The 60,948-nt window shown below is 38.3% G+C and overlaps 1 long non-coding RNA gene across 1 annotated transcript; it reads left to right on the forward strand.

Moving 5' to 3' along the window:
* Nucleotides 1-3,539: 3,539 nt before the first annotated feature.
* LOC128078025 (uncharacterized) lies at nucleotides 3,540-56,833 on the forward strand. Its single transcript, XR_008205272.1, has 5 exons — nucleotides 3,540-6,226; nucleotides 6,308-6,411; nucleotides 52,934-53,043; nucleotides 54,298-54,455; nucleotides 55,853-56,833. It is a non-coding gene; the product is annotated as an uncharacterized LOC128078025 (long non-coding RNA).
* The last annotated feature ends 4,115 nt before the right edge of the window (nucleotides 56,834-60,948 follow it).

Genomic DNA, 60,948 nt, shown 5'->3' on the forward strand with positions numbered 1-60,948 from the left:
TTGCCATGCTTTTATTATAGTATACGATAAATTTAGTTTCTACTTCGTCTAGTATCTCACTGCCAATTTCCATCATGATGACATGAAAGTCAAGTCCCCAGACAGAGAATCTGGAAGCAGTTTTTAAAAAGTAACAGTACTGTAAGTGATCGTGATGAAATTTTCTTCCTTTCTTTTCTTTCTTTCTTTCTTTCTTTCTTTCTTTCTTTCTTTCTTTCTTTCTTTCTTTCTTTCTTTCTTTCTTTCTTTCTTTCTTTCTTTCTTTCTTTCTTTCTTTCTTTCTTTCTTTCTTTCTTTCTTTCTTTCTTCTCTCTCTCTTTCTCTTCTCTTCTCTTCTCTTCTCTTCTCTTCTCTTCTCTTCTCTTCTCTTCTCTTCTCTTCTCTTCTCTTCTCTTCTCTTCTCTTCTCTTCTCTTCTCTTCTCTTCTCTTCTCTTCTCTTCTCTTCTCTTCTCTTCCTTCCTTCCTTCCTTCCTTCCTTCCTTCCTTCCTTCTTTTCTTTTCTTTTCTTTTCTTTTCTTTTCTTTTCTTTTCTTTTCTTTTCTTTTCTTTTCTTTTCTTTTCTTTTCTTTTCTTTTCTTTTCTTTTCTTTTCTTTTCTTTTCTTTTCTTTTCTTTTCTTTTCTTTTCTTTTCTTTTCTTTTCTTTTCTTTTCTTTTCTTTTCTTTTCTCTCTTTCTCTCTTTCTCTCTCTCTTTCTCTCTTTCTTCCTTCCTTTCTTCCTTTCTTCCTTTCTTCCTTCCTTTCATTTTTTTTTTCTTTTTGAAGGGGTGCAGTTTCCATCCAAGAATTAGAACATGCATTTTAAGTCCTCCTTAAGTATTCTGTTGCTTAGGGCAGGAAGGTCTCATGGTCCTCCCTTCCATGTGAAGGACAATGCAGGTTTTCAGTCCAGGTCTGCTGCTAAATACTTTTGTGCTCCTGCAGTCCTGCTCAGGATCAGTTCCACAAGGAATGCAGTTCCCTCCACCTCCCTCCAACAGCTTTCATTCTTCAGTCTCTTACTGCACAGTTGTGAGCCTGTCACCCCGCACTCTTGGCAGGGGTGCGCATCTAAAACTGAGGCTTGGAAATCTGAGTTCAATCCCAGGCTTCACCCATTGGTCATCTCATATGTCTGCCTTGCAGACATCTCAACATGTGCTTGTGCTGTGTTTGGCATGTGGGAATCTCACTGTCTGCCTTGATCCTCTTGAAAACACCGTGATAAACTTATGCATAATGTACTTGTTATTTCAAACTTTAGAGTCATCATAATTGATGCTGCTTTTAAACTGCACTGTCCTCTCATGATAGGCAGACTTTAAGGTAAAAGAATGGACTTTCACCCATTCAAACTACGATTAATTTCTTAAAGCAAAATGGCTCATTTGTCCTGCACAGGTCAAAGTCACATACAAAACAATAACAATCTGCCTTTTGAGGTGTCTTGTATTTTTGACAGTTTTAGCCCTCAGCCTTTGATTAGATAAAGGCCTTAATATTGCATTACAGCAGAATTACCTACATTATGGCAGCTGCTTGTTGCAATTGTGTTGACATGAGTAGCTTCTCGTGTGAATGTATTCTGGTCTTTCTAATCTCTTTAGCATCAGCAGCAGGACATTTTATTTGCAATTGATTTTTAAATTTAGGAGTAATTGAAGTTTAAGCGCAGTTACCTTCTTACAACAAGGACAGGTTGATACTGTTTAAATCCTAATTATGCACTGATTAAAAGTGATTGCATTGCCAAAGTGAACAGGGGCTATAATTTGTTTCATTCTTAAAGGCTCAGCATAGAGAATTAATTATATTTCCAGGAAAACAGATCAACATAAAGAGGAAGCAATTAAGATTTCATTGCTGAATCATAAATTTCCTTGCAATCTTTGGATGGTAGACAAGGTAGACCTAACATTGAAAGCAGATCTTGATGACGGCAGGGAGAAGCCATTTCCTAGTTTTGGTATTTGATGGTATAAGCTTTGCTTGCAGTCAGTTATGATGAGTTTTGGTTAAATGCGTAAGGTAGAAATGGGTTTGCTTTCACTTGGGAGCATCCAGTTTTGCAGTGTTCTGTTGTTTGCTTTCCTTTCAAATTTAATAATGAAATGACAGCCTGCAAATTGTTCTCATATAATAAGTAGGATAAACAAAACCAGTCACACTTTTTGTATGAGAAGGAGTCATTTCATAAACACCATAAGAAATTAGAAAGCACAAGAGGGAAACCAGAGCAGAAAAATATGTTTCTACGTTAATGACAGTGAAAACCTGGGGTCTAAACAGGTTAGAGCTGGGAGTCCTGGATCTGAGTTTTGTGGCTGTCGCAAGCAATGTTTGAGTAAGGTCTGAATGATTCCAGATTTAGGGAAACACTTAATAGAGACCTGCATCTGCTCAGTGTTACTTTTATTACTTCTTCATATGCAGGATATGTCTGTACAGTGGGCTCTGCTGTTGTTTCTGATCTTTCAGTGATGGAATATTAGGATTCCCCAAGATGTGTACAGACAATTAATGCCACCCTCGTACTGGAATTTTGATGTTTATTTTAGTTTTGATTGCAGTTGGTTTTTTTTGTTCTTTTTTCTCTCTATCTGAAACAGTGTTTTTCTTATTACCTACCAGCCTGCTAACAGGACAAATCTCAGTTGCAGACAACAGAACTACAAAACTGAAGTTGCCACAGTGCTTATAGGATCATATGAGCCACTTGGTGCTGTACACACAAAGCAGCTAAAATAACCAGAAGCAAAGAAGTCGGTGAACAAGGGGTGATGCCATCTCTGAGACACAGAGTTATAACAGAGCAAGCTGATGTTATAAAGTGGCTGGAGAAACTGTGTACTTCCTTCAGCAGCAGAGGAGCATAAAGTGGTATGTGTAACTCTTGATTGCTTTGGCTTTCTCACTGTGCTTTCCTGCATGCTTTATTCAGACGCAATGGCAGTTGAATACCAAAGCAGCCCACCAAAGGTGCTGTTATTTTGAATTTCAGCAATCCTCCATCATTTTTGAGCAGAGTCTGCAAGCTGTGGAAGCAAACTGGTGGTGTGGTTGCTGTCTGAAGGAGTATCCTTTGGTACCTATTGATTCAACTGATTTCATTTTGTAGAATGGGTTGGAAAGGGCTGAGCTTTGTCTTGTGTCACAAGGATTGGGAATTAAATCATTCTGTTGCCTTGGGCTCTGATCCTGTTAACTCCGCAGCCTGCAGGCAAACATGGGCATGGTGCCTGGCACTGTGGTGATCTGTATTGTCATTCAGAAGATGAAACTGTGCGACATTCACTAGGAGCCAACTGAAAAATCACTGGAGGCACTTTGTAGCCTTTTCTTTTGATGAAGAAACAGATCTTACTGGAAGAGGAGAGAGTTGCCCTGTGCACCAGCTCAACTCTGCTTTTTCACACATCACTGCTTGCTTGCTAATGTTGGCCCCTGGCACGGGGCTCTCCAATTTTCATTGGACTCCTAAGAATCCTCCCAGTATTTCAGTGAGAGCATTTAGGATACTAAGATATTTGTGGTTTTCTTTGACATTTTCATCATTGTTGCTGATTTTTTCCAATCTGTGGAAAGAATTGTGACTAGGAAACCACTGTGGTACAGGAACTATGAATGAATTCTGCATTCTTCTTCATATGTCTTTATCAAACGATAGATACAGCCTGTCCACTCCATTCTTTCTCTTTTTCCTATTCTGTGATAGCAGATAAAGACACCAGTTAAAGCCAGTTGTGAATATTAGGGCTGTTTTCAGCTCAACTTCTTAGCAAAGCAAGGCTTACATGCTTACTCTGCATGCAATCTTAATGTCTTATGAACACTGCTAGCCAAACTCTCCAAACATACCAGAAGAGCTGAGTTACCAATATACTTTGTTCCTACATTTTCTCCCTCATTTCAGTCAAAAGGAGCAGCCCAAAAAGTCATCAGCAGCATTTTTTTGCTGTAAGTGGGAAAGGTAGAAAAACAGCAGGAGAGCTTTACATTTGCATAAGGAGACAATATAAAACCTCAGTTTAAATTGCTTAGTATCCATTCACTGAGAGACGCACATCCACAAGAAAGGAGTTGTGCAGCAACCGACGTTTTCTTATGTGAATACTTGTCAACTAGCAGACAAATCAAATAAGTCAGTTGGTTCTTTCCAGGCTTACACTTGTAACATTGAACTTAAATGCTCCCTATTTCTGAATTCTGGTCCTGAGTCTAGGTAATGATTTCTTTCTCAGTAGTGACTTGCTGTACTGGTTGAAACATAAACTACTTAAATGACTGTACTCCATGCTTATTTATTGTCTCTTGCAGAATAATTTTTTCCAAACCTTTCTTGAACTATAATGTTCATCTGGGGAGCTCTGAATGTAGTCCATCCTGGAGATGTCTGCTCCAGATATTACCAAAAAATTGAATTTTGCATAATTCTTTCCATACGTGCATGTTGATTTCTCAGTTAAATGATTTATGGACTCTTTCAGGATCAATTTCTGCCTTTGAGAAGATACAGAAAAAATAGCAGCTCTAATGCAAGAGGAGGATGTGAGGAAAATCAAAAAGCTTTGTGTTACCAGAGCACTAAAAAATATCTCAAAATGTTTTTCTTAAGAAAGCAGTTTCTGATGTTTTCAACTCAACTTTCTTCTACCTTGTTTATACAGGTGATCATCAGTTTTCTTCAATTTCTGGTGTGTCAGTCTCAGAGGATATTTACTGATCACATAATATTGAATTAGAATCATGAAAGTGTTAATGTGCAATATATGCAACAGAATGGTGGCTAAAAATCAACACTGGTGTTCAAGCCTTCAGAAAAAATAATGAAAATATTCTACTCCTGAGATTTAATGCAAAGTGAATGAAAAGAAACAGTGACAATACTTTTCCATGCTCTTAGAATTAAGAGGATTCTTACATTAATCAAAACCTTTCGCACATTCTTTTTTCCCATGCTGAAAATGGATCAAAGTTTGAAAATACAACTCAGAGATTATTATGTTTGCATGAGTATTTTACAGTCTATAAACAAGACCTTTATTAAGCAAGCAACTTCTGTATGGAAAAAGTTCAATTTCCCATAAAGAATTCACAGGAAGAGTTGTATGTTCAAAATGTACTTTCTATTTATTTCAACCCAGAAACTCATCTGACCAATTTCCTTTTCAGGAAGGAGGATAAGTGAAAGCATATGCTTGGTCATTCTATATTTTTTTAACTTCTTGAATTTCAGCAATAAGGAGATTTACTTGACTCAGCCTGAACTAGAGATGGATAAAGATTTTTGATACAGCTGTGAAACTTTCTGCTTCTTTCAGAGCTGAAGAAACACAGCAATAGAGCCATCTGCCACATCTGCTTCTGTTATGAAGAATCAAGTATACTAAGGAAGATGATCCATGGTCATGGTACATGTTAATATCACCTTCTGACAAAGCAGGATTTTCTTATGTTCAGTTACATACACTGACCTGGTATTGAGTGGAAGGATCAGTGCCCTTTCACAACCTTTTGAACTTGTTCAATAGCCTTTGCTTCTGTTTGGAGAACCTGTTTCTCGTTAAAAAGCTTGAGCAACCAAATCCATCCTCCTTGAGCATTGCAGCTCACACTCCATAGAATCACAGAACTCTTGTGGGCTTTCCAAAGTCTGCCTTCTTAAGCTGATGGTGGTCTCCCACTATTTCCTTGAAAATCCACACAACTGTGATGAGCCAGATACCTTAGACTTACAAGGACAGCTTTCATTAACAGCCTTGAAATGTGAACGCTCATTGCTGCTTTGAAATCAAGGCCAAAAAAGCATTTTATTTTTACTTGGCAGTATTAGAGAGCTCTCCACTAAGCCTGCCCAAAACTTTTGTGTTATTTGAGATGAAGTGAGAAGAGAAAGCTCCTTCTCTAGAAATTTTGTACTAGTAAGTCTTTTGTTCAGCTGAACCCAAAGGCAGAATTTGGATCAGACGTTGTAAAATCTCCATTATTTCCTATAGATTTTCCTATCACTGTTCAACCCAGCTGAGCAGATGGTAATATTCATGTATTGTTCTTCTTTGAACTATGAATACAACTGTCATTTGTCTTCTGTCAGTCTTATCTTCCTGTTTTTGGTGTTGTTTTTTTTGTTCATTTGTTTTTTTGTTTGTTTGTTTGTTTTCCTAAAATATTTGGTGATATGATCAAAAGGATGCTGAGGAACTGTTGTGTGTTACTACCCTGGGTAAACTGGCGTCCAAATCCTGCAGGTGAATTTCATATCTAATCAGATTCCTAATGCATGACATCAGCTGCATAGAATTCAAATCAATACAAAAGTTCTCTTGCAGGTTTGAGCTCTTTCTGAGAGATCAGCTATTTCATTTAGCTGCTGTGTGCTGATTGCTGGAAAATAGCTGGGATGGTCTGAATGACAGTCTTCATTTCTGGTTCGGTGAGTGCTGTGAAAATTCTCTGTATTTTAGAGTGTTATATAATAGAAACTCTTCTCAAAACTTTCAGTGGCAATCTAGATTGTCTTAAAAGCGTCTAATTCTCTGCCTTATGGGTGACAATAATGCAAGTGCTACAGTCTAAAAAAGCCAATGGATGTGCTGGTTTCTTGTTGCTTTTTGTTTTTTGTGGATAAGTGTGCTTTTAAGCAGCTGTGGTGAGTGGTTGACTTGTGAGCTGCCAGAAACTGGAAAATGAAATTATGCCTTCAAAGATGGCACCAAGTAGAATAATTCAGCTGGAAGGGTCTATCAAAAATAATCTAGTCTAGCTGCCTAATCTTTGCAGGATTAGCAGAAAGTTGATGTGTATTAATAAATACATTGTCTGAATACCTCATTAACACTGGGATGATATGAGTTAACATTCAGTTGTTAAATCTTGTATGTGCTTGCAGTATGCGATCGGTTGAGAGGCCTTAGGTTGCACTTGGGGGTTCTGGTTGAATATTGGGAAGAGTTTCTTCTCAGAAAGAGTGGTGAGGCGGGCTGCATGGGGAGGTGGTGGAGTCACTGACTGTGATGTTCATGATCTGTGCAGATGTGATTAGTGGGCACGATGGGGGTGAGTGGTGGTTGGTCTAGATGATTCTAGTGATTTTTGTCCAGCTTTAATGTTTCTATGATGATTTTTCCAGCCCTAAAATCTTGTAGTTATAACCTTGGCAAGTTGTTAGGGATTTTCTTATTTTATTTTCTCATCTTTTTAGGCAATTCAAGAAGCAAAACTATTTCACTGACTTAAAAAAAGACCTAGTAGTACAAATCTCATAGGAAATGTTATTTTTAGACTAGTTTTGTTACTAAATCCATAAAAAGAAACTCAAATATTTTGATTAATCAGCCTTTAAATTAATGTAGAAGTATAAACACAACTTTGTTTCAAATCACTTATGAAGAACTGCTAAGTTCAGAAGTAACAGCGTTGCTGCTCTTCATGCTTAACTCCTGGCATTCCTGTTTGAAATGAAAGCTTGTTTGAAGTAAACAGGCAAAAATTCCTCTAACACATTTGTTTATGATGTTTACAGGGGAAGTTTGAGCAATGAGCTTATGAAATGAAGTTACTTTTTAGGTAAGAGCATCACAGAATATAACATCCTCTATTATAGTCTTTGTCTCTTTGTGAAACTTCAACCTCTCCTTGGCTTGCTTTGATGGCACAGCAGCCTATTTATGGTCAAACTGAGAAGCTGAACAAAGGTTATTCTTCAGTCATTTAAATGACTTTACTGATTAAGTTTGACTTTTCATGTGCAGTCTGTTTTCAAAAGAAGAAAAATAAAGGCCTTTAATCTGCTTGAAAATGTCAAGGAAATCAGACCCTGTAGTACAATGCAAACTCCTCTATTCATGTTTATCAACAGTTTCTAGATCAAGTTGGTGTACATCTTTAACTAGTTCTGCATCTGGTATCTTTTTGATACATGAAGTGAGCTGACTCTAGAAATCAATGGAGAAATACCTTACCCACCAAAAATCACAATTACAAGTAGTAAGGCTAGTGCCTTTGCTAGCAATTTTCATGACTGGCTTGGTGATTAATTTTTTAGGAATGCTTTTCTACTATTTTGAGCTTTTCCTCCCCATGGGGAATTCTGAGCTGGTTGACCTAGTTGAATCCTGAAGACCTTTTGCACAGCTAAAGAGTCAGAATGGAGCCAGTCAATTGACACAGAAGGTCAAAAGATGCTATTACATATGGAATTGATGTACTGGAGTCTTTTGTAAGAAAATATCATTTAACAACTTAACCCAAGATGGAATTTCTCACTGAAACAGAAGTTGTGTCATAGAAAGTAAATAACCTCAGAATTGCAGTACTTGCTTAAAAAATCACGTTACAAGCCCATGACTCAGACCAAAAATATGAACTTGTGTTTTCTGAAACCTGGAAAAGTATTGTATTTAGAGCTAAGTTATCAACATTGAGTTTAGTTTGTCACTTCTCATTAAAATACTCAATTCATAAATCAAGCAATAAACTCAAGAATACAGCCTTACCATTATAGTTCTAGTTCTTAATAATCAGTCTGTACATTGATTCAAACCAATCCTTTTTAGAAGTATCTCAGAATTTCTTTGTTACAGAAGTTGCTTATCTGTATGGATGCATCCTCCTGAAAGAAACTTTAGGATATTTCTTTATTTGGCTTGAAGTTGTTTTGTTTTTTTTTTTTTTTTTTTAAAAAAAAAAAAAGCTGTTGCTGCTGGTTTTTTTTCAGCATAGCCATGATAAGTCCAATTTGTGTGCTGATAATTCAGGATCTTTCCTAGATATAGAAAGCTTTCATGATATTTCAACTCCTACCCACTGAATACCAAAAGCTAGAGAGGAAATCTCTTTTTCTCTGAAAGACTGTGAAGCACTAGTGCAAGTGTTTTTCTGTTGCAGTAGCTTTTAATCCCTTGTCTGAAAACACTACTTTTGTACTAAAAGCTTAGCTCTTTAAAGGATGTATTTGTAGCAGTGAAGGGGAGGTGAAAAGAGGCAGAAATGAGGATCTAGGATCAAGAATTCCATCAATATGAAGCTGAACTGGATGGCTTCCTAGCAGCTTTTCTCAATAACAGCTTCATGCTTCAGAATAGATAGAAATTAAATTAAAAACCCAGCGCAGTCTTGCTCTGTGTTTATTATTGGTAATCTTTGACTTCTTTTTGAAGCCTTATGATCATACAATCTTCTAGGGGGAAAATAATTCAGGCTGTGTTTGTGTGTTGCAGATTTCTTTTTCTAGTTAGAATACTAGAGAAAAATAGAAGAAATAGCAGATGATGTTTTCCAGATAGGGGAAAAATAGGACAGTAAGACTAAGTTTCTTGCTGGAGAAGAAACTGTCCTGTGCCAGGGCAATGAGAAGAGAGCTGCTCTTTAGAGCCAGAAAAGCTTACTGATTGCAAGCCTTCCTTTTCTCCTGTGTTGAGAGTGGATGTATTTAGCAAACATAGGCCCAGAACCCTCTTCTTCTTATAAACACCTCTCAGTGTGAGCAGGATGTTCCTTCCTTACCTGCTCTTGTATCTCCTATTGCAGGGCTGTTTCATGCTCAAGAGGTGAATAGATCTTAAATTTCTGAAAGGTTTCTCTTAAACAGAATTATGTAGATACCTCAAATATAAATGCTGCCCAAGCATTCTCTGATCTTCTGATGATGGTTTGACTATTTCTGACTATGGTTTGACTGTTTCAGTAGGGCTCCCTCCTCTTCTTTTCCCCCGCTCTTGCTCTACTTCCTGCCCACTTCTTCTTGAACAACTCACTCATCAATTTCTGTGTTCCTTTGCTGCCTTTCTTCAGTGCTACGAAGTAAATCAGCCATCCCTGTGATCCTACATTCTCTTTTGTTGCGTCTGCATTCACAAATTGTACCATATCTTACTTAAGTCATTGTAGTCTAGAATAAAGCAACTCATTTTATTTTTGAAATTTTCTGTGAAATATAGAAATAACTTCTTTCTTTCTGCATTTAATGCTACATTTTTGTGGGAAGTTGTTCAGTTCACATTGCCTAAGAAATGAGAATATATTGATTATGATAAAATGAGGAAATTCTCTATTTTTTTTCTTCAAGTACTCACTGATTTTTATTTCTTTTCCTCTGGAGCAAAGGGCAGAAGTCTGCATTTCAGCACAAAGGGAATTTCAATGAAACCTGCTCCAAGCAATTCTTTGGTTATTACTTTTTAATACTTACCCGTTAGCATACTTCCCTCTCTACTTTGACATTTAGCTTTAATCTGCGTATAGATATAAACATCATTTCTGTGCTCAGACTTGAGTCTGCCCCAGTGCCCTTGAAATGACAGGCAGAGGTGAAGTGCATGAGAGGAACATGGCAACAGTATTACTGTGTAACTGAAGAACAGATGTTAAAAAAGAACAAAATCACAATTATTTTATTTTCCATCTAAAGTACTAAGATTCAATCCCAAATTCCCCACATATGAGCCCAAGAGAATAAAAACCAGAAATAAATTCAATTGATACAACTTTTCCTTGTAATTACATGGGTAGAGATCTACGTAGCAAGCTCTAAATGTCAAGAGTCCATTTGGCTTCTCATTCCCAGGAGAGCTGTGCTGAACACAGGATTTATTTGAATTTTATTCTGAGTTAACTTGCTCTGGGAGGCAAAATCAAAAAAATTGGAGTAGAATTGAACTCAAGAACTCCTCTAATGAAATTCTCCTTGTTGTCAGACAGAATTAGCTGTTTTGGTAGCATTACTCTTTGATGCCCATCTAGCTTGCCCACAAAGATTTGAAGACTGGCAGCTTCACTACAGGCTCTGAAAAAGGATAGCATGCTTCTTTGTTGCAATCTATTGAATACGTGGGAATCATCATTATGTTCCTTAAGCCTTAAAGAGACCTTCACTTTCATCCACCTACTCTGCATATGTAAATCCCTGGAATATGGGTAGCTATAAGTATCACTTCTAAATGCTCTTCTGTAGATTTTTTTTCCAGCCTTAAGGATTCTAAGATCATCTAGTCCAACTGTCAACCCACGCCCACTGACCACGTCCCTTAGTGCCACATCTCCATATTCCCTGAACGTGTTGGGGACAGGGACACCCCCATCTCCCTGGACAGCCTGTGACAGTGCCCCTCCACTCTCCTTCAGAGGAGAAATTCTTCCTAATATCCCAGCTGAACTTCTCTGGAACAACTTAATGCCATTATCTCTTGTCATCAAAATGGAAACATTCTGCAGGAGCAAAGCAGGATCTGGACTTCAGAAGTCTACTGGAAAGTGGGAATAAAGATTACTGTTATCTAATATCTGCTACTTGAGGGGAAAAAAATCGGTGTTCTAATTTAAAAATGACCTCTCACTTTAAATAGCAGGTAATACAATGTAAGATAAACTGAGCTTTTGTAAGTTTATGGATTAATGCATTCTGAAATTATTAAATCTCATCTAAAAACTATGTTTAGAAATTTTACAATTATGAGGATATTTCACTTCTGGAGGGGAAAAAAGTCTTTAAATCACTCCAATATCTTATTCAATACAAAACCTGCTCTCAAGTTACAAAGTCTTCTAACAGATGTGCTCTATAACTCATGAAACAGTTTGGTGAATTTGCATCTGGTGGGAAACAGTTATGAAGGAGAAGGGTCTTACCATTTCATTGTTAGATCTGTTGACATTGTTTAAAATGAGCCTCCAGTACTATGCTTCTGTGAAGGAGAGTATTTAGGACTACCCCCAAAGTTTTACCATCTGGTCACACAGTGGAGTACCCTGTAGAAAAAAGACATTCCCTGAATCTCCTATAGGCAGAAGCAGGATGAGTTATCTTTGCTTTGACCGTGAATGTGACTTACTTAAGGGCCAACTCAGATTCTGCTTGTATGAAGTGTTTAAAATATGCAAATTCCACAGTTCCTGAAAGGATTTCAAAATCCTAAAGACAGAGGAAGAGGGTGCAGTCACTGTGGTCTGGACAGCTTCTTTAGTAGCTGTAGCCACCCACATTAGTTGTTAATTTTCTGCCAGGCATTCCAAAGCATCCCAACTGAAATCAGAAGTTCCAGGCTTCAGTACAGTCATTCCTAAGCAAAAACATAACATGTCATGAAAATCAATTGGGCTGTTTGATCACACCAGTCACTTTTGCTCTGACTTAATGAACTTGACTCAGCCTCTCAGCACAGATGTAGGAAACAGCTTAAGGCAGAGAAGATTTAGATTTTCTTCCTAGGACTTGGTAGTGGAACTCCTGTAGCTTGCAAATTTTCCTGTTAACTACATTGCTTTTCCCTGTATGTGATCCAGTCCCTTTAGCACCACCTGCATATCCTTGGCTGGAAGCACACAACAGGTTCTACCACCTGCTGTCCAACTTCTTAAATGCTGATATTTAAGCAAACTTGAAGGAGTTGGATGTTTTATTTAGTGCTCTGTAATTTCATATACCATTTTATCCTCATTATTATGCTTTATGCTCCTCTGTCATGAAGTTTGATCTGTAATCCTCACTGAAAGTCTTCATTGTTGAAACCTTAGAGATTTTCTGGAAGGTGTCATTACTTTGGTGCTAATCCTTGCATATGTAATGCTCTCTACTTGGATTCATCTGTTCCTTCTTTCTTCTTGTTGTCTTTTAGGCAGAAAAAAAAATTGCTAGGTCCAAGGGAATACTGTAGAGAGGAAAAAGATATCACATTTCCAAACAGTGTTCAGAATAGTGTCAAAATACTTTTCTTCAATCTCATTTGCTTTGTCCCATGCAATAGGATGTTGTTACAGGTGGACAGTAATTGTGGTACTCCATATATACACTTAATGTAGAAAACCAAGCTGTTAGCTCTTCTAAAGAACAAAAAAGTAAGAGAGCCTTTGGCAGAACTGATACTAAAGGTCACAGCTTAAGTGTAAAAACATCAGATGAGTCCTGTTGTGTAGCTGAACCAGTCTGCCTAATAATCAAGTGGCCCTGAAACCCTACTGCCCTACTAGGTTTTGTTTTGTGTTTTTGTTTTTTTTGAACAGTTCCATCCTATAGTAATCAAATATATGCTGCCTGAGGAAAGAGAAATGATGTATTGTTCGACTGATAAATGCTTTTGTCATATTTAATTGGGTTTATTCATTAAGCCCTTTCCACTTTCCCTGCAGAGGTTAATCAGTGCACACACACATAAGGACCTAGAAGGTGATCTCAGCAGAAAATGTGAAATGTCTTTGAATTACAGCATTTCAGGAGCCCTCTGATTTATCATCTACATTCTCTTCACAGTGCTTGAAGGACTTTGCTTTAAAATTATGTTAAAACAAAAGCAGCCAGAGAGCTGTCTTATTCAAAATGTATAATTAAGACTCTGCTTTGTTTTTTATTGTTGCATTTTTCCTCTTCATGCTTTAATATTTCAAATTCTGTTTCTTTCTTGAAGAGTGTTTCCTGCAATTCAAGGCAGTTTCTGCTGCACCACACTGCACATCATGTTGAAAACATTTCCCTCCTGCCCAGTGTCCCAGAATGGGAAGATGTTTGAGGATTTCAAAGCTGAAGTTTTCTTTTCATTTTCAGTATATTTCAATTCTATACCATAGAACTGTATAATGTCACTTATATCTGGAGTACAGATATTAGTTCAGGTCCCCATGATGATATCTTGATTCTGAGTCCCTTCAGTTATTATTATTATTATTATTATTATTTTAGAGCAACAAACGGACATCTATCAGTATTTCTGTTAGAGTGTGACTGGGTGATGGGAAACTTCTGTCACCATGTGGCCTTCCTCCCCAAACTTGACAAAATCCAGACTCAAAAGTCCTGCATAGCTGTTTTTACTTTATGTAAACAATTTAATGTGCAATTTTTCTTTAAGTGAGGTCATAACATATGCTATGATAGCAGCAATACTGTAGGTGCTGAGAAGAGGGAACGGAGATAGACACATTCACAACTGTGATGAATGTCATAGCCAACAGTGTGAGCTGTCAATCCAGTGTTCTGTGGCTGCACTTTCATGTCAAATGCTGGCATATCTTCACTTACATCGTCTTCTGACCAGATGTTTGGGTGCCTGTGGCCATGTTACTATACTGGTATGCCTGGGCTATTAACTCCTAAGCCTCTGAGTTTCAGATTGATGTGGTAGCTGAGTTTCAGCACTGGCAGAGATGTGGATCGTGGCATGTTATTTACAGGCACACAAGGCAGGTCTGGAGTGGCAGGCTGTCTGTTAGACATTTTCCCTTTGCCCCTGCTTCTTAGAAGGTCTCAGAACTTGATAGCACCAACAGAACCTCTTCTCCAGGCATCCCAGTGCTTTCTCACAATATGCTTCTGTCCACAATTCATTGGACACAATACCATTAATCACTCAAGTTGATAAGCAGAGACAAAATTTGTTGTCTGCTTTGCGCTGTTTGAGGCCCTTTCCTGAGAAGGTGACATCTAAAAATATGTCCTCCCTAAGCACATATGCCATCTTTGATTGCACCAACTCAGTTATCCTGGCTGCTGCTGTGACTTACAGATCACTACCCTTGATGTTGTCTGATGTATTCAGATGCTGTTCACATTTGATTAGTATAAAGTTTTATAAATATAAAGTTTTCAAAGTAGCATCAAAATATCAAACATCCCACTGTTGAGCACTGGTGACCTCACTTCTGCCTTGTACATAGAACTTTATGTTCTGGTCTTCGGCCACTTCGGAGCTGCAGTGCATTGATTACTTCTATAATTCATTTTTCCTATGAATGAGATATCACTGCTTTACTGCCAAAGGAATTGAGTGAGATTCCTGGAGCTGTTGCTTGAGAGATCTTTAAGATTTGAACTCTCCTAACCAACAGATAATTAACTTCTTGTGCTGGTTTTCAAGAAACTCTGGCAGTAAAATATAGCTTTTGCTTTTTGATATTAAACATCTCCTCCGCAGTTTCATAGTGAAAGAGTAATATGTTATCTGAAATGGGAGGCTACAATACATTCTGAACATCCTCTCAAAGATCAAGATGGTAACATCCTGCAGTGATTTTGTAGCAAGTACTCATGGTTCAATCTTTTGATAACGCACGGTTAAGAAGATGAAGCTTTTCTATTTTTGTTCTCATAATCATTTTGCCAGGCACAGCTGTTTGTTTGGTATGTGACAGATTTTCCAGAATGTTTTCTGCTGTATTTCAGTGAGAATGACCCACGCACCTTGACACAAGTGCTGATAAACTCAACCTCAAAAGCACAGCTAATTTTCAGTTCAAGAAACTGATCTTGCTCCATCTGTTCTGTAGTTAAGTAGTGCTCCAGAGTTTCTCAGAAGGCTGAGTGGACAGTAGCACTGCAGCTTGGTGGCTCTCTGGTGTGGATGTTCTGCAGACCTGCCTGCACCTAGGTTGGAGCTCATACAAAGAATGCTGTGTGCTCTATAACAAAATCTCTCTAAATCCTATATTCTACCTGAATCAAACTATTCAAAAATATCTCTCAATTATTTATTTTGATAGTAACTGATCTAATTCTCTAAGTGAAAAACAAAGGAGTAATATCTTCTCAGTCCTTTGAGATGGTTCTGTCCTTCAAAATACTCTTTCTTCCTTGAGTATTTTTGCCAATCAACATCTCAACACAAAATTTTGGGTTTTCTTAGAAGTGGGAGTTCTGTACTGACTTGCAAAGCTGTAGATTTAACACTGTCATTCAGAATTCAAGCTCTGGGGTATTTACCATCATTCTTGAAGGGATGAGCTCTCTTTCTGGGGACAGAAAGGAATGACTTTTCCTTCTGAGATGTTTCATTTAATAACTGAGTAATCTACTGGTTAAGTGTGTTTTGTTTTGTTTTGTTTTGTTTTTTTCCTTGAAAGAAAAGCAGTTTCTGAAGGCAATGTAAAAGTCTAAATAGGCGCATTTTGCCACAAACTTCCTGTGTCAGTTTCTGAGTCAGGTAATCTCCCACATACCTGTATGTCCATATGTAAAAAATGAAGGTGGGAATGATGCTTCTGCTCAGCTGACACAATCTCCTTTCAGGAGAAGTTTAATCCAGCCACAAGTCAGAGATTAGTCGCTAACCTTTCTCCATCAATTAGTTGCAGTCAGTCCTGAGTACAATTTGTTAAAGCCAAACATGTGTGACTGATTACACTGGGCTGCATGAAGTCTGTCTTGGCAGCTACCAGATTGGCCCCCTCAACAGGTATAAAAGCAGTGGACCCCTTCCCAGTCCAGAATGGTCTGGCACAGTTAATGTGTTTAGTACTGACCTGGAACAGAAGTTTCTTGAACCTACTGGTCAGAAGTAGCTCAGTTTCCACCTTTCTCTTGCCTGTGTCCTGCAAATGACTGCAAATGGCCAGCAGCCAGATATTTCTTTACTCTGTTGCAGGTTTCGGGTCAGCATTTGCTGTAGTCAAATAAAATATCCCTCCTTTCACTTCTATGAATGTTGGATCAGACTTAGAAGAAGTGACATTTTTAAAAACAGCAGAGAAATGAAGTCCCTGAGCTAATTAGATATGCTGGCATGTGTATTGCTCCTTCCATCTGCCAGGCTTCAGGGAGCTGTATGGCTAGGAACAATAATTCTTCATGTTCTCATGGCAGATACCATATGGTTTCATTTCCTCTGGCCATGACTCCTAATAGTGTTGGACTTCAAATTTCAGCATGCTGTAACATTATTGTTATATCTGATTTCACGTTAACCATATTTTACCTGTCATTCTTTTCATGTTGAAAAGTGGGCTGATTTAATCTGCCTTTTCATTTCAAAGCAGTTGGCCAAAAGGTTACAAATCCAGCAAGCAAACAAGTTTTCTGGCAAAAGAGATATGGGGAATATCATCATTACATAAACTATGTCATTAGAAAAAGACCCCAACTCCCTCAGGGAGTTGATTCTTCTCTTCCTTCTTTCTTCAGATGTTCCAGTTATGGAACACTGGCTTTGTTTTCTTGGATTAAGTTTGCCCAATGTGTGCTTCAAAGGATAATCCATAGAAATTATCAAAATATGCACATTTCAGAAGATAACAGCGAAATCTTAACACGGGCATTCATGCAAAGTTTAGTCAGAGGTTTTGTACTCAGGATCTCTTTTCAACCTCTTTCTTTCAGGGAGGTTCTAACAGGAACAGTTCTGTAGACAACAATCTGAGAAACTTATTGTTGTATCAAAGATAGTTAAATCAAGCATTGGTTAAGTTACTCTTAAAGAAATGAACCCAGAAGCTAGTTCTAATAAATTAGATTCTAAAAGCCATTAAAAGCTTTTGTGTTTTTTTGTTGTTGTTGTTGTTATTTGTTTGGTTTTTTTGTTTTTGTCTTTGTTTTTTGGCTCATAACGAACAAAGGCAAGCATCATCTTGGAGAAATTCTGCCCTAAAAGTGGATTGACTCTGAATGAGTCACCTGAGACTATAACAAACTGTCCAATTTGCTCCAAGCTGTATTGCTCCTGCACACTGCCAGGTGCCTTTAACTCCAAGCCTCAGTTTCCTCATTAAGCTTTGGCTGAGTAATTGGAGACTGGTGAGGGAGGACAACTGGAACAAATCTAGATCTAGAAATCCAAAGCTGTGTGTTTTTCTGCTTAACTCTGGCAACCTTGCTAGCATTTCCCTGCTTGCTTTTCTGATACTGATCAACCAGGATGTGGATCCATAAAGTCATTCGCCTTTGGGTGAGACATTTCAGGCAGCAATAAAGAGTGAAAGAAAGCAGTAACAGGGCAACATGAACCCCTAAAAGACTTGCAGCTTCCTAGAAATGTGATCACAACCCCACTCCAACATCTGGTATTTTGATAGGAAAGAATTTTGTTAAAGTTGCAGTTGGGAAAGGGGAAGGAGAGGCTGGCAAAGGGTAGAGGCTGGCATAGAGTGTGCTTGAGGAAGGCAGAATAGGGTGCTTGGGATGGACACCATGGTCTCTCAGGTGGGCTTTCTGTGGAAGGTTGCTTAAAGAAAGAAGCACAGACATGGGATGAGTCTTTGTGTGAGCTCATAAAGGTGTGATGGGAGAAAAAGATCACAGGTGATCATCTCAAGGGAAAGAGGAGGTGCTTTGGTTCAATGCCACCAGGCATTGAAAGGGGAAGCGTGGATCTTGCCCTCTCAGCACTGTTGTACTCATACCTCAGGACACTTGCGAGGTGGAAGGAGGATTTAGGCAGCTCAGGGGTGGTGTCAGTAGCAACAGTATGAGCCAGTATGGAAGTAACTCTCTATCCCACCAAGAGAGGTTAGTGGGGATGCAGTAACCATGGCAGTGGCTACTGCAGCCTTCCCAGGCTGCAACGTGTCCTCTGCTGAAGTTTATAAGAAATACGATATTAAGGAAAAAAACCAAAACAGTTTGTCCTATTCCACTGAGATCTCTGGGGAAGAAGGCTTGCCAGAAGCTGGTTTTTCTTAATATTTCACCATCTCTTGCTGTCAGTGGAGTTGGTTTTTTTTTTGTCAGGTTTTTTTTTTTTTTTTTTTTTCATTGAAGTCTGATGATGATTCTAAGTAAATTGTGTCAATTAGGAGTCCCTAATAACTTCTCCTCCGTGTGGAGAAGGTGCTGGCACAGCTATTGTAGGGCTTTGATTTGTGAAGAGGAGTAAAAAGAGGTCCTTTGTTTGGCTGAAGGATCTGAACACCTTGCCAGTGAGATGCATGTTGATCTAGTCCATGCTGCAGTTTGGTCCCGGCATAATCCATCTTAATGGATTATGATTGCTTCAAGGCTTTAGCAAAAGTCAGAGGCAAAGTAGGCATGCTGCCTCCCTGATTCCATCACCAGGCTCCCATGCTTTCCTGCAACACCTCCCTGACAAAAGGCATTCTTAATTAAACAGGACTGTCAGAGTGTTGTAACTGTCTGTCCCCACAATTGAAAAAGAAAATTGATTGATTATATCACAGATTACATCCTTGTGCTTTCCCTGGCACATGTGCTCCTTGCACCTAAGGATGATGTACTGTGACTGTCTGTACCTCAGCTCTGAAGCTCTATTTCTTTGCCTTGATTTTTTTTTTTTTTTTTCCATTTCATGATAAGGTTTTCTCCATTTCTAGACATTGGTTTATTTGCTGTGCTGCCTCTTGAGGAGAGGTAAACATTAGGAAGTAATTACCCTCAGGCCAGCTAGCAGAGGTTTTCTACTGTGAATCACAAGGCTTTAGAAGATCTTTCCTACCAAGATGATGGGCTTGTAAATGTAATCAGTGGGCTATTTATGAAGAGACTTGTCTGGAGATTACACAGTGAGAAGAGAAGGGACTGCCATTTAGAGACCCTCTTTCACATCTCTGCCTGCTTGGCTGGAATCTGTCATATGGAATATCTTGGACCCTAGCTGCATCACTCCTAAAGAGCAGAAAAACAAGGCAAAAGTAAATACATCTTCTTAAGTGACAGATGCTGCCAGGGAATGGTGATTGGTGCAGAGCCTTTTCTCTATGCATTTATTAAGATCAGAGATTAAAATCTATCATTTTTGTTTTCAGCCAGTAAATTAAAATTTTCCAAAACTCTTTTATTGAACATTGAATGTCTTGTGTAACACTTATTTCCTGTCTGGTGTTTCACATCTTGGATGTCAGATAATGAATCATAATAAACTCTTAAGGAGCTTTTTTCTTCTCTTTTTTTTTTTTTTTTTTTTTTTTAAACTTTGGAGAGTTCTAAGGTGCATGTCAAAGAACAGAGTGTATTTTTCACATTGTAGAAGTAGGCAAATAAAGTCAGAAGTTGATAAGGTTTGTTGAGGAGAGCTGTAATGTAGGTACAACTAGAAACAGAGAGCAGAGGGCTGCTGACTGTATTTCATTGTTAGGCTCTTTTTGCTTCTTGGATCCACAGGTTTTCCAAGTAGTATCCAGTGATACTGACATTTATTGGCTTAGCTTCTAACAATAGCACAATCAGAGGTATTTGCTGCAGGAGGGTAGATTCACACAAGTAAATAAGAAGTAAAACTGAGTAGTGGAGAGCAAGGTCTTTTTTAAACATCTCTGCCTACAAAGAATCTGTGAGCATTACTGCAGAACTAGGGCACCAGTCTATGGATATTACAATCTTTGTACTGAGAAATCACTAATAATAGCCTTAGAGTTTGTAGCTACTCTCTCCTACAAAAGGACAGTAAATAAGGCACCAAATATCTTTCATTCAGTGCTACAGCTGAACCACATGTAATTGAATAGATCAGAGAATCAGCAGGTCTTACGGTTTTGAAGTTTAGAAAACAAGGGCCATCAATTTCTTTTCCTATTGCTCCTGTTGAGACTAGTAGACTCAATTTGGAGAAAGTTTATCTTTTCAAATGGCATGTGGTGCTTAGAGGAGGATTTCAGAGACAAACAATCCAGTCATGGAACTTTTTTTTTTACTGTCTTCAAAGCACAATTCTGATTTATTTTTTTAAACGTGTTCCAAATTTAATATTAAATTTCTGTTTTAAATTCAAATATTTTGTTTTTATCTTCTGTATTTGAACTCTCATCCAAAACACCATTATTTTAGCCAATGTAATTTTTCAGATTGCACTTACGTATGTGTAAAGACTTCTGAACTTCTTTCAGGCATCTCAATCTTGCAGTTGTCAGCCATTTAATCTTGCAGGAAAAGATCTTGATTTTTAATTCTTCCATGTAGGATTTTTATGGCTGCTTATAATCTGATTCTAAAAATTAGCTAATCTCTGAAGAGCTCAACTTCCTGTCAATCCCTCTACAAAGTTGCCACAGCTCACTCCAGATTTTTTTGTTTACAAAGTTCATTTAGAGTTTATACCTTACTGGAGAAATATTCAGTTTTACATATTTACCCACCTGTGACTGTATTGTTTACTTCATTTCTTTTGTTGATTGCTTGTTATCAGAAGAAAATCAAAGTTTTTCCCTTTTGTGTCTGGGAGACTAGGTATTTGACATGCACTTCAGTTATAGAAATAACAAAGAGTAAACAAGGCAGATATAAACGGTCCTGGTTGGAATCTGGATACATGAAGGGAACTATAAAGGCACAGAACCTATGTGTCTCCTAATTGTGTCTTCACATTCATTTAAGCTCGACAACAACTAGAAGTCTTCGTTGAGTGGTCATTAGGTTTTTAAAAATTGCTCTGATCTCATTCCAGTATCTGTGTTGGTCGAAAACATAAAATATCCCTAAATGACGCACACTGGGTTATTGAATTTAATATTTGAGTATTTTTTTCTACTGTGTTGGCTGTGTTTGTTCTATTGGAGAAAAATTGTTTGTATAAGGGCTGTAAAGTTAATATCACATTTGCTCAGGAGGTCATCACAAGCTTGACCGACGAAATGAAAAAGGGAAAAAGAAACCAAACTTTTATAGCTTTAAGTAGTAGTGAAACAATGTGTTTAGCCAATTACATATTCTGAGGGGAGGCCAGTCAGGGTACACAAGGGTTTGATGCACAATCTGTTTTTCCTGGGAATTTATTAGTATTTATGCCATTTGGTGATATTTGTAATGGAGATGTTCAGCACAAACAGCTTTGAAAGCCTGATCTACTAATTTAGACAAATTTTGCCTCTTCCTTTCACAGCTGATGCTAGTTCTAGATCAAGCACTAGAACTGCTTTCTTCATGAATCTTCTATTTCATGTAGCATAGAATTGTTTGAATTGGAAAGGTCCCTTAAAGGTCATTGGGTCCAACCCCCCTTCAAGTGAACAGGGACACCACTTCTTTTGTCCACTGATGCAGTTCTGGCATCATAAAAAGTAACAAGGCTGATCAAGCAGGACCTGCCCTTTGTGATTCGATGACTGAATGTGCTTTATTTCTGTGGTTGTGATAGACATGGGATAATTTCCATTGATCCTCCTTTATGGAGGGAAATAAAAGAAGGGTTTCAGCATCTTCTGTATCCCAGGCTAAGTCTGAATCTCTTGTCTGGATGATCAGCCTGCCAAGAACTGATGGGCTTGATCAGTCATTATTTTTCTCCATTTTGTAAGAGAAAATGCACCAGATTTTATTTTGTTGGTTTTTTTCCACTTAATTATTGGAAGAAAAAAAAAAAAGCTTGTCTGTCCTAGTACTTTTCTTCAATAATACTGATATTCTTAATAGCTTCTGAAGAAACAAATTTTTGGGAAAAGTTTGAAGTGATGGTTAAAAAGATACAAACCTAAAAGTTTTTTATGAGCTTATGTTACCTGTAATTTCAGCTATATTTCTCTGTTCTAATTAGAGTAAATGACATAAAGATTAAAAATTGATAAATAGAGCCTAAAAGAAGAAGAGCTGCAAAAGAAGTCAGAAAATGAAAGAACTAGGAATTGCCAATTCTAGCCAGACCTAATATATGGCAAAATCCAGTATTTGCCTACAGTTAGGCAGCTTCTTTCTGAGAGAGCAGGCCAGATCCTGTCTGCCTAGGGCAGAAGCCAAGCATGTCAGCACGTGTACAAGAAGCTTGGCAAAGAGTAGAGGGCAGCTGGAGTTGAGAAGCGAGTTAAAAGAGCTAAGCTCCTTGAGCTTGCAACTGTCAAATGGTGATAAAACATTACTTAGTACTGTGAGTTGTACAGCTTAGCAGGAAGCTGTGAGGTGTCATCGTCTGGACTGCAAGAAGTGAATGGCAATTTTTCTTTAGCCTGAAAGAGAGTTGATGAAATGTGTCAATGGCAAGAGAGGAAAAAACTCTGTGTTTGTCTCTAGGTGTGATATTTTACTTTGGTGCGTGTTGCTTCAGTTCTTGTGAGAGGTTCTGATTTGACAGCTGTAGTACCAGAATGGTTCGATTGCTGCTGAACATGCTTAGTCCTGACAGCAGAAGGGCAAATTTCAAAGTGCCTGGAAAGGCTACTCTCCAGCTCATCGCTTCCACCCTACTGAAATTGGGATTTCGAGGGCCTTTACTCCCTTTCAGGCATTCAACTCAACATTTGGCATCAAGCACACCGAAAGCTTCCGAAATCTTTGCCAAATTGAGGTCTGTGAGTCCCATTACCAATATTCTCACTGAAGCAGCCAATTTTTACCAGTCTTGGAAGTGGTTTCACTAATGTGTGAGCATTTAGCTGCAAGGAACAAAACTGAGAAGAGCAGATGTGTTTTAATAAAGCTAGAGTGCAGCCAAAATAGCCTTTTGAGTACAGTTTCATTAAGATGAAAGTGACTGAAGACTTGCCCACAACTCTTTTCACAAATCTATCAATCTCAATTTCCTATTCATTGTCTGATTTCAACTGCAGAGTACAAAACTGCTGTTACGCTGTCTGTGGTATCTATTTTCATAAAGTGTATTAGCTCCAGTATCTATTCCCCTCTGCTCCCAAATCATTTTAACTCCTTGTTCCGTACACTGCAAAAAAATAAAATAAAAATAAAAAAAAAATAAAAAAAATAAAAAGAAGGGAAAAATAAAAGGCACATTCTATTAGATAAACCTTTCTGGAACACTGTTTCTTCTTGTAGATTGTTTCGGTAGGAGGTAGAATATGTGTGTAAGAGAGAGCTTTTAAGATTTTTGCAGAAGTGCTAAGGGAGAAGGAATCGTATATGGGATATTTTTCCTTATTTTGTGTGAAAACCAAAGCTTACTGAAGTCGTTGCACATTTCTTGTTTGAAGTTGGGAATTTTGTTTCTCTCACAAAATCACAAAGTTTTTCAAGCTCTAATCAGAGAGAGAAAAAATCTGTGGCCTAAGAAAATAGTAATATGTTGGGGTTTTTTTAATCAGTAGAAATAATTGAGTCTGACCATGAAGGATGATATTCCGGAAGCCACATTTAAAAACTGTATGAGATCTAGTGCTAAACATGAAGAATCCAACCTCCTGCACTTCCATACATTCAACAGTCCTAATATCAGCATTATACTTGGATTTAAAATATTAATCCCTACCTACTATTTGGCTGCTTTCCTGCCATTCATTCACTGTGGGACACTCAGTCTCATCACGTTGTAATAAAACCATTGTCATAGTTGTGGCATTATGGAGAGCAATGAATATGAAGAAGGATTCGACACAAACCCAGACAGATTACAATCAAATCCACTGTGTAGAATAGGATCTCATGTGGAATTCAAAATTAAGAAACAACAGCACAAATCACTTTGAGCCTGTGCTCTGCAAATTAGTCTTTCCTTACAAAGAAACAAGTTAATTGTGTAATTTGAAATGATTGTTTTCCCACAGACCACATATATTCAAAATTGAATATATGATTATAATCTTTGTGAAGGGTATTACAAATAAAAGTAAATATAACAAGTCCTAGTCTAAATCCCTGTCCCCAGTGGGTAATGACAATCTCCCACTGATTCCATTTGGAGCTCTAGTTTTCATTATATAAATTACTGAATTCTACAGTCACATTCTGTGTTGAAACCTCTCTTGCAGCTATTCCAGTGTTTGCTGATGTCAAAAGTACCTAACATCCCAGTGTAGCACATAACATCCCTTTTTGTGTGCTTTAAAGTGAATGGGTATTAGCACTAGGAAAGGGCAAGACAAAGTTGGCTGGAGGCATAGTCTGAATTACTCCTGTAATAGTACAACTTTAAAAAGTAGCCAGGCAGGAACCACAAAACTTAAATCTGGGGCTGCATATCTACTGCACCCTCAGTATCGTATCAGTTAATACTTACAAAATATATGCCCCAGAGTATGGTGTCAGAGATGCACAGCAGTATAGAACAGGAGAGATTCTCAGGGACAAAAGTCTTTTTGATGTGGAGGTTAAACAAGAAAGTCACAAGAAGATTTGTTTTGGTGCTGAGGTGTACGAACACAACCTTCTGCAGAGCATAGAGCTGGATTTTGGTAACTGCACGGCTGGGTATTCTGTTTAAGGTCATCCTTTCCGAACACAATATTCCTGTGTCTGGCAGTGTTTAGGTCAGAAATTCACTGGTTACTACTTCTCTCTTTGGAGAGAAGTGGCTATTTGATATATTATTTGACAAAGCTGGCAGCTAATTCTGGACACTAAAGGAGCTATTTGGAGCTAGAGCTATTTCAAAGTTATTTACATTTTTCTTTTATAATTAAATGTCACCATTTTAAACAAGAGATATAAATGTTATTTTTGGGTTAGCCTAAGTGACTGTTAATATCTTCCAAATGACTCATGGAGGACTACACTGGGGGCAAAGGAAACCCCTCCTTCTGCAACAGCTCCACAGCTCACCCTTAATGCCTGCATGTTCTGTCTGCCCAGGTTTACTCTGGCACTCAGAATTAAGCATGGGACTTCTTTAGGAAGGCTGCCCCAGCAAGGAGTATCTTTGTTGAAGGTTAGGTGATGTTTGTGCTTTTTCATAAGAGGTTAAGGTGACAGTGACCTTAGTTTTCCAACTTAAAACAAGAGGATTAACACATGCCAATCTTGTGTTATGCAGGCAAGATACCATGTTCCCTTTCCCTTATATATCCTTAAGTTCATCCAAAATTAGTGGTTGCAGTATCAATTCTCTGCTGCTTCTTATGGTTCGTGCTAGATTTTGTGTATTTCTAGAGTATAAGTAAGTTAAAGATAGCTCAGATGTGTTTTCCCAACTTGCAGCTGTTCCAGTGCAGATTCAGGCTTTTCTACTTCACTTTATTTCTGAGATTTAGGGCAATGCAAAGAACCTAGAGATGACATAGAAACGTAACTCGTGTTCCCTCTTAGTCTGGACAAGCACCTCCTTTGAAACAAATGGAAGAGAGAGATTGTATGTTAACATACAGACCCTACAACTTCAATTCTTGAAGTGAGTGAGGAAGCAAGCAAAGAGAGTCCCATGGAGTTACTGCTGTGACAACAAAACTTGTGAGCAACAGAACTGAGCTCTTCCAGTATGACTGATACAGGAGTGATACAACTGGTAGTTCAGGCTGACCTGAAATCTTACAAATTAAGATAAAGCCAGATCACAGTGATAGGTTTTCTAGGAAGGGTTTCTGTTAGGATTTTCTGTGGCTTTGTATTGTTTCTTAAAACAAACAACAACAGCAACAACAACAACAAAAAACACAGAAAACTTATGTCTATGTCTTAATAGTTAACAAACAAAATCGCTCTGTGAAGAGAAACAGCTAGCAGGAGAAACTCCCCACAGAGCTCTCCATAAAAAACGTGTTTCTCAAAGTGACTCACCAGTTTCTCTGAAAAATCTCACTTTTCTATCGATAAAAGGTTCAGAGATATTGAACTAGAGTGAAACTTGACATATGTATTAGCACATTGCCTGAAATGGTAGCCTGGCTCTGCGTGTTAAGAACAGCACAGTGTGTGAGGACAGGCTGGGATGGGGCTTTTCACCACTAATTAAGAGAGAGGCAGAGGGCTGGCTGGCTTTCAGTATCCCACATAGCACCCTTTGTGTCAGCAAGTGCTATTTTTCACACCCTATGTTGGACATATCAACAAGGGAAGATATTTTAAATCCTATTGAGTGACCATCGTTTGTAATCCTAGTTGATATCTCTCTAAAGCAGAACAGAACAAGATTTCAGTAACTAATCCTTGCTTATACTATATATATAGTATAGTATACATATATATATATATAATTTATTTTAAGAATTGTTGTTCAGAAAATCTATTCTGACACCATGAAACATGCAGGGCAACATGCAATGAGCAAAATCTCTCAATGTCTTCCTGGAATTACCACCTTTTGAGGTTGTTCATGTTCTGTGACTGATGATCCAGAACAGCTAAAAGCCAGCCAGATCTGCCACGACCTTATAGAAAAAGTTATTTTCTCTTCTGATCATAGAAGCTGGTTATCCACAAACAAGAAATTCCGTGCCTTGTTTCTCTTATGAGACACACTGCAGCCAGGAGAGCATGGTGAGGAGTGCAGTTGTTTATCAAGAACTTCTAAATGTATTAGACTTCTTGGCTATGTTGTGAAAGAAGAAATGTCCACACAGCCTATCTTCAGCACTGCCCAAACAGGAATGCTCAGGGAACAATAAGCACAGGAGAAGAATATAGATTAGAAAATATATGGAACTTTCCTTCAGTTTTCTTCTAATCTCTAAAATTTCCATCTCTAAGCCTTCATGTACTCAAACATGGTTTTTGTAATTACAGTTATCTTCAATGATTTTCTTCTTTTGAACTTACTCAGTTGTTCTTGAATTCATCCTTTACATCCTGTTATTGTGGAACAAGTATAACTGAGTGGTGGGAGCTGCCTGTGATCTCCTGCCCTGTGTGTTTTACCTGAGGGCTGAGCTTACCTGGAGAAATACAATACCCCAACCCCTGCAGAAAAAGGAGAATGATCTGACTGGTGGAAGTCAGGCAGCTCTCCTGATTCCCAACAAACCCATTTAATGCCTGAAAGCACTGCTGACAATTGAGTCAAAAGAGATAATATCTGACAGATTCTGGGGGAACAAACTGTGATTACATAAATGCTTGCATATCAAGGTGAAGTTAGTCTGTATATTTACTATATCTTCCAGCATGATACCTGCCTTGTTATTAATATTCATGTGCTCTGAGTTTTCATATGTCATTTGTAAGACGGGGAAAATTCTCACTTACCAAGGCATTGTAATGATAAATAGAAATCAAACACACTAATCTGCTCAACCTACAGGTAAAAGAAACTGTTGACTTTTTTCTCCCAAGAGCATCAGTAGTCAGAGTTGTACTCGCATAACTGCAATCCACCACAGATATCAATAGTGACTGAAGAAAAACTTGTGTTATCTGTTATTTGAATATTTATGTACTTTCTGTGATAACTGTAATTCAAAATTAAATTTAAATATATATATTCTTAAAGTTCTGTAAATGTTTGGACAGGAGATACCATATTACTGCAATTTGCAATCCTATGTTTATGGGATCATTCAATAAATAACAGCATCGCAGCATGTTCTTAAAATGCTGAAAAGTCTCACCTTCACTGTTGTTCAAATTACCACCTAGAAATGATGCTCACTGAGATAGCATCATTATTATTATTATTACTGCTCCACAGGGCTATTGATCATTTATACATCCCTTTTCTTTCATCTTATGCTGCTCTAATAGTTTTCTGCATGGATTCCTTGACTGTATGACTGAACACTAGATAAAGGAAGGCTGATTAGCTTCTTAGTCATTTAATAGTGATATTCAACATTCAGGAATTCACCTGCTATAGGGAACCTGCTTTGGCAGGGGGGTTGGACTCGATGATCTCTGGAGGTCCCTTCCAACCCCTACAATTCTGTGATTCTGTGAATTATTTTACAGTAGCTATTTTGAGGACTTCTTCCCAATCAACTGACTTTTTTGAGAGAAGGATGTCAGTTCCATCCTCTCAAAGACAAGTAATGACCCATAAATATGGTGAATGCCCAACCCACTAAAACAGCACATACTCAGAAATTATCATCCTCTCAAAGGTGGAATTTGTGTATGCCTCTCATAAAACTGCACTTCTGCCTTGTAGATGGCCTCCAGAGGATATCAAATGTACAATATCAACCTTTTCATGAATTTTATGATGATTTCCAAGGGTAATTAGTGCTCATTAACACTGAGCTTCTACAAAAACATCACGAAGTGGCAGGAGAGTTTGTTCATTTTTGTTGTTGTTGTTGATTTATTTCTTCATGGGTCCTACATGGCCCAAAATAATAGCGGAAGAGAAAATAATGTGAGGGTCAAGTTCTTAGTGTTATTTTGTATCACAGTACTGCACACACACACACAAACACATTCAAGAAGAAGCTATAAATGGCAGCAGTATGGAATTACAAAGAAAAAAAGAATTCTGCCTCTTTTTATGACTTCATGTACTGTTTCAGGCAAGAAGCTATAAATCAACAGCAAGGTCATAGCAACAGGTCACAGAACAGGTCAGTCTAGCACAAACAGGATTTTACTCTGGTACAGACATGTGTTACTTTTGTTACTTCTAGTTTTGCTTAGTGTGGAATTGAGTGCTCCAGGTATCAGTGGCACTGAGGGTAGTATATGCAGCACCAGAAAGACCACTGACCCTGAAGGTGTGGTCTCTCTTTTTCCTTTCCTCTTTGTTCCCTTTCTTCCATGTGGCTCACAATTCATTTCTGGTAGAAGGAAGAATGTTGAATGTGTCTCTTCTTTCCCTCTTTCTTCCCTCCCTTCTTTCCCTTTTTTTTTTGCCTTTCTTCCCTCTTTATTTTTTTTTCTTCCAAAGCTTCAAAATCTAACCATTGCAACAGGATTTAGTCCGAGTGAATCTAGCATCCATGTAGCATTTGATCATTTATCAGTGGATCTTCACCTGAGTTCACTAGTTTGCTTACGTAGGATCGCCTTGTGTATTCTGACCTAAAATACTTCAGGTCCCTTTTTAGCCTCTGATTACATAGTCTTCCATTAAAAAAGGAAAAATGTTGCTGCCTCCTTTCCCTTATGCTGTAAGTTAATGTGACCTGTGCTATTCTACTTTCTTTCTAATGCAGTTTTTATGGGGCATTATTATTACTTGCTTTCATAATGTTAATTAACGTCATGTATTTTGACAAGTGTTCTAACTCTACTTAACCTGTCTAGCTTGGTGCATGTAACTTATTATTGATCCAAGCCCTTTGCTAGACCTTGAGATAGTATTAGACAATTAGAATGTGGAATGTGGCCTTTCTAAAAGCCATTTTCTTCAAAGGTTTTATAGGAGTAAGATCTTATTCTCTTTTCTGCAGGGAACTATCTTTCTCAATCTGTTGCTGACAAGGAAGAGGAAAAAAAAAACCTATAAAAAAACCCCATATTTTTACCACTGAAAAGAAAGAAAACATTGTCGTAAGAGAAAGAAGTCGAACTCTGCATAGGCTGCTAGGCAACAATCTGTGGGAGTAAATTTATTGGAACTCGTCAGAGCTTGACCTACCACATAAGTTCTAGCTATTCCCAAACACCATTTTCCATGCTCCTCAGGGTATATCATTCAAAGTTACAAAAGAGAATTGTCCCAGCTTCCTTTCTTCTTCTTGGGTCTCCTCCACTGGGAAAACATTATGCTCATATTGATCGCCTTAGTCTTGGTTGGAATGTCTGGGACTTTTTTCTATATCATAAAGGAACTCTATGGTGTGTACTTATATAAATAAATGATCTGATGATTATTATTCCATGGTTAGGGACAGCTCCTTCTCCAAGTAGTATGGAACATGTATGCAACATGTCTGTGAATGTGGCAAAATACTTCACCTTTTTGATTGGCTCTGCCTATGGCAGCAGGGTTGGAACTCGATGATCTTTGGGGTCCCTTCCAACCCATGTCATTCTATGATCAGAGCTGGGAAGTGGATCATGAGACATTGCATCACTGCTATTAAGATATATCTGGCTCAGAATCATACAAAGGCTTAAGACACGTTAATTTCTTAAACAAACATGCAAGCTTTGTTTGTTGCAAATGTGGTGTAAGAATATAATTGAAATCAGCCAGTCGTGCCATGTATCTTAGCAGCTGGTGTGGTTGTGTAGAAATGTTATGGTTACCCTGCAGGCAGCTACTTTTTTGAGAAAAGCTAATAAATAAAGAAATTAGAATTCCAAAAAATTCAAAGTTGTATCAGTGATGCCCATCACTGGATGTTCCAGAACAGACCATGTTTTGATTATAGGTATCAGTGGATAGAAAGTTCCAAAATTTCAAATGAGATGCAGCACACATCCCAGACACCTGGTTTCAGGAAGATGCATTCAAAGGAAAACAGTTCCTAGTAGCTCTTTCTAGAAAGATGAGTAGACTGTCTCAAAAGGCTATTACATTTTGGCTTGTCTAGCCAAGCAGAGTGGAGACTGAAGAGAGTTAGATGATTACTGTCAGTGCACTAGAGACTGAAATGAATACCAAGTAAAATAGATAGTAAAGCTAAGAGAAAAGTCCTAAAATGAGATGAGTGTGTGGGAAGTGATGAGTGAGAAAAAGCTGGCTATGAATTCATGTGTATATTGGAAGTTATAAAAATGTTTTCCTCCTAGCAGAGATGTACTTTTCTAGAAAAACCTTCCAACTGGGTCAGACAACTACACATCGTTGAAGAATTTTGTGATGATGTCCTATGTAACGATTTTTTGAAGTAGCTGAAGGCTGGATTCCTAATTTTCTTCAGCAAGTGAGAAAACTAAAGACACTCTTTATTATCAGTTTGGAAATAAACTTCTCTTTTGAACCAAGCATTATTCTGTAGCTGTTCAGAATTTGCAATTGAATCACAAATTATGGACCTTCTTATAAAGCTGCTATATAGAATGAGTGCACATAAAAAAAAAGGGATCTAGACATATATCAGTTAGTTCTAGTGATATTGGGTTCCCATAAGAGAAGTCTGACGAAAAGCAGTGTTATGTGCAGCCTTTTGGCTAGACTTCTAATTGTGGGGGAAAGATTGGTTATAATCAGTCATGTTTTGATTATAGATGATTAGGTGATTATAAATCTGAGCAATATGTATTTCTCCTTGAAAATATTTTATAAGCATCATTTCTATGGTTGCTTCAAATGTTTCTTTCTCTTTTATTTTCCACTAGATTTTCAGGAAAGTAACAATCTGGTAATATTTGAAATTTAAAAAGCTTAAAAAAAAAAAACAAAAAAACTACACATTTCACCATGCAGAGATTTATTTTTTATGAAAATCTTTGGTGATATTTAAAGTCAGGTTTCAAACAAAGGGCAGTTACAAAGATCTTTATTTAGCATTTTCTATCATGTTTTCTTTGGGAGAAAGAGTTATGCAGCCATTTGCTACTTGACATCCACGAGTTTTCAAAACGTAATATACAAGGTTCAAGGGAACCCTGAACAACTCAAAGTACAGAGGTGTTCTGTGCTTGTGCTAAAAAGGTAGGAGAAGAAAAGGTGTACACATTCAATGTACACTGTGTTCATGTGGACAGCATCTGCTATACTCATTCATCATCATTCATAGAATTATGAACTACAGTGCAATTCTGTTTTTAACACCTGGGCTTGCTTTAAAACAAAAACTACACTTCTTCCTTCTTTCTATCAGCCAATTGCTGTAACTTTTTTGTCCTCATTTTTTTCTTGTTCTTTTTGTTCTTTTCTGCCTAATAATTTCTACTTGAAATTAGCAGTCTAGAATGTTTCTTGCCTCATCAGAGTCAGACATGCAGCACAATGGAGTGCTGTGGGAGTATCTAATACAGGAAAGTGAATTCTGGCATCACCCTTCGTCGGCAGAGTGCAAACATTATTAGGATTATTTGATACAGTGCAACGTTAAGGATAGTTTAAGATTTAGGCAATAATTGAAGAGCAAGCCATTCTGAATTCCCTGAATGCATGAAAGGATGAAGTTCAGGGAAATCTGAGATTGTGCAGGGAAATGAAGATGAACAACTGTTAGAACAGGGAATTATATTTCCTGTCCACTGCCTTGCAAAGCCAATCTGTTTAAAACTCTTTTCAAATAGTGGAACCGTAAGGTCGCTTGACTTGTGATTTGTAAGGATGATTTATATTAGGCTCTGTGGTAGATGGATCTTTGGTGTGAATCATTGCAGCTTCTTTGAGAAATAGATTATACCAATAAAGAAATAGCTCAAAGAAAAGGATACTGGTAAAATACCAGCTTCTTTCTTCTTTCTAAAGGAGAAGGATGGGCCTCACAAACAGCTTGAAGTTTTTGCTCCTGTGGTTAACATGGAAAACGTCATACACCAAGGGGGTGTGTTAATTACCATCCTTACTTCAGCTGTCACTAGGGATTTAATAGACAGCTATGAGATAGAAGTTCTTTAGCTGTTCTTTGAGAGTGAGCTTCTATATATTTAACATTCCTGTCTCCCAATATTGGTGCATTCCTACTTACTAGGTAAGTAGGTACATACTACTCACAAAAGAATAAACTTTTTAGATTCTATAAAGAAGCTGTAAATGCCTGCCTCTAGGAATAATGTATTCCACTGATGTTTTTAGAAACAGTGTCAAATGTTGTGGAATTTTACTTAGAGAAAGAAAGAAAGAAGTAAAGAAGTCAAAAAGTATTCTATAGGGGCAGTCAGGCTGTGCAGTTCTCATATATGAGAAATTTACAACTACGTTTTTTGTAAGAAAAAGAAATAGTCCAAGAAAAGTGATTTCATCATACCTTTCAATTTTTATAAATGTCCTACTCTGTCTGGTTTGAAGGCACAAATTCTCTATTGTAGAAACCCTTAGGATGATTGGGTTTTCTGTGGTGAAGGTAAATTACTAGTTTCAGAAGTACTTAAGTTCTGACTTAGCTTTCCAACTTGCTCCCCAAACCATGTACCATGAGCTTGACAAAGAAATTGAAAATTCTGTAAAAATATAATTGTTATTCAGCTGATTTAAAGGAGTGAGAGTGGCATCAAATCCTTTTACAGATTTAATCTGTCATCAGTTTACTTATTACTATGAAATCGGAACACTCATGTATGGAAACTGGAGAGATGGTGTGTGTTTAAGTATAACTGAGCTTCAAATGCACTGAAAAAACTGTTCTAATTCAAACAGAAATTCATTCAGATCCTTTGCACTCTGATCTACAGAGTCTAGGCTGAATGATCACAACACGTCTGGCTTCTTAACATATGAATTTGTTAATTAACTCTACTTTGTGTAGTTGTGAATGTATAAAATGTTTCAAATCCACATCTGTGTGTTAGAACAGCGATAGTGGGTATCCTGATCTGTTTTGTTTCTTTGATTTTTTCAGAAATGTAAGCAGAAATTGATCACAAGTGGCATTTAAGGGGGATAATGTATGTAGAAAGCCCCAACTGAGTGTACCTGCAATTCCTTATATTGATGGTGGGAAATACTCACCTACAGTACAAATCTTTTTTGATCCTACAGCCTGTACTATTTACTAATCATATTAAATAGGTGGTGGTGTATTCTCATAGTATATATGGAATTATACTATATATATTCCCATATATATATATATATATATAATATATATATATAGTATATATTATATAGGAATATATAGTAATTGCATCCTTCCCTTCTTCATGGATGCAGCCTGGAGGTAGAGGAAAAACAACTGTTTTCTGAGGGAGTTCTGGCTTGTTTTCATTGTGTGCAAACTATGATATTCAAAATCAAGGCACAGTGTTGCATTAATTTAGGCATGTGAGTAGGTTTTTTTCTTCTCATGATAACACAAATGGCAGAAACAGAAGAAACAAATGGGGGAAAAAGATGAGGAGATAGAGATTTTCACACATAGTGAAGTGAAGATCATTTTCAAATGTCTGAGTTTAAGATACTTGTTGCTGTTGCTGCAGTTATTTTTGAGAACTGACTGTTTTTCCAAGAGTTGGCTTGAATCAGAACAGCTCAAAAACAGCAATAGCAGCTTGCAGATTTTTATGTACTCCTCTCACTAGTGAGCTCTTGCCATGAGAATACTGAAGAAAGGCTCCCTTGCTCATGAATGACTGACAAATGGAGACTGATGTTGTCTCTCCTCCTTTGACTTCTCGTTTATGAAATGCTTGCTAAATAAATAACCAAACGTATTGATTTGTTACGTCTTTTTTTCTGCTGAACATTTAATGTGATGGCTTTCAAGCTGATTGCTAGCTTTCACAGGAAGACTGAGATTGAGGAATGTGAACAGACTATGAAAATGCATGGAGCTGTCTTTCTTGCATCCATTGACCCTGCTCACCCTCACAGATACGTCACTAGCATTTCAGCTAGTAAAGAACAGGAAAGTGAGATTCTTTTAAATGAAATTAATGCACTTGTGTTCTCTGTGGAGACTAATGTTTGGACGTAGAGAGAAATAAATGTAATAGGTATGTTCTTTTACTTCCAAGATGAAAGATAACGGTCAGCACCACTGCAGTAGAGACGTGTAAGCTTAAGCAAAAAAAAAAATGCCATTATCCAACAAAGTATTTGCTGATTAAGTCAGTTCAGTGTTCAAAACTAACTTGCCAAATGTCAGCAAAACCCAGTTAGGTGACTTCAAACATTCTCATTTTAACAGGCCATTTTTAAAGTGCTCTGTTCTTGTCAGATATCTATTTACTAGAGTATTCCAACAAATGCTAATTTCCAGGCTTTCAGATTAGCAAAGACAATACTTCTATTTTATGCTTTACCGACAGTAAGATTGAAAAACGGAGGTGAATTTTTGCTGAATAGAGCTGGTGAAAAGAAACATCTGTGACTTCAACCTCTGCCTTTCTCTCTACCATAAGCCTGCTGACATTCTCCTGTCACAGCATACACTGACTTTCACCACCAACAGAAGCATGTCATATGTACTGCTCTGCTATTGCAGCCAAGTACAAATTCAAGTTGGTCACAGGAGTTAGTATCACATGTTGGCTTCTGAGAGTGCATTGCAGTCTGTTAGTTCAGTCATAACTTGTGTGAATTGCACATGCAAGCAAAGCATTCTGTAGGTCCCTTTCCATAAGTACCAGAATGAACTCAAGACCACAGGCAAAGCAGGCAACAGTTTTGCCTCTAGTGTGTGGCAAATCCTACTACTCCACACAGAGAAGAGAACAATGAGATGAAGATTTCTTCTAGGGCAAATAAACCCTTCTGAACCCACGCTTCCTCCTACTCTTAAGCTCCACCAACCCCCAGCTAGCTCCTCCCAAGTCTTCCTCAGGTGTCTGAGGTGTTAAGTGAGTGTTGAGGACTCCCTTGATAGATAATTACGTAAGACCAAAATGAGCATTTATTCATAAGCTGCAGTGGGCTTACATAATGCATCTTCTCCCCTGCCAAATGTTTTTCCCCTAGGATTAATGCTGTTAATGGCTGCATTACAGGAATTAATTATCTCTAGTTCCTTTTGGTAATATTTTACAATGAATTTGATGTCTGTTTCTTGCTTAAATAACAGTCATTAAGTAGGGCAGTAACTTTTATCTGCTGAATACTCAGTTTCCAGCCTAGCCATATTTTAGGACATCTGCCAGGAGTATTGACAGACTTAAATTTAAGCAGATGTTTTAAGTGCTTTTTCTTAGGTGAGAACCACTGATTAGAATTTCACAGGACTGATTCATTTAGACAATAATGCATCACCAGAGAGGGAAACAGAATTTAACAACAGTAGTAGTGATGTCTAAATTACTTTCTAGATAAGATTCCTTCCTCATTAATAGTTATTTTCTCCTTTTTGAGTGGGTGTGAAATAATTAAACTTTAATCAACTCCAGAAATGCTTTTATATATATACATATATACATATATATATATACACACACACACACATTAAGTAGGTGACTTAATGGGATCAGTTGGTATTTACAAGCTTAGTCCTAATGTGTGTTTGCATGAATAAAGAAATTATTTACTGATGAGAAATCAGTACATCTAAACCTAATCCTAACTAGTACTTGAATCAATAGCAAGCCATTGGACAAAAGGAAATGTTAATCAGCAGTCTGTCTTAGAAGCAGGCAACATTAGTGTCTGGGAACCTTCATCACATATTTATCTTTCTCCTTTTTGGTATAACCAGGTGTCAATAACAGCAATCCATCAAACTTTCAAATTCAAATCCTTATGAGTTCAGGGGTATTCTAACTTGTCACTTCACTCTCAAATGTCAGAAACAGGGAGATAACAGGGGAGAGATGGAAGTAGTCTGTGAAATGCGTACAATCAGATTAAATAGTTATCTCACATTTTGGGAATATTCACAGCTGAGGCTGTGGCTCCAATGACTTTTCAGTCTTTACAGGCAGGTTGGTCCCCCAGATTTATTCAGGCTGATTCTTTTCTCCCTATCTCTGAAACTCTTGGTTCTCTTTCACAGAAATTAAAAATAAAATAATAAAAAAAAAGTCTAGATTTGGTTCTCTCCTTGAAAATTGGCTTTATTAAGCTGCAAGCCCACACTCTTTAAGCCACATTTTTCCTCATCCTGGGGCTCCCGGGAACTCTCAGTGAGCTCCCATCCCCCTTCTTTTGGGGAACAAAGCTATACGTGAATATATATACTGTTTATATTACTAACAGCTATAGATAGCAGTAGTCAACACAGAAAAGTATCATCATTGAATAGCTTGGGTTGGAAGGGACCTCAAGGATCATCCAGTTCCAATCCCCCTGCCAAAGGTAGGGCTGCCAGCTGCTAGATCAAGTTCTAGATCAGATTGCTCAGATCCTCATCCATCTTGGCGTTAAACATCACTAAGGATGGGTGATCCACAGCCTCTCTGGGCAGCCTGTTCCAATGCCTCACCACTCTCACAGTGAAGAGCTTTCCTCTGAAATCTGATCTAAATCTTTCTTCCTTTAGTTTAAAACAATTCCCCCTTGTCCTATCACTATCTATCTATGTAAAAAGCTGATTATCCTCATGTTTATAAAACTCCCCTTAAATATTGGAAGGCTGCAATGAGGTCGCCACACAGCCTTCTCTTTTCCAGGCTGAAATTCATTGACCAGCTTGTCTTCATTGACCAGCTTGTCTCTGCCTTTCTGATATTGGCCTTATTGGAGGTGAAGAATCTCACATTAGGCTCCATCACGTCTTTTATTCACTGACTTCAGTTATCAATTCTGGCCAGTGACTGAGAATCTTTACTTGAAACATCACTTCAAATTTAACTATTCCCTGAAAAACCATCTCAGGAAGTTAAATTTTTTGTTCTTTGTGAATTTCTGCTCGTGAATCTTAGCATCATTTTCCTAAAACATTTATCACAAAAGAATAATTGTGTTTAAGAATTATACTCAAGAAGCATTAGTTTTAATATAGAAAAAAAATACATATTAATAGCATTAAAACCTGGCCTTTTCCGTGTATTCCTTCATCTTTCTTTCCAGCTAGTGTCATTTTACAAGGAATCAAGTTTTAGAACTATAAGCTTCACCCAGTTTTGTGTAAATTCTGCCATGGATCATTCTCCATCATATATGGTAGCATCACATAGGGCTGGTACACATTATATTGGCCAGAATCCAATGACAATGTTTATTTTTAAACAACTGTGAAAATATCTTACTTCTGTTCTAAATACATACCTGGTGAATACTGGAAGACTATCATTTGCTCATTTATCTTGGTTACATATATTCAAGCGTTGTTGACCTGTTTTCTTCCTTTATTTCTGCCTGCCTGCCTTATCACCAGAGCAGCTAAAACAGAAGAACTAGGAGTTGAATGTGAAGGTTTTAAATCTTATCTCACTGCACAGAATTTGATAGAAAATATCCTCTTGACTTCAAAGAATACTGAATTCTACTGAGTTGTATAAAATATCTGTGACAGATCTGAAAAATTAACCTACTCATGCTTAAAACCCTGTTCAATACCTTTATTACTCATTGAAAATATACAAAAGCACCATCACTATTATATGTCCATCTATTCTGATGGGAACACCATCTATTCTGATCATGACTTTCAAAGCAGTAAAACATTCCCTACCTAAAAGTCGCTTTTCTTCTAAGACAGTCCCTGTATGCTTGCAATTTCGACTCCCTTTCAGTTCTTAGCCAATTATTAGCCAAGATTCTCTTTTTGTATGTAGCCATTTAACCTAGCATCAATTTTGTGTAAACAGAACGTGCTGTTCATTAATCCTGCAGTAACTGCTGAGTTCTTCAGCAATGTATGAGTGTTTGAAAAAAGATCAACTATGACAATTAAAATTGTGTCCTTCATCAAAATAGAATGGTTGCAAAGAGCTCTTTCACTACTGTGTAGCTATCAATCAAACATAGTTGAATGTGGGCTAATAAAGATGTCACTTTCTTTCTGCTGCCTGTGGTGAGGAAGAATAATAGCTGACAAAGGGCAGGAATGGAAACACCTGGAGCTGATAATTGCATGCTGCTTACTGGGCTCTCTGGCTCTATTCTGAAGCTTGGTACAGTAATAAGGAATAATGCAGTAACTGCATAGTCTAGGGAAAAGAAGGATCAGTAAGGCAGATTATTTTCCCTTTTCCCAAGTCCTCTGCTCAGTCTTTGTATTTTGAACTTCACAGAAACATCCCCAAAACAAGAGATGTAGCAGAAAGCTACAGGCAGAAGTGCTGGCTGTCCTGCCCTTTGTGCCTTGGTCCTAGCTTTGAAACATGCTTTGAAGGTTGTAACAGAAACCAGACTCTTCATCATCAAAATTTGAATTTTGACAGTGTGACCACAGTAGCTGAGACTTTCATTGGAACAGGCTCTATCTTACCACCAGCAGTGCTTGTCTCTACTCATGCAGGGAAGGGTCTGTGTGCTATGGAGGGAGGTAAGATGTATTTTAAGACTCTCTGAAAGAAGTTACTGGCAGCATTACTTGAGGAAATCAGGATAATGCTGGAGCTGGTGAACACCTGTGAGTGCTTTGATGGAAAGCTAGGAGAGAGCTGGGACAAACGGATCCAGAAAGTTAAAAGTGTTCATTGACACACTGTTAGGCAGAGTTTGGTTGCCACTGTGCTAGTGGTAAGCTGACACACAAATTTATGGAATTATTTTCCATGTATAGATTAAAAAAAATATTCCAAAGGTTTCAGAGAAGGAAAATCTATGGACTTTATTTAGGAATCACTATCACATGGTGCTGGCTAAGCAGACTGTTACAGTTCTGGGTTCCCTTTACCCAACTTGGGTGGGATTTTTTGCCACAGAGGTCTCAGTCTTTAAATTAAGGTATTGTGGGATATGTGACTGAGCTGGGGACTTCAGGAGAAGGCAGAGTATTAGAAGGATATGTTATGAAGTAACTGACCCAATAAGACCTGCATGAGATACTGTTAATTGTGTGTTAGTTTCTATGCTAGCCAAGTTATATGGGAACAAAATGTCATTGGAGTTCTCAGGAAAGTTCATGTCAGTTTGATATATACTCAGTTACTTCCCCCAGCAGGACAAGAGCAAAAACTTTGCCATTTTTTTGTCACTCAAGATTTACTTCCCATTCCTAAAGCCACCATTACAAGGTCTTTGAGCTCCAGGAGTCAAGAAGGAGAGGTTTAGGCTTTACAGCCTCTCTTAGTGCAAAGCCATTTGTATCAGTTAACTTACGGGGGGGGAGGAGGATAAGATCACTATCACTCCACCTCTCAGCACACACAGTTCTTATTTCTTCCCTTAAGTGCTCAAGTAATTCACAGGCAATGAATATGTTGACTTGCATCTTATATGTAGCTTTTCCCATACTTTTATCTTTCTGTGACACCCTGTATATGCTGGCTTGTCAGACCTGATACGTGTTTAATGCTGCAAACCCTGGAAGTTTTAAAAATAAGCAATTAGAGACACTTTTTTCATTGGAGTAATGGCAACTATAATGAGATGCTGACAAATTGATCAGCTCTCCTGTAGGCAAGGCAAACAAAGGGGAACAAACAAACAACAACAACAAAAACACACAAAATAAATAAAAATAAATAAATAAAAATAAATAAAGCAGGTTCACCAGCCTTTCATGAAAGCAAATAGCAAAGTATTTGGCATGCTGATTGGCTCTCTGTCAATCCTCTTTCTGTGTACCTACCAAATCACAGCAAATATTTGCCTCCTGGTGACAGACAAACAGCAGGTCAATGCTGAGAAACAGATCATGTCGGTTTTGAACTCAAAATTGAATGCCTCTTATTTTCTGGGTGAAAAAAGTACAAATAAGATTCAGGGAGGTCAAATAATAATCACAGTAATTTAGGTAGCTGAGATTGGATGAAAGGTTTGCTGGGGTAGAACCATAGAATAACCTGAGTTGGAAGGGATCCTGGAAAGTTCATCACATTCACATCAATTCAGTGCTGGGTTTGTATGAGCACTAACACCAGAACAAAGTATACCTTGTTTATGAAGAAATTTGATTTGTGTCAGTTACGTAGTCTCTGCTACAAGTTCAGTACAGGCTCTCCAGCTATCTGAGCTCTGATCTTCTGCCCATCATATCTACAGACAGAGATGATGTATTCCTATTCTGCATCCTCTGTGCTGTGCTGAATGTCCATAGAGAGTACCATAGTCTATATGGAGTTTTTGAGAGGACAAGAAAGTAAGTTAAAAGGGAAGAAGGAGTTCTGGGTAGGACAACAGTACAGAAAATTGCAGAACACTAGGGATATTTTGCTAAAAAATAAAAAATGAGAAAACAGACTTTCACCCCTTATCATCTTTTCCTTTCCTTCCCTTCTTTCTTGAGCATATTAATATTCTATCACTTCTCCTTTACTTGGTGACCTGGCTCACATGTTTTTGACACATTAGAAACAAAACTTTCCTCAGCTTAACAGGAACAGCTTTAGAGAAGTCTGCTAAGGCCAGAAAAGGAGCTTTGCTGTGATGGGGTATGGATGACACTGGTGAAGAAAAACAGTGTGAATAATTCATGCAGCATATTCAGATGCTATGTGATCCTGAACTAGTGTGAACACACTATTTGCTTTGCATTCATAATGTTTCATTAGCCACCACAGAGATGAGCAAAGCAAAGTCATTAGCTTAGTGTAATGTTGTTTTAACACCAATTCTTGGTTATAATACCATGCAAAGACTGTGACTACAAAGGACTTTGGTTACTTCCATGGGAGTTTGCTTTCAGAAATCACTTCCCGCTGCAGGGAACGGTTGCTGGAGAGCAACTTAATTCTTCCATCTCCCAGCTCAGAAAATGTGATTGTGTCATCTGAGATCTAAGGGCAGAAGGATATCAAATCCCTAGTGCTGAAGAGATCTTTTTCACAATGCAGACCTCTCATGCTGTCTTGTCAGAACTATGATGTTCAGACTGAACCAAGTTAGAGAGAACAACAGCTCCTACCCATTCCTTTTAGAAGTGTCAACTGAAGTTATTACTGGAAGGTGCAACATAGTGAAGTGTGGAAGGCCAGGATCCCATTGTAGAAGGGAACTGAGCATGGCCCTGTGGGGATTGACCTGCTACACAGAGAAAGCCTGGATGAAAAATTCTGGCAGAAAAAAAAGTCAAATTTTAGATGCAAATCTCACCCTGGCGTTGAATCACCCATTTCAACTTGGCTAACCTTGTCCATGGCTGTGGGTTGGAACTAGATGATCTCTATGGACTTCTCCAATCTAAGCCATTCTATGTCTGTTGACACTACTTTTAAAGGTGAACATTTTAACCAAGAACTTTCTATCACCATTGTGAGAGATAAATCTGTAAACAATTGTGTTTTCTCCCATTCCCTTAGAATTTATCCCACCTTTGTTTAGCAGTTAGTGTGTCTCCTAAGTTTTTAATGACGATCTTAATTTTCAGTTGATCTAACATCCTTAACACAAGATCCCCTAGTCCCTGCTCTGTCTCTTTCTCTCTCTAAAATGAAAAGAATTGTTTCATCTTGGTTTAAAGAGAAACATACAGGCTTTAAGAAAAAAAAAACACAAAAAAACAGGTGCTGAGTTAAGAAGCGCCTGTCAAAGAGAATCTCTGATTTTCAGTGATGACTACTGGGTGAAAAGGACAGGTGATATTTATACCTCAGGAGAATCTGATCGAAGATTTTCTACCCCAGGTTGCACCTCCTGTGATGTTCTTCCAGCTGTTTAAATTCTTGCTTCCCACTGGCTGAAGTGCAGGGTAGTTTGAGAAGGCTCTTACTGTCTGTGAGAAATGAGGCTAGTGATTTTAGCTCTAGTCAGAGATAGTTAGAATTTTAGTCACAGAGTCAGTGAGTTCAGACTCTATAGACTATTCTACCCAAAGCACATTGGCACATGAGCCAACCTTGTGTCCTCAGTGGAGTATAAGGTGAACTGGACTAGGGCCTGGTTATTTTCTCTGTGTACAGTGTGCAATTAATATGAAAGGTCCCTGAAAAGTCATACCAGTTCTTGTAATCACTTTGCAGCATTGCTTCAATATTGACTGTGTGAAATTTATGGCAGTTCTGCTAGAAAAAAAAACTGTACAGAAGTATCTGTGTTTTTCTTGAAGAGAACTAAGCAATTTGTCTCAATCCATGCTCAGCTCCATTTCAACATTAAGCAAAACAGCTTAAAGCTAGACCATATGCTTGAAGATTTCTGACCTAATTCAGATTTAGGATTGTAGAAGGGGAATTAATTCCATGGAATATTCAAAGGGTAAACAGGTGTATAGAAAGTGGAGAATCATGGGCAACATATACGCTAAGGAAGGCTGTTAACTCTCACATGGTCTATTTCATATCCAGAGATCTCAGAAAGGAGTATGTGAAGCTGTGAACAGGAGACTCTGATAAATGCTTGTTTGTTTTTTGTTGTTTTTTCTTTGCAAATTGCTGTCATGCAAACACAAGATAAAATATAGACCAATCAATACGCTGCTGTGGACATTATGTTTGCTCACTTATTACTTTATGGTGTGCAAATAATATGGTCTTGTATGAAGTTGAAATCTAAAAGCAACACTGGATTTGGCAAGCTGGGCAATAAACAAGCACAACTGGAGTTCTCAATAGATGAATAACAATCAAGTTATTTAGCATTAATATCAGTCAAGCCTGGAACGTAAACAGGAATTAATGATGACTGCAGAAAAGGAGACTAAGGTCTAAGATCTCCTAAGGTCTAAGTCTAACTCAGGTCAGTGAAAAACAGGTCTTGACCAGGGATTGGTGATCGAAGGAGGGATATGACAGTGTGACCACCTCAGGGACATTGGAAAAAGAAATGAGGGCTGTGTGGGATTCATGATGGAGACAGAGCAATAGTTTGTGGCAGACAAGGGAACAGAAATGATGTTCTGAACTGACCAAAGTAAGCTGAGTAATACTAAATATTTACTGTTGGGTAACCAAACACTTCAGCACCTCAGGTCTTTGCGTAAATGTTTTGGGTTCTTCTCAGTATATCCATTAGCAAATACAGTTTTGGTACAAAAGTGATGTCCAAACTGTCACAAGAAATTCTGTCTTCTCACATCACCAGTTTTCAAGACTATCTCTGAGGTCTTCCTGCCAGCATTTATATCAGCCAAGTATCTACATCAGAAAGCAGTCATTGCTTCTGTTCCCGAACCTTAGTGCTGTTATGTGCATTTCTAGAATATTTTTTTTAGATAGAACTGCAAGTGGTTTGTTTTGTCTGTCATGATAACTTTGGGCCCAGCCATCTTCCAACTGAGGTCAATAATTAATTTCCATAAATTTAAGGATTCTACTCAAGCAACAGATGCATGTCTGCTTTGGGAAGACATAAACATTAGATCCCATGGTGGGGAAAAAAGAAAAAAGAAAAAAAGAAAACTATATGGGAGGATTAGGTCTTGCATAATTGTTTAAAACAATAGACCTTTATTTTTTTCTTCATCTGTGTCTGAGTGTTTTATACATTGGAGAAAGAGGCTGTGAGCTTTTTTGGTAAAAATGTTTGGTTTCCTAGTTTTACTCTTACAGTAAAACTGTAAAGAGGAATCGAATTGAAAACCGTATTCCAGGAGTACTAACAGTTTGTTTACCACTGGAAATGCAAAACAGAGATGTACATCAAGCACCTCTTTAAACAATACCCTCCAAAATCTAAGGCTTGTTTTATAGATGGTGAAAAACTCCCTGGAGTTTTATGTGTTGTGTGATAACATGGAACAATGGGCAAATGGAAAAAATGCAAAACATGAGCAGGACAGCACTTTTACTCAGTTGCTTGATATTTGGATTTTCTTTCAGTAGGATTACTCAACTACTTAAGGATTCATAAATATCTGAATTTTTAATCACCATTATTGCCATGAGCATTACAACAGAAGCAGCTCTACATCATCCCAATCATTTTAGATAATATTGGACTTTGCAAGTTTAAAATTTGATCAGGAAGTGTCAACTGTATATAAATTAGAGGAGAAGGTCTCTTTCCAAGTGCAGTCATCAAAATACATTCATGATCCTGTTATTCAACATCCACTATTCCTCTAGCATATTCTCTCCCACATAGATAAAATAAATACAATTAATTTGAAAAATTATACTCCAAAGATGTCTGTTATTAAACAGATTTTAAACATCTTGTCCACAAACAAATTCCTTATCAGTTGTCTTTCCACCCCAGGAATATCCTTTGTTGTCCCATATCTCTTGGAAAACTCTTCCTTTGCAATTCTGTCTGGATAGGTCCTATGAGAAACTGAAAGGCCTTTAATTCTCTCTTCCATTCCCAAAGCTGCATGTTCTTCTTGCTTTCTTAGTTCTTAAAATAGGTGAACTCTAACTACAGAGAAAAGATGTATCAGTGCTATCTCTAAACAAATGGAGATCATTTTGCACAAGCAGTGCTTCCTACAAATCCAACAGGCATTATATTTGCCATAACTGATCAGTTTGGGGAAATCTTCATGTAACAGGACTGGTTTATGTAGAAAATCTTCATTTTATTATGAAGATATCTAAGCTATCTTTGTATGAGTGATTTAAGTACTGGAAGCAGCCTAGGTATAACAGCATAAATTTGAGTACCAACACTGACACCCTGATGTGTTTAGAGGGGAGAACTTCTACTTAAGTAATGAAATTATGCCATCGTGAAAACAAAGACAGAAGTGTTTACTCACTAAGGTGCTCAGTAATAACTCCTTTCAGCTTCATTATGTAAGAACAGCAGATATAATGTTAGTGATACAATCACCTACTTCAGTCTCTTGGTTACAGCAGGGGCCAATAGCAGATGCCTCTTGGAAAACATAAAACAAGATGACTGTACAATGAAATTGTCTCAAAATACTCTCACGTCCTCTGGGAAATTGTCAATGAGAGACATCCTGTACCAGAGGTGTATTTCTGTATTTAATAGCCCTCCATGGTTTTGTCAGCAGTGCCAAGGCTTACTCACTGAGTTATGAGAATACATGGAATGTATTCTTACATGGTTTTTTAAAGCATTAAAATAAACAATACATTCAGTTGAATATAAGGTCAGCCCCTTTCTATACTTTCACGGATACTCTGTGGATTTCAGAAGGAGCGTAGCAATCAGGTTGACACTTGGTTTTGGGACTATAATTGTTTGTCCAGTTCTGCTGTGGTCTCAGCAATCACCGTCAGGACTATCAGAAACAGAGTAGCATAAGCACAACTGCAGTTGGCCAAAAGAGGCATTTCTAAGATGTGAGCTGTAACTGAATGAGACATATAGATGGTCAGAAATGCTCAAAGGAAATCAACTCGTATATCTTGGATTTTACCTGGAGTCAGTGAGGGTTGGAATGAGGTGAGAATAGTGAAACACTATGGAAAGGAATACTGCAAACTCTCTGAAATTACAGTATTAAACTAATTTAATAATTGGGTAAGGTTGAAATTTTAAACGTGTTTTTATAAGTCAACCATAAGTTTAGAAAGAAATCTATATGTACTCACAAGGCATAAAAAAGTTAGGAATAGCAAACAAATAATGAAATTCAGGAAATACATGTATTAGAATTCTTATTATATATATAATATGAATACATGTAAATACATATGTATTAGAATTATTATAAGGATATTCAGGAATGATTTAACAAGTTAGAATATTTATGTTCTATATTGATTTGTCTTTGTTCAGTTAGACAGGCCTCCTCAGGGATAAGAAAAACCTTTGTTTGCCCTTTCTACATCTTAGTTAGAATGCTCCTGTCAGAAAACTTCTCATGTCACCAAAGATGTAGACACTGGGATTATCCCAATCTTACAGTTGAAGAGATAAAAGAGATGAGACCTTCACTGAAGATCAATACAGCCTGTGGGAGCCTCCTGATTCGAGGCTTTCTCTGTCTTTGATTCCAACTCAGTTTTTGTTATTTTAGGTGTGATTGAAAGAAAGTATTATTTCTCTGATATTTACATATAATTCCATGGTACTTCTGAACAGCAATGCTGCATGCATCCGCTACAGACATGCAATATAGAGTTGTATTCATTATTAAGTTTATAGTACTGAAGAGCTTGTTTTGAATGTGATAGGCATTGCAATGTGTTGGTTTATTTTAATAGACCAGTGTATGTGGTCATATCCATTAAGAAAGTGTGATTCTTTTGTTCAACAGAAATTTCAGAGCTTGAGCAGTTAAATAACAGTTTAAAATTTTCATTTGACATTCATCTAAATAAATTTTAAACAATTTTAATTAGCTTGGATTCAATTGGAAATTGAATTGAAAGATATGAAATATGGTTTAATTCATTCCAATTCATTCACTGGAACAGGTTGCCAAGGAGGCTGTGGATGCCCCATGCCTGGAGACATTCAAGGCCAGGCAGGATGTGGCTCTGGGCAGCCTGGTCTGGTGGTAGGCGACCCTGCACACAGCAGGGGGCTTGAAACTAGATGATCATTGTGGTCCTTTTCAACCCAGGCCATTTTATGATTCTATGATATGATTTTACTCCTAAAACAAGAATATTTTTCATCTTTCTGAGAGAACTACCCATCAGTCCTATCTTTTTTTGTGTGTGTGTTTTTTTGTTTGTTTGTTTTGCAAATATAATTTCCCTTTTTATGTTTACACCACATCCTATGTAGCAGGACTCTGAGGGTGTGGACAGAATTGTAACCTACCAACTACTATGTTCCTATCACCTACTTCGTGACTTTCAGTGTGAGGATCATCTAGACCTATCTGTAGCTGACTTGGGTAGATTTGGTTGTGTGGGTTGATAACAACTACTGATAATTCTCCTTTGGACAGCAGAAATATCAATCTAGAAAGGTCCTTCTTGTGGACAGACAGAATTTGAACCATTCTTTCACATCTGTTCATTTACCTCTGCACACTAGCTTCTCCATGGTCAGCATTTGAGTCACCATCTTCAGTAGCAAGTTGTGACCCTGGAACAGCAAATGCCTTGAGCTAGCTGTGTTGATGCATGGTCACTTCTGGAATTGCCTTCTTAGAAATTAGTGCTTTTCCCTTGTAAGAAACTTAATTTACATGCTGGTTTTTTGTTGCTTTTTTTATATTATTTTTTATTTTTATTTTTTAATATAGCACATCACCTATCCATCTTGAAGTCCATATATGAAAGCTGAAAATTGACAATAATGTATGTTTGACACTTTGGGGACTTGAAAAGTAGTTTGGTATTAAACTGCCCATGGAAATACAATCTGAATTATGAGAGCAAACAAACAAAAATATATTAGATGTTCTCTAGTTCATGGTATAACGTGTAATGAATAGTGAGGGCTAAAACATAAAAGTATATATTGTGAGAGGAGAGAGGGAAACATTTGGCCTCTGACATAAATATGTTTTCAGAAAGTTGTTTCAGAGCTAGTACGTGAAATGTTCAGAAACAATCCAGTGTCTTTAGGCTACCCGAGTATCTCTAGGACACTACACTTGCATAATAAAAACAAGATCTTAGGCGTACTGTAGTCTCTTATGTGCTCTCTGTCTGTCTGAGGCTTTGGTCTCTTTACCTACAAATTTTACTTTCTGCTCATGTCTCACTCTCCAGCAGCCAGGGGTGTTTTGTGGGCTGTTACTATAAGAAGGATCCTAATCTCCAAGAACACTTTGACATATGAATATGAAACAGACAACTGCTCCCCGCTTTCCCAAGTCGTGTTTTGTTTCTGTAAAATGAAATCTACCAATTTGGAACTTCTCTTTAGATTAAGAAGCTGACAAATATTTTAACCTTTTTAAAGAGTAGAAAAGACCTGGCTTATTACATGATTGCAACTACTCCTGCTCTTTTTAATGATCTTTGAATCAAGCTATAATTTTGGTTTGAGATGAAAAGCCTGATGATATCTAACTAGGGGTAGATTAAATTCCTTGTGCTGCAAAATGAAGATTCTTTAGGTGTTTTTAAATGTAATGGGACAGGAAATTTAAAAAAAAAAAAAAAAAAAAAAAAAAAAAAAAAAAAAAAAAGGGCTGTAATTAATGTCAATCAACATTGTTCTGTGGAAAAAAAAAAAAGCTCTTGTCACACAAAATTTAATTTTTTCTTTGAACAAGGTCACAAGATTGGATGATGAAAGTATCTCTGAAACTGTAATGTTCTTAGAATGAGATATTGTTATAACCAGCCCTGCCTTGGGTTATGGGACAGAACTGATTATGCTTTTATTTCCCCAAGCTATACTTAATGTATTACGTCACACTTCTTTGAGGTGTTTTAAATGGAATTGCCCCAAAGTTTCATTAAACATCTAAAACATCTAAACATCATTAAACATCTAAATACAGTACATGGACAAAGAATCCTAAATGATATCTGGAAAATCATTAGCGAAGGTGTGACTCTTAAGTAGGTATTCTGGAAGTGATTTTACTTTGGAGCTACATTGTCATACATATTTCATACAGGGTAGCAGGGAAGTATGAAGTCATTTCTGATTGTGGATGAATCATTTGGTTATTTGGCCAATACAAATGACTTCAGGACTTCCAGCAGCAAAACGGTATATTGTATCCTGGAAAACAAGAATTCTGAAAAAGGGTTTAGAAATCAGGAAACAAATTAGCTCAATAGAGTGATCTGATCATGGGAAGCTTATTTAGGGATGAATTTTACAAATGCCTTTGGAATTACATAGGTTACATCCGAAAGTAATGTGAAAAGAACTACTTGAAAGCCACTTTCCTTTTCTGTGATTCTATAAACAGAATAGAGGTCAGAAAACAGGAAATTTTTTTTTTTAAGCTTACAGTTTGTAAGCTTAGCTTTTCTAGTACAGTGAATTTAATCCTGTGTTTTGAACGGAAGATGGATTCGTGCCGTTCAACAGTGTCCTGAACTTATCTTACCTGCAGATTCAGATCACACAGCAAAACATTTTACAGTCATAGCATCAAGTCCCAGAAACAATAAGGAAGTCCTATCTATAAGAGACAATCTCAAAGAGGTATTTTTACAGTTAATGTACAGAAGTACACTGGGAAAGTCTTTAATCTGGAGAAGTATATCAAGCCAGACATAGACAAGTGAAAAATAAAGGGCGATATTTGGTTAAGCTTTGAAGTTAATTAATCACATAATGAACTGCTTAGAGACGTGGTGACCTCCTTATATCCTGAGGTCTCCAAATCAAATTATGAGGCTGGTACTGACTTATTGAGCAATGCTAAGACCTCTGGCATACCTCTGATTGGGAAGACTTGGCTTGTACACCCTTCTGGCCATAAATATGGACTGCATATAGCTCTTTTCAGTCTGAGCTCCCAGCATCGATTTGCTTGTGTTTCACAGGCTGATCCCTTAGCCTCTGTGCATCCCAAAGCTCTTTGGGTCAAGGAGAGGAGGGCAGGCCAGAGCACGATGCTTCATGGCAAAGGCAGTGCAGTGTGTATGGCATTGATTTCTAGATGTCATCTCATGAAGAATTTGATCTTTTAAGTTGCACAAAGGACTTGAATGCTTTTAGGCAACCAGTAGAGCTGGCAGAGGAATGCTTTTTTTTTTTTTTTTTTTTTTGGGGGGGGGGGAGGGAGGGAGGGAGGAGGAGGTATTGTTGAACTTTTGAAACACCAAAAAATGTTTGGATTAAAGTGAGGGAGAACTGAATATTTTTTACTCGCTCCTGAAAACTCTTTCTTCTCTGAATATGTTCTGTGGAGAAAATAAGATATTTCTAATTAAAATTCATTCCAAGTCCACACTAGAAGAACTACGAACATCATCTTTCAAAAATTCCATGAAAGTAGTGATTTATTTCAGAAATATAGCAAAATAAGACATTGCTTCCTCTCCATATGTGCATATGTGTATATAAAGGAAGGAATGCGTATATATTTTATATGCAAGTTATGTATTCACATCCAAAACACACACTTTGTGAGGCTGTGTAGACTTTCTCTGGCTTCCTGTAAGATTCCCAAGGCTTGAGGATGTGTTCAGCAGGTGCAAAAACTCCCTTAGCCAGAGAAATTCAGCTCCACCACTGAGCGCTTGAGAGAGTAGCTCAGCCGTTTAGTGGCAGTGTAAATGCAGTACAGACAGCTACATTGTAATTGCTTCTGTTGAGAGTGAGAGAGTATTATTTCATTGAAAGTTTTTGGTTTACGGCTACACTCGCACACTCTAGATCATCTGTTAGCCTGGTGATGAGCTATAGCAAGCAGCAGGAGCCTTCAGATAGCAGGGAGCTCAGCTAAGGTTGTATTTGGCACCATCCAATGGCATGCAGTCCTGTGGGTCTTTATTCATTTCAGTTGTGAATGCTGTGGCAAGATAAATTCAGCTTTGTTCCTGCAATGGGAATGGTATTTCTCCATGCTGTTACCTACTCTCATGGAGCCTCACATGTGATCAGAAAGGCAACAGATACTACAGAAGTTTCAAAACTTGCCTTCTGAAAATGTCCCATGTTCAAAATGAAAAGCACCACCACAAATGTGAAAAGAACTGGAATCCAAAATTTCTTTTTTCATGGCACGACTCCTTACATCTGTACATTTCGACTGACAAATGACTGGTTCATTTGGATAAAACCCAAAGATCAAAACTAATAAATGTATTGGCAAGAACATCCATGGAAACTAGTTTATTTAAGACACTATTGAAAGACATTTGCCAAGTGGGAATTTTAAATATATTGACCTCAAATGCATGCAATGGGAAATCTGGATACCATTCAACCACATAATGAGGGATTCATATTGTATCATTTAAGTGAACAGTCACAGCAATGAAATTTTGATTGCGCAGTGTTCTCAAAGTGGTTATAAAGTGATCTGGTAAGCAGAAGTGATTCACAAGAACGAATCTAAGAAAACAGTACACTGTATTAAGGATGTACACTGTTTTAGGATCAGTACACTGATCCTGAGGATGACAAGAAAAGAAAAAAAAATTGCTGGGAGATGTGCAGATGAATGTTGCTTAAGAGACAACAGTGAATGCAGCAAAGTCAGAGCAAGCTGCCAGGCTGTGTCTGACTCTCAAAACCTCATAGCCTCAAAGAGGGCATGGATCTACTCCCGAGGGGTCAGGGCAGACTTGAGGATGGCCATCTCTGGGGCTGCTTCCTCAGCTGAGCGTGGGCTCCTCACCCTCAGAAATGTCTGTAGCAGCAAGCACTGCCCTAGGGAAAGATGGGCAGGGAGTGAACTTAGGCTGCAGAGTGTAGAAAGTGTAAAAATATTTCTTGATGTCTCAGAGACTTCTTGTTCTTTTATTTTTATCTCTGTTCCTGCTAGCTCTGACCCCAACTCGCCTTCTTGTCTGAACAGAAAGAATTAGCAGAGCTTTATCCTCCAGCTCTTCTCTACTGCATTTCTGGGCCCTGACAAAAGTCATGGCTTCATTTTCTTTAATTTCTTCCCTGCCTTTTCTTGTGTTATCTGTAAGTGCAGTATCCACAAAGATGTGTTCTCAGCAAGACGTTCTACAATACATCACCCCATTGATCCATACCTGTCAGCTCTCCTCTAATTTTCAGCTTCTCTTCCCCAACCTTCTGAGGGAATGAAAGTGGGCAAATGGCTGCTGCTCATCTTGCTGCAGCCACAGTCATCATACAGACCCAGTGGGGGGATACAGCAAATCGGCTCTGATTAGCAAAGGTAACCCAGGGACTCTGCCATGCTTGTGCTCTACAGTGAGAAGATCAGCAAGGTCAAGTTATATCCAAGAAATCAACCAACCATTTTTTGGAGTGCCAGCCAAAATCCTTATGTGACCTGACAAGAACTGAGGAACATCAAAACCTCACTGCTTTTCTCTCTGTGTGTGAGGGACATTGGTTCTGACCTGCCTTTTCCAACACAAACATAGTTCTTTGTGCATATTGTAAAAACACACAGAAGTGCTTCACTGCTCATTCATCCCATGCTGGGGAGGAACAAATTGAACAAACAAATGGCATATGTTAGTCATATTGCTTCATACACTGCTGGAATGTGTTCGGATACTCTGGTGCCTTCTATTAAGTTCACTGTAAATTAAATATAAATGGTTTTTAAGGACTAAACTGTGACATCTGAAATGAAGTTTGAATTACATGAAGCCAGACAAATGTGAAAAAGCATTTTCTAGCCTTTATGAAGTACATGCATGTTGTGAAAACACTCATCTGACTAAATTGAAAATGACTGAGTAAGGTAATTCTGACTTTTTTTTTAGTGCTATTCATACTATTTGAGTAACCATGACTGTAAATTGGCTTTTTTTACAGATACTGTGCATCCTCCTCTTGCACGAAGGGTAGATGTAATAATTTTAAGTGGCATCATTGAAGCTGGGCAGACAAATGACAGCTGACAAAATTGAGTGGAAGTGTCTCAGGTTGGTCAAAATCTGCAAAAGTCTTTGTGAGAAAAAAAAAAAAATCACGATTTCAAAATTCTTTTCCTTTTGAAAGCTTTGCACCTATTTCACTTTTAAGATTAATTTTCTATTGCTCCTCTTCTCAGTATTTTCCCTGAATATTTTACACAGTGGTTAAAGAGCATTCTTCAAGGATATCGATAGCATCATCCATCCTTTCATTTCAAAATTCTCTGACAGGCATTATAGAATTTTGCAAATCCATCAATCCTTTTAGAGGGATTAGGAAGGAACAGGACCAGAGTTTTTACAGTCGATTTCCTCTCAATTCCCAGTAGTTTAACGATTGTAATCCTTTCTCAAACCAGAAGGTGGCAAGCACTCGTAAAATATGAACTGCACCACAACAAGAACGTCTCCTTTCCGATAAATCTCAGTCACCACTGTCATCTGCTCAGCGTCCAGCCTTGGGTTTTCCAGCCAGAGATCTCTGTTTAACAACGTCCCGTAAATCATAGCAGGACAGGACTAAAAAGGGAAACATGGAAGGGATTGAAACATTTCTTCCGTTATCATTAAAAAAAAAAAAAAATCTAAGACAAATGTAGAAAATAATTGTGCAGAAAATAAAGCTGACCGGAAAAATGAAATTTCCGCTCTGGCAAAGGGAGGGCTTTGCAGGGATGGGCTCTCACTGCAAGGGCTGACAGCAACACCGGACACCTGCAGTGAGCCCTGTACAGCCACTGCCCCATGCAAATGGCCATTCAGCTGCAAAATGTGGTGTGACAGTTTGCATGGATTTTCCCAGAAGGAAACTAGGCACTAACCTCAGTTATTGGTTTTCAGCAGTGCCAAAGCTGTGCAATTTTCTGCTCATCTACCAGTCCTAGGAAATAGAGTAATTTATGTGTACAAATAACAACAGGAGAAAGCTAATGTATTCTGGGTGTGTTGGCAGGAATTTACTTCTTTTCAAGAATTTCAAATTTCAATCTGTAACTGATCCAGGGGAAGAGATCCCTCAGGTCATCCTACACAGGGGAAACTGAAAGGTGAATTAATACAACCTCCAGATAAATGCCTTATGAGAAAACAATATGCCTTCCACTTTTGAAATGTTTACTTTGTTAATTAATTTTAGTGCTTGGGCTAAAGACTTCATGTCAGTTGGATTCTTTTCATGACATCCTGTGTTTTATAATATGGCATGAATCAATTGGTGGAGAAGGTTTTCAAGCAAAGGACTACATTTCTGAGCTTCTTTTTCAGAAGGCCTATAAGCACCAGGAAGGCAACGCAGCCTTCACTGCCCATGAGAGCTGACAAGTGCTGATGACTTGGAGGCTGTGACCATACAATCCTGACATTAATCTGGGGCTGGGCATGAGAGCTGTTCCTGCTTCCTCATGTCCTCCATTATCCAATGGGTGAGTGAACACACACTGACAATTCATGCTCATCTACACCAGCCCATGCTAGCCAATCAGCAGGAAGGTGAGCTTGGCCCCTTGCACTTGTGCATGCAAATATGAGAGAAATCGGATACAAGGACATGCTGGGGAATGGGGAGAGCAATGCCTCTGTCTCTACAGTAGGGCATGGCATAGCTTCAGCTTTTAGGGCGTGACTGCCATGTTCTGAGGGGCAGGAGCTTGTTGGGAGTTTTCTGCTTTGCGGAGATATTGCAGTAAAGGTGCAGACACACTTTAGAAAGGTGGATCACAGATGGCTCTGAGGAAGGATGCTGATCTTACTTGTGTTCAGTTTATACTGAGAATCCACATAAAACTGATTTATCATAGAATCATAGACTAATTTGTGTTGGAAGGGACCTCTAAGATCACCTGGTTCCAACCCCCCTGCGATAGGCAGGGACACCTCCCTCTAGACCAGGTTGCTCACAGCCCCATCCAGCATTCACATCCTCACAGGACAACTTGTTCCAGGGTCTCACCACTACCACCATCTCCAAGTTGTTCCAGTGTGCCCATCCTGTACCTCTAATAACCAAACCTGCATCCAGAATCATAACCTTAGGCACATTTAGATTCATAGAAAGAAAAAAGACCACTAAGATCATCTAGTCTAACTGCCAATCCACTACCACCATGCCCTCTAACATGCCCCTCACTACTTCACAGCAAGCATCCTGGTGCAGATGGCTTCATAGTCCTTCAGCTCACAGCTTTACCATGGGATTGGCTTTGCTCTGGAACAGAGTAATCACAGCATATTTCACCTCTTGTCCTCTGGTTACCTCTCCCCAGGCTGCCAGCCCAGCGCTGTTTGCACTTGTGACTCTGAGCTCAGAGTGAAAAGCCCTGTGTTTACTGAGCCTGTAGGCTAAGGGAGTTCAGCACGCAAAATTCTGCTGCTCTCTGCAAACTTCACACCAACCTACTGAGCTGTAACCAATCCACCCACAGCAGGAGGAACAGAGTAGGTAACAGCTGAGATAACGCCAAGAGATACACTGCGGACACAGAGGAAAGCTGTGATAAGTACAGAGGAAGTTTGAAGCAAATAGATTTTAATTAGAGTATCATTCAGCCCTTTGGATATTTGCTGGGTGCAAAGCCAAATTTGACAGGGCATTTCCTTCCCAATCATCATGTACATTAAAGAAGGGACAGAATAAAGAATGAAAATCCTAAGGGAATCCTAAGCGGAGAGACATAAACAGGAGTTCAAAGGGTAAATTGCTTCATTTGCCCTGCTTACAGGTATCTACAGGTATCAGGTGGAAAAATGTTATTGCTTGCTCAACTCAGCTTCTGCTTAATTCTGCCAACTGGCAAAATGTTTATTATCCCACTTTTAATAGGTGTCACTGCAGACCTGGACTGCTGTGGGTGCCTTCTTCTGGGCTGGACTCAAAGTAAGCACAAACCAAAGTATAGAAATAATCAAAACAAGTTGCTATTGAATAGGATTTGCAAGTGAGGATTCTTGCAAGCAGAAGGCTGAGGCTGAAAAGTGAAAGCTTCAAAGGCTTTTTGACTTTTTAGGAGAAAAACTGCCTCTACTTTTCTCCTGATACACACTGGTACGCTCTCTGCTCCTCCACACCTGCAGAAATGGATGGATGCTCCAAGTCTGCTCCTTTTCTGTTGGAAGAGCTGTGCTAGACAGCTCAGCAGTCTGCAGGTGCCAGCCAGAGTGTATCTTGCCAAGAAAAGGAGACTACTTCATGCCTCTGAAGGAAGGTTTAGGGGCTGGTTTCGCACTGGAGAACTTATTTACAACATAAAGACCTTCCTGTTTAAGACAGACAAATCAGAAGCCATGCATCAAATACTATTTCAGGGGATCTCAGCAAGTCCTCTCAGATGAATACAAAATTCACCTAAAAATGGATTTCCAAAAGAACTGACAAGCTGGCTGTTGTGTCACATGGACTTTTAGCAGGTGGATAAGGGGTGAGAAGGGACAACCAGAAAAGACACAGCCAATTCTTATGTCAGTGTTCTCAAACTGCAACCATTCTGTTTTGTTTCTTTGCCTTCTAAATGGCATTTTTACCTCATTAAAATTAAAGTAGATTTTAATATTAAAACAGCTGTTAAATAATGTGAAAACAGAATAAGTTCACCCAGATTAAAAATGTATATACATATCCTTTTTTTTCTTTGCTCCATTTCTCCAGATTCTACCAGGTCAACTCAAACAAAATGCTTCCCCTACCTCATCTGTCCATTACCAGACCATGATTTATTTAGCTTGAAGCCTGTGCTTAAAGGTGCATCCAGAGCTTTTTCCAACTGCTGGTATCACAGTGCTGACACTGTGCTGTGACTCTCCTCTGTGACCCTCATGCTTTCAAACATCCTCTGCCTCAGACTTCCAAAGAATAAAGAAATAGCTGTGGTTAGTTTGCTAGGTCAAAAGCCGTCCAGCTGAAAACAGACTCTTACTCTCCCCATAGCTATGCCTGCAACTGAAAACGGGATTTTCTTTTCAAGTTTTGTCAGCTTTCCAACTCTTTCAAAAAAGAGATTGAAAGGGGAATGAAAGGAGAGAGGGATGTAAACCTTAACGTGCATACAGCTGTGGTGGGGAGCAAATGCAGGGAAAATTCGTACTGCAGTTGGTGTGTCCTCCTGCTGCCCAGGCTGAAGCAGCTCCTGTGGCTGCTGTGCTGTTGGCGGGTGTTCAGTGAATCGCAGCTGAAGATGCTCATGTGAACCCATGGGAATCTGTTCTGCCAAGTTCCTCATAGCTCTGCTCGGTTTGGTCTTATTTTTATTTAATGCTCTTCTCTTCCCTACTGCAGTTTGGTGCAGCTCCTCTCTGCAGCTTCCATGAAGATGCAGGGGTGAGAAGTATTGCAGAGTTAAGAGAAGAGAAAGTCTCTCCATCTCTCTGTCATCCTGCTCAGACACCAGATTTAGGCAAGGAAGAGTGGAAGGCTCACTTGAAGGCGGCCTGGGAGTCTGCTGAGAAAGGATGTGCCACAGCAGAGGAGGTGATTGCCACTCAGTCCTAGCTCTTGCCCCCAGAGAAGGCACAGTTTGAGAACTATCTAATTTCCTAAGTCCAGTGAAATCCTGAAGTACAAGGCAGCAGTGTGTCTTTCAGGGGATTTTTCAGAACAAAGAGACCACAAGAAATGGCTTACCCAGACTCTGAGATGCTCCAAGGTCTGCATTTTCACCTTACCTGTCTGTCACTGTTTGGAAATGTGTGTCGTCGTTTATTGCAACACTCATTCACTATCCACACAGCTGCTGAGGCAGAATCAATGCTGCACTGAGTTCTCATTAACTTCTGGGTGAGATGTGCATCCTCCTGGCTCTGCTATGAAAATGGTTGTGATCCCCCCCCCTCACAGATGTCCCTGTTTGTCACTGCGTTTGCAGACCTGACCCTGGAAGTCAGACTCCATTATAGCAACAGTCACTAGTCCAGAGGGTAATTAACCAAATAGTTGTGTTTTTTTTTTCCTTCAGCACCAAACAAGCAAGCAGCAACAAAATGCATCTTGGCAAGGTAATTGAAAGAAACTCATCACTTTTAATGAAAGTTGGAGTGATTGTATTCTAAGCCAGTTAATTACATCACTGCATTATTGCTGCCTGACAGATGAACTTAATTTACAGTCAGTGGGGAGTTAACCCAAACTAGAAGCTCATTGCAAAGATTTTATTGATTTTTAATGGGCTTTGGACTGGATCTTTGAACAGGCTTGCCTTCGTGTTTCTTTAATGCTGATTCATGTAAAAATAGAGAATCTAAGTCTACACTTAGTGCAATTTTTTCAGGCAGAACTTCTTTAATGATCAGCAGTGATCACATTCATAATGTAAAGTAACTAGATTCTCTTCTGACAAAATATTCCAAGTAAAAAAAAAACAAACCTAAAATATGACTAAGTATGCCAAATATCCAACGTATTGTTACTAGCATTATGTCTGCTTGAGGTATAGTAATCCCTTATTGAAACTAGTGTTTCAATACAAAATCCTACAAAAAGGATGTTGCTTTCTCACTCCAAATGTTACTATTTTGATATTCTTGTTTTCAAAATGTCATTTTTTTCATTATTTTTTCACATTAAAGTCTTTATAAAGCCTGTATCACACAATAACTGAGTAGCATCTTCACTTTCAAGTGCTACTTTTCACATCTGAAGCACCACTCTCTCCTTTGGTGTTACGAATGAAGACACTACCTTCAAAAAGAAAGTAAATTGTCATTCATTTTCTGACTATTTTTAAGCTTTATTAAGGAACTGTTCTACAATTAAAGAAAGTAGGAAATCTTTCACTTTATCCTTTATTTTCCTAAGGCAAAAATACTACTTTATATGAGGTAAGCTTGAAAGGGGACATTTTTCTTCCAAAATCTCTTTGGGAAAACGTTCCTTCTCTGCGGGATGTTTGTTGCAGCTTTTTTCTTCTTCTTCTTCATAAGACATTGAACCAAATCTCTTCCCAACCAAACGATGAATGCAATGCATTTACTCTCTTCATTTCATGATCCACACTATAGCTGCAATCTAGGTGCTGTCTTGAGACAGTTAGATCCATCTGTGTGCTTCTGGACAGATTTTCAGTTCTACAGCTGCTCAGTAAGAGCTAAGCTGCTTTCCAATTAGTGCTGTTTAATCTACAGTGTTTATACAATACTTGCTTTGAGTCACAGATGAAATTTGTACATCTAGAGACCATCTCTTATAAAAATATGTAAAGTAAGAATGAACACCAGAGACAGAATTATCCATATACAGAGATGGGATTTACAGGAAAGAGCTTTCTTGTGATGCTCAAACCATAAAAAATGCATCTGAAAGTTTATTGTGGCTTTCTGTAATATCCAGACAGGAGCCCGTTCTGCTCTGCTCCTACTTTTTCAGGGCAAGTGTAAAAAGTTGAAAGTTTCTTGCTGTTGGTTATGTACTTGCTGGAAGAGTAAAAAGGTGAATTTCTGCTGCCTGTGCACTAATAGACAGTAGCTAGCAGGGATGAACACCTGGCCCAAACTCCCTGGAATTTTAAGTTCCAGCCTCAAAAGCATCTGACTGATCCTTCACATGTTTACATAAAGCAATGTCAAATATCACACAGATTAAATGTTCACTCCCTGAGACGCACGCAGGCTCAGCAAGGTTTAAAGTTCTCTTTTCAGCTGCTATAAAAAGCACTGCAGCATCTCATCATTCCCCATGATGAGAGTTTGTCTCGTTTCTAAATTGCCTTTTCATTCCACCTGCTCTGGTTCAGAGGGGTGCTGAGCAGGACTCTCTCCCTGCTCCACAACAGGCTGCATTGCAGTTGCTGGTATTGAAGTGTTGAGTACACAGCTGTGAGACATAGCCTCTCACTAGAAGCCAGTCCTTTTACACTTCAATTTCACATTTTTGTTTTATACTGTAGAGATTCAGAGTTGAATCCTCTTATCAGCCCAAGCTTTGGCTCAGAGACTGAGGAGTGTTTGCTCCCTGATGCTAGATCTGCTATCTGCTAGGGAGGAGTCAAGAGAATAAACATTTCAAGAAGGTGAAAAACTCAAAGGCAAACTTGCATGTAAAGTGGCAGCCAGCAAAAGGTGAAATGTTAGCAGGCAAGGGTAGCTCCAGCTCTGGGAAAGAAAAGCCCTGTTATGAGCAGGAAGGCTCATCCAGGCTCTGTGACAGGAGGAGCTGGTAAGCTCTCATTGTTCCTTAACCTATGGACTCTGGAGTACTGGGCAAGTCGTTGGTGTCTTGGTTATCACTGAATTCACCCTGACCTGGGTGATTTCATGGGATTTCAACATTTTTATAGAGGTACAGAATAGCATACACATGAAGAAGAAGAATGTAGTTTTGATGACAGGTCTGGAAAAAGAGATGAATCAGGGGAGGAAGAGGGAGGTGTTATATGATGGAAGTCTGCTAAATCTTGTGTGGTGTGGAAATGTCTTGCTTCTGGCAAAAAAAAAAAAACAAGTAGGAGACATAGTTTCATAACAGAGGCAGGTTTAAAACAAAGGAAAGTATATACTTCACACAGTGAAGAGTTCTGGACATCCTTGCTGCAGGATATGTGTTTAGTGTGCAGTTGAAGTTTATGGCTTCAAAAAGGAACTGGACAAATGCATTGTAGAAACATCCCTTGGGAGCTATGGTCATCACTAACTCCACAAATAAGCAAACTCGAAGCAACTGATGGTTGAGAAAGCAGTCTTCCCCAGACTGGGAAAATATTACATTGCATTTTCTTTATTTTAGTCTTCCATAGAAACAACATCCTGTGTAGGGGGGATGCTTGACTACTACATCTCAAGTTCACCCTGCATTGTAAGTTTGAAATTCAAAGATGAATTTACTTCTATATAACAAGTCATAAAATTCTATATAACAAGTCGTAGGTCCTCAGAAAATGTAGCCTTCATTGATAGTCATAAGATTAGTTCGCTCAAATCCAAAAATCAGTTTTC

This window comes from Tympanuchus pallidicinctus, unplaced genomic scaffold, assembly GCF_026119805.1.
Source record: "Tympanuchus pallidicinctus isolate F22 unplaced genomic scaffold, pur_lepc_1.0 scaffold16, whole genome shotgun sequence".
Classification (NCBI taxonomy): Eukaryota; Metazoa; Chordata; class Aves; order Galliformes; family Phasianidae; genus Tympanuchus; species Tympanuchus pallidicinctus.